Source organism: Zosterops lateralis (genome assembly GCF_965231275.1).
Source record: "Zosterops lateralis genome assembly, chromosome: 5".
Classification (NCBI taxonomy): Eukaryota; Metazoa; Chordata; class Aves; order Passeriformes; family Zosteropidae; genus Zosterops; species Zosterops lateralis.
In genome coordinates, this window is record NC_139766.1 from 454318 (window position 1) to 525271 (window position 70954).

At 56.4% G+C, this 70954-nt stretch overlaps 1 protein-coding gene across 1 annotated transcript; it reads right to left on the reverse strand.

Annotated features, from left to right (window-relative positions):
- Positions 1-18092: 18092 nt before the first annotated feature.
- ADAM33 (ADAM metallopeptidase domain 33) lies at positions 18093-60480 on the reverse strand (the record flags this gene model as incomplete). Its single annotated transcript, XM_083862340.1, has 24 exons — positions 18093-19166; positions 20180-20197; positions 20785-20942; positions 21582-21827; positions 22997-23087; positions 23804-23954; positions 24207-24315; positions 25634-25711; positions 29631-29835; positions 32649-32757; positions 34465-34660; positions 36159-36248; positions 37177-37354; positions 41560-41702; positions 42458-42542; positions 42647-42813; positions 44337-44408; positions 44500-44565; positions 45912-46098; positions 46533-46609; positions 47419-47494; positions 50310-50386; positions 60011-60093; positions 60474-60480. The coding sequence occupies 24 exons, from the start codon at positions 60478-60480 to the stop codon at positions 19115-19117; spliced, it is 2721 nt and encodes a 906-aa protein (XP_083718466.1). The 3' UTR covers positions 18093-19114.
- Positions 60481-70954: the final 10474 nt, after the last annotated feature.

Consider the following 70954-nt stretch of genomic DNA (forward strand, 5'->3'; position numbering starts at 1 on the left):
TGTATCAGGACAGACACGAGGGAAAGATGAAAAGAATGGGAGATACTGTAAATTACAGTTCAGTTCAATCCTTGGGGGACTCTGAAATCCTTTCCAGGTTATTTTCTTTTGCATCCTGGGGTTGATCCCAGGGTGCCCCTGAGCAGGGATATTCCTATCAGGAATAAAACCTGTGTCAGGATAAAACCTGTGTCAGGATAAAACCTGTCAGGTCTGAAGGCTGGAAGGAAAAAGGGTTCAGGCAGAAGTTGGAGGAGCAGGGTTGGCTGGAAATGGGACCCTCGTTCAGAAGGAAATGGCCATTCTGGGATGGGAATTTCAATATTTCCTGTGAAACCAGGGAAAAGTTTAGGAGTTCAGGAGCAATTCTGGAAATCCTGGATGTAGGAGAGGTCATGGCAAACCTGGAGCTCAGACCTGAATTGGGATAACCCAGAAAAACCCTCTCCAAAACTTCACCAGTTTGGCCATTTCCCACCCGGGAGCCCCCAGCACCGGGGTCTGGGGTTTAATCTGTTTTTTCTCACCCGAGATTCCAAGGCTGGTGGTTCCTGTGGGCTCGAGGGAGAGATTTTCCCTCCTGACCTCTGAAGGATTTGGGCTCTGCTGTCTGACTCTGTGTCTCTGTGTCTGTGCTGAGCTCGGTGTGAGAAGGATGAGGAGTCTCAAAGTCTTGGTTTTCTGGTTTCTCGTGTTGTTTATTAATTCTGATCTTACAATTCTGTGTGTCCCCCAAGGTGTTCACAGCAGCCTGGACATGAGGGGATTTCCTGTGATGGGAGGTCACTCTGCCTTTATACAGATAATTCTGTGGTTATTATTGACCATTCCATACCAATGTCCATCCCCTGCACTAACAGGGTCATCTCTACTCTGCCCCAACCCACTGAAACTCCCCTGTGCCCACGTCACTGCAGACAATGGAGGCCAAGGGAGAAGGAGAAGAGCCCAGGGCACCGCCCTGAAATCTCCACCTTGTCCCTTTGCATCTCCATCCTAAAAACCCAAACTACAAAATCTTCTGCACAGTGATAACCACACCACTGTCTGTCACACATTTGTGACTTGCAATTCTTCTCTCTGTTGGATGTTTTTCTCATGGACCAAAATCAAATCCTGTGTCCTCCTGGGCTCTGTGCCAGGGAAACCCCCCTGGGCAGACCCCAGACCCCCCTGGGCAGACCCCAGACCCTCCTGCACAGACCCCAGACCCTCTGCACAGACCCCAGACCCTCTGCACAGACCCCAAACCCCCCTGGGCAGACCCCAGACCCCCTGGGCAGACCCCAGACCCTCTTTTTCAGATCCCAGGCCTCTCTGCCGAGGCCTGTGACTTCCCAGGGTGCCCAGAGGGATGCCCTGGACTCCAACACCGGGGGAGTTTTCCCAGGGACAAACCCCATCCCCACCCTTGGGAACACCAGCAGCTCCAGGTGAGGAGGAACTGAGTCCCTCCCTGCCCCTGCAGAGCCCCAGCAGCACAATCCAGGGGACAGTGGAAGCTCCAGGCTCCCAGCAGGCCCCAAATCTGCATTTGGGCAATCGGGGTTTGTCTGCCAGATGCTCCCTCCTGACAGGGAGTGCTTTATGGGAGGGAGGATTTGCATCAGGAGCACCCTGGGGAGCGGCAGATGGGCTCCAGCAGCGGGGGGGGGGGAGAAGCTTCTCATCCTGCCAGGACCCCCCAGGGCTGGGCAGCTCCTCGTCCTGCCAGGACCCCCCAGGGCTGGGTGACTCCTCACCCTGCCAGGACCCCCTAGGGCTGGGTTACTCCTCACCTGCCAGGACCTGCCAGGGCTGGGCAGCTCCTCACCCTGCCAGGACCCACCAGGGCTGGATGACTCCTCACCCTGCCAGGACCCCCCAGGGCAGTGACTCCTCGCCCTGCCAGGACCCGCCAGGGCAGTGACTCCTCACCCTGCCAGGACCCACTAGGGCAGTGACTCCTCACCCTGCCAGGACCCAGCAGCTCCTCATCCTGCCAGGACCCCCCAGGGCTGGGTGACTCCTCACCCTGCCAGGACCCCCCAGGACTGGACAGCTCCTCACCCTGCCAGGGCTGGGTGATTCCTCACCCTGCCAGGACCTCCCGGGACTGGGCAGCTCCTCACCCTGCCAGGACCTCCCAGGGCTGGGTGACTCCTCATCCTGCCAGGACCCCTCAGGGCAGTGACTCCTCACCCTGACAGGACCCACCAGGGCTGGGTGACTCCTCACCTGCCAGGACCCCCCAGGGCTGGACAGCTCCTCACCTGCCAGGACCCACCAGGGCTGGGTGACTCCTCACCTGCCAGGACCCCCCAGGGCTGGACAGCTCCTCACCCTGACAGGACCCACCAGGGCTGGGTGACTCCTCACCTGCCAGGACCCAGCAGGGCTGGGTCACTCTTCACCCTGTCAGGACCCGCCAGGGCTGGGTGACTCCTCACTCTGCCAGGACGTGCCAGGGCAGTGACTCCTCACCCTGCCAGGACCCCCCAGGGCTGGGCAGCTCCTCACCCTGCCAGGACCCCCCAGGGCAGTGACTCCTCACCCTGCCAGGACCCCCCCAGGGCAGTGACTGTCCCCAGCCCGAGCAGGAGCTCTGCCTCCCGGGGGGAATGTCCCAGGTGCTCCCCATCCCCAGCTTTGGGGTGTTCTCACAACAGACAAGGAGCGAGTTCCTATTTTTAACCTGAATTTTGATGCCCAAAGAGCAGCTCTGACTGAAACGCTGCCCTCAGGTTTTTTTTTCCCATTTCTTTCTGCCCTCACCACAAAACCCAGATTTTGGGATTCCCAGTTCACTCCTGCCTCACTCTGGCCGTGCAGGACACGCTCAGACATTTTCCCTCCTCCCTTTCCAGGGTTAACAACAAATCACCTGTGAATTCCCACTGCCCAGAGCTGCTCCCAGGGACCTGCTGCCGGTGCCAGAACACATTTGTGTCCTGGGGCTGTGCGGGGGATTGTGAGTCACAGTGAATTTGTTGTGCTCCTGCAGGGCTGTCAGCGAGGGTTTGCTCTGGCCCTGCAGGAAATGTCCCTGCACAGAGCTGGAGTGGGGACAGAGCGGGGACAGAGCAGGACAGAGCAGGGACAGAGTGGGAACAGAGCAGGGACAGAGTGGGGACAGAGAGAGAGCAGGGACAGAGAAGGGACAGAGCAGGGACAGAGAGCAGGGACAGAGCAGGGACAGAGAAGGGACAGAGCAGGGACAGAGCAGGGACAGAGTGGGGACAGAGAGAAGGGACAGAGTGGGGACAGGGCAGGGACAGAGTGGGGACAGAGTGGGGACAGGGCAGGGACAGAGAGCAAGGACAGAGCAGGGACAGAACAGGGACAGAGAAGGGACAGAGCAGGACACAGAACAGGGACAGAGCAGGGACAGAACAGGGACAGCCTCATCCCCAGCTCTCATGGGGTGCCAGGGTTTGATTAAACCCCAGACAAGCCCGACACCTCGGTGACAGAATATAATTTCCCTAACCAAGTGTCTTGACACCAAAAATGAGGCTAAATTGGATTATTTTAAAGCAGCAGATGGGAATGTAAAGCGTTTGCCCAGGAGAGAGGCTGGGAGTGTCACACGGTGTCACCCGGGTCCTGCTGGGCCCTTCAGGCAGAGGCTCAGCCCAGCCCTGCTGCTCCTGCTCCTTCCCGAGTACCCTGGGCTGGGGAACAGGGGCAGGTTTGCAGAATCCCCAAATCCCTGAGGCTGGAAAATCCCTCCAAGGTCGCCCAGTCCCAGCTGTGCCCGATCCCCCCTTGTCCCCAGCCCAGAGCCCTCAGTGCCACCTCCAGGAATTCCTTGGGCACCTCCAGGGATGGGAAATCCAAACCTCCCTGGGCAGCCCCTGCCAAGGCCTGACCAGCCCTTCCAGGGGGAAATTCCTGAGGAAACAGGGACAGGAAACCTGAAAACATCATCCCTGTGCCCACATTTCCCTGGGGGGCAGAGGGGAGGGGAGGGGAGGGGAGGGGAGGGGAGGGGAGGGGAGGGAAGGGAAGGGAAGGGAAGGGAAGGGAAGGGAAGGGAAGGGAAGGGAAGGGAAGGGAAGGGAAGGGAAGGGAAGGGAAGGGAAGGGAAGGGAAGGGAAGGGAAGGGAAGGGAAGGGAAGGGAAGGGAAGGGAAGGGAAGGGAAGGGAAGGGAAGGGAAGGGAAGGGAAGGGAAGGGAAGGGAAGGGAAGGGAAGGGAAGGGAAGGGAAGGGAAGGGACCGAGGGCTCTTTGGCACAGCTGAGCTCAGCACACCCAGCCCAGCTGCCCAGGCCAGCTCTGAGCCAGGCCAGGCTGCATTTCAGCACTGCTGAGCCCCAGAACCTGGGAAAGCCCCGGCTTTGCCAAATCTGCCTCGTGTGTGCCCTGGAGCTGTCTGGAGCTGTCTGGAGCTGGCTGCAGCGAGGAGCAGAGTGACAGAGTGACAGAGTGACAGAGGGACACCCGTGCTGACACTCCAGGACTTCCCCTGGACAGCAGGGCTGTCACAGTTTGGACTGCACCGTGGCACTTTTCGGGATCCTTTCCAAGTGGGCAACGTGCTCCTGAATCCCGGGCTCCACGTCCAGCTGTCACATCCCCAGCCTGGAGAAGGATGACACATTTGGCCCTCTGAACCCTCCCTTGTTCCCTGTCCAAGGTTTCCTCATCCCTGATCTGAAACACCATCGTCTGGAAGCCTCTGCACAAATAAAACAACCCCCAAAACACCGGGGGATTTCTATAAATGCAAACCCGAGTGCAAATTGGAGCAGATTGGGCAATTTCTGCACGCTCGGGAAGCAGAAATGCAAGGAGGTTTTAGGAAACAGTTGGGGAGGAAGCAATCAAAAGGACAACAACAACCACCAAAAAAAAAAAAAAAAAAAAAAAAAAAAAAAAAAAAAAAAAAAAGAGATGTAGATGTGGAAAAAAAAAATAAAAAATTGGTGTTCTGGAAATGGCAGCGTTTATGTGGAAAGGAACCCCCCAGGAGAGCAAAGAGACAGTGCTGAGGGAGAGGAGGAGGAGAGGGGGGAAAAGCAGCAGCAGAGAGGAAAAGCAGCAAAGAGGCTGAGCTGGGGGAAGAGAGGGAGAGCCAGGAAAGCAGCAGAGAGAGCACAAACCGCCGTTAATTAGGGCAGCAAACAGAAATAATGAGCAGCAAATTGCAGGGGAGCTTTGGCAGCGAGCAGCAGGGAGCTCAGAGCTCCTGCACTGCCAGGGCTCCCCTCCTGCAGGAGCCTGGGCTGTTCTACAACACAACAACACAGGTTCCCACCTCGGGGGCTGAAAATGACTCCTTTGTTTCTGGGATGTGTCTCCCTTTTATCCCATTTCACACAGACCAATCGGATTGGTGACACAAAGACAAACCTCTTCACTCCCATTGGTCAGAGCAGAGGGACATCAGGAAGTCCCTCCTGGGGAAAGGGATGAAAACATAGGTACAGTTTATAAAACATTTTTCCTGTTTACAGAAAATTCCCTGGGAAAAGGATTTGAGAAAACCAAAACACCTCAGGCACAAACCAGGGCTCCACCCCTTCACCTGTAAAGGTCCTTTTTTAGGGCTTTTCCCTACCCTCTTTAGGGTCCTCTCTCCCATTTTGGGGTCACCCCTTTGATGCTGTTTTACACCACAACCACACAGATTCTGACTCCAGAAGGCTGAAAATGACTCCTTTATTGCTGGGATGTGTCTCCTTTTTATCCCATTTCACACAGACCAATCTGATTGGTGACACAAAGACAAACCTCTTCACTCCCATTGGTCAGAGCAGAGGGACATCAGGACACAGAGATTGGACACAAAGACTGGACACAGAGACACTGAGACACTGAGACTGGACACAGAGAGACTGGACACAGAGAGACTGGACACAGAGACTGGACACAGAGAGACTGGACACACAGACTGGACAGACAGACTGGACACACAGACTGGACACAGAGAGACTGGACACAGAGACTGGACACAGAGACTGGACACAGAGAGACTGGACACAGAGACTGGACACACAGACTGGACACACAGACTGGACACGAGCTGGACACACAGACTGGACACACAGACTGGACACAGAGACTGGACACAGAGACTGGACACAGAGAGACTGGACACACAGACTGGACAGACAGACTGGACACAGAGACTGGACACACAGACTGGACACACAGACTGGACACGAGCTGGACACACAGACTGGACACTGCATGGCTCCAGCTGCTCCAGAGGGGGATCTGGGATTTCCTGGGGAAAGGCAGCAAATGACAGAGGGTTTTTAGCAGGACTGGGCACAGAAATGACCTAAGGAGACCAAATCTATTCCGAGAATTCATCTGGGCACCTGCATTGGGTTTTCCTCCCTATTTCCAAGCCCTTTTTCCCAGCTCTCAGCAGTGCAGGCACAGGCCAGGGAACAACCTTTAGCTCCTGCAGAGCTGAAGGAAAATAAACCAAACAAACCAAAGAGTCCCCTTGAAACCCATTGGGCTGGGACAGAAGCGAGTGAAATATTTATGACAGAGCTCCTCCATCAAAAGGGCAAGAGGGAAACACGAGCTGCAGCAATGGGGAAGGAGCAGAGGCAGGATCTGTCAGCCTGGAGGAGCCAAATAGAATTTCAGAGGCAGTGTTTGAAGAGAAACTTCTTGGTGTGGTTTTGTTTGCTTGGGAGACCTTTCCCATTTCATCTTTCCTTGTTCTGGTCCTGGGAGTTACTGAGGTATCCAGGACAGCTCCTGCAAATCAAATCAGAGTCCTGTGCCTTCCGCTTTCTCCCTTTTCACCAATTAAACATGAGGGGAATTCAACTCAAGGCCTGCCTGAATGCACAACTTATTGTCTGTAAATCTTGGCAAAACAGGAAGCTTTCATTTGAAATTCAGTTCTGGTTTTTATGGGTGTCATTCTGGGGGAACAGTGGAAACCCCACTTTTTGCCTGACAGCCCGTGGATGTGGGAAATAATTCCTGCTGCAGAACCAGAGCAGCCCATGACATGAGAACCCTCCCACGCTGGGGATCAGAGCTGAACCCCACACCTGTGCCAGGTGTTTATTGGGTACCAGCCTTTGTTTTCCCTCCTTAGCTGACACTCCTCTCTCTGAGGTGCCATTCATTTCTCAGCTAAACCTTTCATTCAGGAGCAGCGGGTTCTTTTTTTGGGGATTAATGGCTGTCACTGTCTCCTCTCAGCAGCAATTAAAGCTCTCTCAGCATCCCTGGGTGATGAGCAGTTCGTGCCTCTTGTCAAGTTCTCCTGAGGAAGGAGGTGGTTGTGATTCCCCTGGCAGGGGCATTGCCAGCTCCTGGATCCTCCCCGAGAAAAGGCCCTGGGATCCCCCAGCCCTGCCCTGGGTACCTCTGTCAGCATGAAACACCATCACAGGGTGATTGTCTGCAGGGGCTTTTATTGCAGAGCTCTGGGAATCAGGGGTGCAGGGCACAGACACGAATCTGACTCCCACATGGATTAGGGATGGATGTTTTTATACCCTTTCTTTATATAACTACATATATTAATTAATAAACTCATATTGTTCTGTTGTACACATTGATCTGATCCAAGCAGGAATCCTTGTGGTTTCCATCAGGCTCCCAAACATAATTTCTCATGATTCTTAAACAATAATCATATTCCATCCCCAAACAATCATTACATTTAACAATCACATCATGATGATGATGCAGGTGCAGTTTCTTCTGTAGACGATCCACTAAAGACAAAACCCAGCCTTCGTTTCCAGGTGTAGTTTTGGTTCCCTTTCCCAGGGAAAGGTTCCCTTTTGGTTCCCTTTCCCAGCCCTATCCAGGCCCAGCCTTTCTTTCCCCCTCCCCTGACTCTATTGCACACAATTCCCATCATTTTTAAAAACATTTTAACAGATCACAGAGACCGATGCCTCAGGATTTCAGCTTTTATATTTTCCTACATTTGTAACCCTGCAGGTCTTTAGTGCAGGACCCCAAACCCCACACACCGTGAGCTGCTGTTCTCCCATTTTGGGCGGACACAACAATTCCTCTCCAGGCCTGGGGATCAAGGACCCCTCACTGCCTCAGACCCCAGAAATGTGAACAAAAGTGAGTTGGGGGCAGCAAACTTGGGATGAATTACTTCATTACCTGAAGCTGGAATTGGAAGATTGAACCCCCAAAATGCAAATGGATCAAACTTATCAAAGTGTGAAAACCCATGACCGTTGTCCATTTTGGGTGCAGCTCCTGGGGGGCTTTGTCTGCCCTAAATGTATTTGCAGGCCCTCCAATAAATAGAACTGCTTTTTATTCCCTTAATTCTCTCTGTCCTGTTTTAGGTAACCTGACAAGGCATCAGGACTCCTTCCCTTCAGAGACATTGGGGATTGTCCCTCAGGGCTCTCCCTCCCTGGCCCAGGAGAGCTCTGGGCTTTCCTGTTTGCAGCTCCTCTGCCCCTGCAGCTCCATCCCACTGTCCTCCTGCATCCCCAGCCAGCACAGCCCCTCTGCCCTGGCCGGGGTATCCCACCCCTCTGGCTCTGTGGGACAGATCCAGACCCAGCCATGGATCTGAATGACAGGATCACACAATCAGCAAGTTGGGAGAGACCTCCAGGATGATCGAGTCCATCCCAGCCCTGTGTCCTGGGTTGTGTTGTAGGATGTGCACACAGTATTTATCCCATCCCCATCCCCATGAGCTGCTGGAACCAGGTGGGGCAGTGTTTTCCCAGGCCCCTCCTTTGGGCTCTTCTGCTCATGGCCCATCAATGCCTTGCCCAGGACTCACAGGGAACTCCCTCCAGGAGCTCTCTCTGTTTAATGGGCCATCAAGGAGCCACTGCACGACTCCTCATCCCATTGGGAGATGCTCCCAATGCCCAGGGGGAGGAGCCAAGCATTCCCACCTGGAGAGAATCTGGGATTTGGGACAGGACAAGCAGCCCTGAGCCACTGGATTCCCAGAGGAGCAGAGCTCCCAGACCTTTCTGTGGGATCACTGCTTCAGGAAGAGCCCCTCCCCTGGACTGCTCCCCCCACCCTGCTCAGGGTGTGTTCTGACTCTGGCAGTGCTCCTTTGTGTTATTGCATTGATTTTATTTTATTTTTACCTTTTTACCTTTCTTCTTATTGAAATATATCTCTGACTTGGAGCCTCTCACTCGTTTTGCTTTCAAACCACGACACCCTGACACCTCAATAAACCCTGGTCACATCCAGGCTGCTTTAAACACAGCCCGAATGGGGACTCCACCACCTCCTCCCTGGGCAGACCATTCCAGTGCTTTATCACCCTTTCTGTGAAAAACTTCTTCCTGGAACGCTGAGCTCAGGGTGAGTTATGCTGCCAGCACCTGCTCAGGTGTGCACACCTGGATCAGTGATCACGGACAGGATCAGGAAATCCTCCCCTGCTCCAGGAGCTGCTCAGCTGTGCACACCTGGCCCAGGACAGGATCAGAAGATCCTCCCCTGTTCCAGACTCTGCTCAGGTGTGCACACCTGGCCCAGTGATCATGGACGGGATCAGGAAATCATTCCTTGCTCCAAGGCCCTGACCCTGCTCAGGTGTGCACACCTGGTCCAGCGATCATGGACAGGACCAGGAAATCATTCCCTGCTCCAGCCCCTGCTCAGGTGTGCACACCTGGCCCAGTGACCCAGGACAGGAGCAGGAAACCCTCCCCTGCTCTCACAGGACTCGGTGGCTGCATTTCTGCCCCTCCCCGTGGCAGCAGGACGGGGGGCCTGGGGCAGGGGAGGGGGTGAGGAGAGCTCAGAGATTCAGTGATTGAACGGAAGGAAACCCTTCCCTGGGGCCCATCCCAAAGCTATACTTTTCCATTTCTCACTGGCAAATCATCGGGACAAAATAAACCCATTTTGTTTACCTGGGAACTCCTTCCCATTTAAAATAAATACCTCTGTGTTTTTTCAGCTGGAGTGAAACAAGGGAAATGTTGTTTCAAACAGAGACATCAAATGGTTTTGGAGTGGTGGTGGTGGAGGGAAAAGGTAAATTGAAGCTTTTCTTTGTCAAAATTGTCTGGTTTGGTCGTTTCAACACAAACCAGGGGCTGAGATTGATATCAAACCACAGCAGGCTGCGGGTGACCTGAGAGTGGATCTGTCAGTGTAAAAAGTTCCAAGTGAAAATGTTTTTCCTGGCTCCACAACGATTGATTCCTGAGCAGAATGAGGATTTAAAGCCTGGGCCACTGAGTTTAATCCACTCCCCTCCCCAGCCCCAGTGAAATCTCTTGGGGCAGGAGGAGAAGAGGGGCAGGGGAACCTGCAGGGGTGTCGTGGTTTGAAACCAAAATGAGTGAGAGGCTCCAGGTCAGAGATACAATTTAATAAGAAAGGTAAAAAGGTAAAATAAAATAAAATAATTAAAAATAAAATAAAATAAAATAAAATAAAATAATAAAATAAAATAAAATAAAATAAAATAAAATAAAATAAAATAAAATAAATGCAATGCAATAAAACAGAGGAGCACTGGCAGAGTCAGAACACACCCTGAGCAGGGTGGGGGGAGCAGTCCAGGTGAGGGGCTCTTCCTGAAGCAGTGATCCCACAGAAAGGTCTGGGAGCTCTGCTCCTCTGGGAATCCAGTGGCTCAGGGCTGCTTGTCCTGTCCCAAATCCCAGATTCTCTCCAGGTGGGAATGCTTGGCTCCTCCCCCTGGGCATTGGGAGCATCTCCCAATGGGATGAGGAGTCGTGCAGTGGCTCCTTGATGGCCCATTAAACAGAGAGAGCTCCTGGAGGGAGTTCCCTGTGAGTCCTGGGCAAGGCATTGATGGGCCATGAGCAGAAGAGCCCAAAGGAGGGGCCTGGGAAAACACTGCCCCACCTGGTTCCAGCAGCTCATGGGGATGGGGATGGGATAAATACTGTGTGCACATCCTACACCACAACCCAGGACAAGGGGAAAGGAAGGAGCAGGTACAGCAGGCTCCAGCATCCACTTCACTTGAAAACGAGCAGGAAAGGGGGGTGAGAACAGGACAATCAGAGCCCCAGCATCACAGACCTTTCCCAAACCGAGAGACAGCAGGGGGAATTAATGGACGGCGATGCAAGGCAGTAATTAATTGATAAATGGCATTAGAGAGTTTTCTAAAGAAGGAGAGACGACGTGACTTATCTTCCCCGAGGCAGGAGACGGTTTCTCCCTCCTTTCACCTTGTGGATAAGGACAGAGAAGGGGAATCTCTCCGTGTGGAGGCTCGGGAGGGATCTGGAAGGTGAAGGCAGAAGGGTCCAGCTGCAGCACAGAGGGCTGAGAGTGAGCAGCAGCTGGGGGAGAACAGCCTGGACCAGGCACAGGGAGAAATCCGGGAGGAATTCCTGATTCGGGATGGGGGAAAATGGGAAATGGGAAATGGGACAGGAGTGACCCCTGCAGGGATGGGGAAATGGGACAGGAGTGACCCCTGCAGGGATGGGGAAATGGGGGAAATGGGACAGGAGTGACTCCTGCAGGGATGGGGGAAATGGGGAAATGGGGAAATGGGACAGGAGTGACCCCTGCAGGGATGGGGGAAATGGGACAGGAGTGACCCCTGCAGGGATGGGGGAAATGGGACAGGAGTGACCCCTGCAGGGATGGGGAAATGGGACAGGAGTGACCCCTGCAGGGATGGGGAAATGGGATAGGAGTGACCCCTGCAGGGATGGGGAAATGGGATAGGAGTGACCCCTGCAGGGATGGGGGAAATGGGAAATGGGACAGGAGTGACCCCTGCAGGGATGGGGGAAATGGGACAGGAGTGACCCCTGCAGGGATGGGGAAATGGGAGGGAAATGGGACAGGAGTGACCCCTGCAGGGATGGGGGAAATGGGAAATGGGACAGGAGTGACTCCTGCAGGGATGGGGGAAATGGGACAGGGGTGACCCCTGCAGGGATGGGGAAATGGGAGGGAAATGGGACAGGAGTGACCCCTGCAGGGATGGGGGAAATGGGAAATGGGACAGGAGTGACTCCTGCAGGGATGGGGAAATGGGACAGGAGTGACCCCTGCAGGGATGGGGGAAATGGGACAGGAGTGACCCCTGCAGGGATGGGGGAAATGGGACAGGAGTGACCCCTGCAGGGATGGGGAAATGGGATAGGAGTGACCCCTGCAGGGATGGGGGAAATGGGGAAATGGGACAGGAGTGACCCCTGCAGGGATGGGGGAAATGGGACAGGAGTGACTCCTGCAGCAGAGGATCTCACCCTGCAGGACAGAGGGACCAGGGGCTGGGCTCTCTGGATGTCCCAGGGATGTTGCAGGGTGCCAGGGATGTCACAGGGATGTCACAGGAATGTCACAGGAATGTCCCAGGGATGTCCCAGGGTGTCAGGAATGTCCCAGGGATGTCACAGGGATGTCCCAGGGTGCCAGGGATGTCACAGTGTTCCAGAGATGTCCCAGGAATGTCACGAGGTGCCATCCCTGCCCTGTGTTTCCCACCAGCCTCCCCGTCCCAGGCAGAGGACGGCGGGCAGGGCTCACTCAATCAACGCCGGGTTTTGATTCCTTCCTGCATCTGGTTCAAACTGATTTCCCTTCGCTTCTGCTGCGAAAGGGAAAGGGAAGAAAGGCACAGGAGGAAACAAAGCCCAGACAGAGCCCCAGCCAAGGGAAGCTCAAAGGAGCCCCAGCTGTGACAGTGGTGACAATGAAGGGCCCGGGAACAGAGCCTGGCACGGTCCTGCCTCTGGCCTGGTGTATTGGCAGCACAAAAACCTCAAATGTGCTCAACCCTCCCGGGAAACCGGGAGCCTGTGCCTGAGGAACCTGCCAGGAGCCACGGGGAGCGCAGAGAGACGCGGAGCTTTGTCTCACGGCCGCGGCTTTTCTGCCCGCAAAGGGCAGCCAGGGGCACAAAACGCAGCATGGCTGGGGAAAAACAGTGGAAAAAACCCTCCTGCATTTGTGTGATGAGGACAAAGTGAGGCTGGAAAACTCACCTGTGTTTGTGTGATGAGGAGAAAGTGAGGCTGGAAAACTCACCTGTGTTTGTGTGAGCAGGAGGAAGTGAGGCTGGCTCTGGACTCACACAAAATAAAAATAAAAGGGAAGAGAAAATAATAATAAATAAATAAATAAATAAATAAATAAATTTAAAATAATAAATAAAATAAAATAAAATAAAATAAAATAAAATAGAATAAAGAGAGAAATAAAAGGATGAGAATACAAAAGGAATTGTTCAAAAATCACTCGGCAGCACACTCAGGTACCGGGTGGGGTTGTTGGGCTGGATGTTCCAAACCAGGACTTTCTGTGGTTTTACAGTTTACATCAGTGATGTCACCTGGTCCTGCCCCCCGAGGGACAGAGCCTGCCTGGCCAGGACACCTGGGCACACCTGGGGCACACCTGGGACACACCTGGGGCACACCTGGACACACCTGGGGCACACCTGGGCACACCTGGGCACACCTGGGGCACCTCCCAGGGAGCCCAGGAGGAGATTTCTGGTCCCCAGGTGACTCCCCCAAAGGGCCCCAGGAAAGTCTGGAATTGCTGGGGCTCCCCAGGACCTGCCCCTGTCCCCTCCTGGCCCTGCCCCTGTCCCCCCTCAGCCCTGGGCACACCCGGAGAGCCCAAAGCTGTCACCAGTCCCTGTGGGGGTCAGGACAGGGCTCAGGGGGACCGGAGACCCCACTGGACATGGGCTGGGTGGGAAAAGCCTTAAATCCCACCCAGGGCCACCCCTGCCATGGCAGGGACACCTCCCACTGTCCCAGGTGGATCCAACCTGTCCTTGGACATTCCCAGGGATCAGCAAATGTGGGAATTCCATTCCATCCCCTCCCCACCCTCCCAGGCAGCAATTCCTGCCCAAGATCCCAACCCAATGTCCCCTTTCCCAGTGGGATCCATTCCCTGTGTCCTGTCCCTGCAGCCCTTGGCCCCAGTCCCTCTCCAGCTCTCCTGGAGTTTTCCCCTTCAGGGACTCTGAGCATTCCCTGCACTTTTCCCTTCTCCAGGGGAACATTCCCAGCTCTCCCAGCCTGTCACACATCCCACTTGATAAAAGCAAAGTCCCAAACTGGGAGCTCAGGGATGTCACCCCGATTCTTCAGCCTTCTGATCATTGTTTACACACTTCTTATGGAGCCTCTCAAAACAATGTAGATTGTTTTCATTTCTCTGTGATGGACTTCTGAATTGACCACTGGGGTCAGAGAGGTGTTTTCTCTCATCTGCCAATCCTCGACCACATTCCAAATCCTATTGTCCTGTGTTGCAGTGTAGGATGTGCACACAGTATTTATCCCATCCCCATCCCCATGAGCTGCTGGAACCAGGTGGGGCAGTGTTTTCCCAGGCCCCTCCTTTGGGCTCTTCTGCTCATGGCCCATCAATGCCTTGCCCAGGACTCACAGGGAACTCCCTCCAGGAGCTCTCTCTGTTTAATGGGCCATCAAGGAGCCACTGCACGACTCCTCATCCCATTGGGAGATGCTCCCAATGCCCAGGGGGAGGAGCCAAGCATTCCCACCTGGAGAGAATCTGGGATTTGGGACAGGACAAGCAGCCCTGAGCCACTGGATTCCCAGAGGAGCAGAGCTCCCAGACCTTTCTGTGGGATCACTGCTTCAGGAAGAGCCCCTCCCCTGGACTGCTCCCTCCACCCTGCTCAGGGTGTGTTCTGACTCTGGCAGTGGCCTTTTGTGTTATTGCATTGATTTTATTTTATTTTATTTTTAAAATTTTTATTATTTTATTTTAATTTAATTTTTTTATATTTTTATTTTATTATTATTTTCAATTTTTTTATTATTATTTTTTACCTTTCTTCTTATTAAATTGTATTTCTGACTTGGAGCCTCTCACTCGTTTCGCTTTCAAACCACAACACCTATATTAACCCTAAATCATAATAACCTGCCCCTTCTTTTCCTCACTTCCACCTGACGGGTGAGAGTGGTTTTTTCCTGTCCCTAACGGTGCCACAGGGAGTTATCAGGAGCACCAGGAACACTCAGCAGCTTCCCCGCCCCGCTGATGATTTGAGGGATTTGTAAACGCTGGGGCAGGGGAGGGAGATGGAGGGGAGGAGCTGCGCTCCAGGACCCGCTCCCTGGAAATCCCAACCACCCGGGGCAGGCTGAGCGGGGGATCCGCGGCCATCTGCTGCCATCTAGTGCCACCAGGACACCCCAGAGTGTCCCCGAGCCCCAGGTCCAGCCACACCTGTGTGGGAGTCCTGGACAGACTCACCCGCCCGGGTGGGAAATGGGGAAAGCAGAAAAGTCTCACTGTGGTGCAGGTGTAAGGCCCAGAGGTAAAAAGATCCGAGAATGAGAACATAGAGCAGTAATTCTGTGGTTTTGTGCTGTTGTTGTAGTTTGAAAGGAAAATGAGTTGAGAGGCTCCAAGTCAGAGATACGATTTAATAAGAAGAAAGGTAAAAAATAAAATAAAATAATAAAATAAAATAAAATAAATTGAAATTAAAATAAATAAATAAAATAAAATAAAATAAAAATAAAATGAAAATAAAAATAAAATAAAAATAAAATAATAAAAATAATTTAAAATGAAATAAAATAAAAATAAAAATAATAAAAAATTTTAAAATAAAATAAAATAAAAAATAAAATAAATAAAATTTAAAAATTAAATGAAATAAAATAAAATAATAAAAAATATAAAATAAAATAAAATAAAATAATATTAAAAAAATAAAATAAATGCAATAACACAAAGGAGCACTGGCAGAGTCAGAACACACCCTGAGCAGGGTGGTGGGAGCAGTCCAGGTGAGGGGCTCTTCCTGAAGCAGTGATCCTGTAGAAAGGTCTGGGAGCTCTGCTGACGGAGGGAAGGAGGGGCTGCTGCCAGCTCTGCTCATTCCAGCTCTGCTGATCCCCTCCCTGCTCCATCCCTGCCCCATCCCTGCTCCGATCCCTGTTCCCATCCTTGCTCCATCCCCATTTCCTGTCTCTGCTCCATCCCAGCTCCATCCCTGGAAAAAGGGCTGGAAAAATGGCTCTCAGGCTGTGATAGTTCCAGGTCAAAACCATCCCCTCTTTTGGTGGAGAATGCAGGCAGTTGATGAAAACTCTGAGATAAGATTAACTGGGAGAAATTATAGCAAGTATTAGTTAAAAAATTAAGTAGAGTTAGGGTGAAATGTCCAGGGGGGGAAGTGAGTGTAAGACATTTTTTTTTCTTCTGTTTAATTTTAAGAGTTTTGTTGTTTTGAGTAGGAAAAGACTAAATAATTCTAGTGGACACTCAGTATTCCTGCACCCAGCAGGGCCAGCCTGCTCTGGGACACCCCTGGGTGGGCAGGGACATCCCGGGGAGGGAAAAAAGGGCCTTGGGAAGGCTGGGGGGGGTCTGGGAGCACTGAGGGTGCTGCTGGGCAGAGCTGGGTCAGCCCGGCTGGGCAGCAGCCCTGGGACACCGAGGGGGCTCTGCCCACCCTGCCCAGCCCCCCCTGAGCCCCCAGATGTGACCCAGTCCTCCAGATGTGACCCAGTCCTCCAGATGTGGAACCCAGTCCTGTCCACCCTGAGCAGCTCAGCCTGAGACCCCCAAAGGTGTGACCTAGTCCCCCAGAGATGTGACCCAGTCCTCCAGATGTGACCCAGTCCTCCAGATGTGACCCAGCCCTCCAGATGTGGGACCCAGTTCTCCAGATGTGGGACCCAGTCCTGTCCAGCCTGCCCAGCTCACCCTGAGCCCCCAGATGTGACCCAGACCTCCAGATGTGTGACCCAGTCCTCCAAATGTGGGATCCAGTCCTGTCCACCCTGAGCAGCTCAGCCTGAGACCCCCAAAGGTGTGATCCAGTCTCCCAGAGATGTGACCCAGTCCTCCAGATGTGACCCAGTCCCCCAGATGTGTGACCCAGCCCTCCAGATGTGACCCAGTCCTCCAGATGTGACTCAGTCCCCCAGATGTGTGACCCAGCCCCCCAGATATGTGACTCAGTCCCCCAGATGTGTGACTCAGTCCCCCAGATGTGTGACCCAGCCCCCCAGATGTGTGCCCCAGCCCTGCCCTGCTGGGGCAGCGTGGAGGGGGCACTGCCCAGCTCCTCCTGCACACCAGGGGCAGATGAAGGGACTGTGGTGGCCAGGAGGTGCCACAGGTGAGTGACAGTGACAGTGACAGTCCCCGCCCCAGCTGGACGGGATCAGCCAGTCCCTTGTCCCTCAGTGACCACAGCCCTGTCACCCCTCACTGTGTCATTGAGATGAATTTTCTGCTCCTCAAGAGAGGTTTTTTTTCCAGCCACTTCATCACTGCAGGGACTTCTCCAAACCCTGGGCAGCTGTTCAACCCTCTGCCCTGGGGAGGACAAGGGAGGACATCCACAGGAGCAGGTTCCCTCCCCAGCAGCTCCGTGGGCTCTTCCTCAAGTCTGACCATGTCAGAAATTCCTTGGGAGAGCCCTAAAGTAATACGGGACTTTGGGAATGTTCAGGGATCAGTTCATTAATCCTGTCCTGGAGCTCATGTGGGGACAATCTCGAGAGATCCCTTCCATGGTGTTCTGATTTTGTTATCAGAGTCAGAGGAGATGTTGGATTCTCCATCCCAGCTGCATATCCATGAACCAAGAAGGAGATGGAGGTACCAGAGATCCCAGAACCCCAGAATCACTGAGGATGGAAAATCCCTCCAAAGCCATCCAGTCCCAGCTGCGCCCAATCCCCCTTGTCCCCAGCCCAGAGCCCTCAGTGCCACCTCCAGGAATTCCCTGGACACCTCCAGGGCTGGGCACTCCACACCTGCCAATGCCTGACCCGCCTTCCATGGGGAAATTCCTCCTGCAGGGGAGACCCAGGTGTGAGACCAACATCATCAAGACAAACCCCAGGGCAAGGTCAGCTTGGGTGGGCTCACCCACAGCCTGCAATCCGTGACACTGGGGACAGTGGGACACCAGAGGGCTGTCCCTGAACCTGCATCGTGGCTGGACATCCCAAAAGGGTTTTCCCAGGTCAGACGGGACCTAGGCAGTGTAGCTGGCAGGTCACACACACCTGGAGCAGGTTCATGGGAGGTTTATGGGATCCCTGGGATCTGTTTGCTCTGGTGTGGTCAGAGCCCTTGGTGTCTGAAGGTTCAGGGAGCCAGAAAAGAGCCACAGGAGCCGAGGGACTTTTCAAAGTCTTTGTTGTTGTTTCAGACCCTGATCGAGCCGCAGGTCAAGTCACAGGAAAGTGGCACAAACTGTGCAGGTCAACAGCACCTTGGACGGAGGGTCGGGAGGCCCTTCCAAGAATCCCTTTGTCAAACCTCACAACAGCCCTGTGAGGTAGGAAACAGCCCCGGCAGGGGCCTGAGGCACAGAGAAAATGCAGTGGCTTGGCCAGGGCTTGGACAAGCCAATGGCAGGGGCAGGGCAGGAGCTCTGCTCTCGTTCCCAGCTCGGGGCTCTGACCCTGGGACAGTGTGAGCAGCTCCTGGAGCCACTGCTGGGCCTGGCCCAGGAGCAGGGAACAGCAGGGAACGTTGTGGGGGCTCCCGAGCCCCTCAAAAGCACCCTGGGAAGCAGCTGCCACCGGCCCTCGGGGCATTCAGACCTTCCCAGACAGTTTTCTCCTTCCAGGTGACCCCGGGACCGTCACCACGTTCCCTTGTGCAATTGGACGGGAGGGCAGGAGCAGCCTGAGAACTTGGATCCTTCATGGAAATGTCCCAGCACTGCCTGGCTCAGCCCAGACCGGGCCAGACCACGTTTCTGTGGTGGCAAACGTGTCTCCAGCCCAGCCTGGGGCTGCGGTGGCAGAGGCTGGGGGCTCACCAGGCCTGCAGGAGAAGGAGGAGGTAGCTGCAAGGACATCGCACTGTCACCAGCATCTTCCAGGGGTGGGGATGTTCACTTCCCCCGGGGCACTCCCTCCCAGCCCGTGTGCAATGTCAGCAGGAACTGAGGCTGGGAGGGAGATTGGCCAGGAAGCAGCACCAAGAGCTGTGGTGGGATCTCCATGGTGGAAACCTCACCTCCAACCCAGCCCTGGCCCAGCCAACGCCCCCTCTCCACCCCCACCACCACAGTTTGTGTGCTGAATACAAAGTCTGTCTTACAAAAATAGTCCTCTGGTATCAAAAGGGTTACTAAAACAAGAGGGGACGGGGAGAGCCCTGTGGCCACAGCAGTGCAAATGAGGAGAGCCAGCTCAGCAAGGGTGCGACAGGATCGTCACTTCTTCGAGGAGAAGGAGGTGGATTGGAGTTTGATGGCTGGGACTGGCCTGCAGCAAGAGCAAAGAGAAAGGAGACAACTGGTTTGAGTGCAGGCACCAGACACCCGCCAGCACCTTCCCCAGCCCAGGAATTCCCCCACGGACACAGCCCCAGGTGTGGAGAGGATCCCCTGAGACCCCAGAGGGCTCAGCAGGGCACAGGAGCTGGAGCAGCAGTGACACTGCTGAAGCATTGATTTAGAAGAATTAAAGACTTTAGTTAAATTAAATATCGCCGAGGTAAGGGAGCTAAACTTCCCTTTTGTTAACAGAAGCCAGACTGAAGGAACTGATAAACCATTGAAGGAACTGATAAATCATTGAAGGAACTGATAAATCTTGGAAGGAACTGATAAATCAGGGAACCTGTCAAACCAGGCTTTTGCATCCTGAATAATCAATAGACCCCATGAATACAATACAATCATAAATCAAACAATCCTGAAAAAAACAGGATTCAGCTGTCACGAACACTAAAGGTTAAAAAGTCAAAGAGAGGAAGACCCATCTTACTTCATCATTTTGGGACCCCACCCCATAGAAAAGACCACCGACCCATTTCAGAGAACAAACTCCCCATGCTTAATGGCTTTTTGGGCTAATTACCACACGGAGCGGGGAATGGGAGGTACCAGAGTCATGAATGTGCATTTGTGTTTTGGGTGTTCAATACTCCTGGACATAAAAGACCCTGTGACCATCTGTGGATTGAGGTGTGTATTTGGGAGTGTCATAATAAACATACACTTTCTAACTTTAAACTGTTAGAGAGTCTTTGTCCGTCATAGTTGGATATTGGTATTAGATCAATATCCAGAGTTTTTTAATAATTCACTGCCAAGGACTTGATCTCCCAGCTGGAAAACCCACATCCTCCATTCCCGGGGATAAACTGCCCCAGCCCTTGGTGCCCATGTCCTGCCCGTCCAGGAGCCCCTGGGAAGGTGGGCTGATCCCATTTCCCAGCCCAGGGTTACCCAAAGGCCACCCCCCACAGGGGTCTGTACCTGTTCTCCACTCACCTTTGAGGTGGCATCGGTCTGCAGGGAGGAACAGAGAGAGCGTCAGCATCATCCCTTCCCTCGCTCAGCCCCAGCAGCCCCAACAGCTCCCTCCAGACTCTGGGCTGGGGGTCAGGGACCCTCCCCAGGGGTGGAATGTCCCTCATCCCAGCCCATTTCACCACCCAGGGCTGGGGGCCAGGGACCCTCCCCAGGGGTGGAATGTCCCTCATCCCAGCCCATTTCACCACCCAGGGCTGGGGGCCAGGGACCCTCCCCAGGGGTGGAATGTCCCTCATCCCAGCCCCTGTCACCACCCAGGGCTGGGGGCCAGGGACCCTCCCCAGGGGTGGAATGTCCCTCATCCCAGCCCCTGTCACCACCCAGGGCTGGGGGACCGGGGACCCTCCCCAGGGGTGGAATGTCCCTCATCCCGGCCCCTGTCACCACCCAGGGCTGGGGGTCAGGGACCCTCCCAGGGGTGGAATGTCCCTCATCCCAGCCCATTTCACCCCCCACCCAGTCTGGGCCACACCAGCTGTGACTGTGGCCCTTTGGGACGTCCCTCCCCAGGGACCCCCCCAGTGCCTCCCCCTTTGGGGGTCACCCAGCTCCTCCCCACTCACTTTAGTGGCCTGGAGGGGTGGCTGGAGCCGCTGGACACCTTGAAGTTGGTAGGAGGGACCATGACCAGCAGGGTCTGTCCGTGGGCAGGGGGCAGCTCCTTGGCCAGCAGGGGACCCCCGGGCAGCGGCCGGCGCGGGGGCTGCTGCTTTGGGACCACCTGGGGCCGCCACACGGGGCACGGGACAGACAAAACACTCAGAGGGACATCCAGGGAGCTCCTCCAAGCCTCCCTCCCCCACTGTGGAGCTGAGATGCTTCAAAGCACCCAAAAACCCCTTAAAACATCCTCAGATCTAATGGGATTCCTGCAGTGTTGGAACAGGTCCAGCCCTCGGGGTGCTGTGACAGCTCCTTAACAGAGCCCAAAACCAGCCCAAATCCAGCCCAAACCCAGCCCAAATCCAGCCCAAAGCCAACCCAAATCCAGCCCAAAGCCCAACCCAAAGCCAGCCCAAAGACAGGAGTTTCCCTGGCTCTGGAAGGGCAGCAGAGCCCAGCCAAAAAACAGCCCAAAGCCAACTCAAAACCAACCCAAAGCCAACCCAAACCCAGCCCAAAGCCAACCCAAAGCCAACCCAAAACCAGCCCAAAACCAGCCCAAAGCCAACCCAAAACCAGCCCAAAGCAACCCAAAGCCCAGCCCAAAACCAGCCCAAAACCAACCCAAAGCCCAACCCAAAGCCCAACTCAAAGCCCAGCCCAAAGCCCAGCCCAAAGCCAACCTAAAGCCAACCCAAATCCCGGGAGTCTCCCTGGCTCTGGAAGGGCAGCAGGTCCAGGCTCAGGTGTCCCTCACCTGTGGGCTCCTGACGGGGCTGCAGGGAAGAGGTTTCCTCGGGGGCGGGAGCTTGGCCTGGGAGGCGCCAGCTTTGGGGGACACCAGGGGGGATTTGCTGGCTGGGGGAGGGGGCCTGGCGGGTTTGGGGTCCCTGGGGCGGGGGGTGATGGGGTGGGCAGCCGGGCGAAGGGGGTGGACAATGTTGATGGGCTGAGAGCCAGGCGGGGCAGCGCCGGGGCCGGGCAGGAACGGGGTCTGTGCGCCCTGCGGGGAGGAGAGAAACACAAAACCTCCTTGGGGTAACCTCTCCTGGCGCTGAGCAGGAATAAAACACAAAAACTCCTTTGGGTAACTTTTCCTGGTGCTGAGCAGGAGAAAAACACAAAAACTCCTTGGGGTAACTTCTCCTGGTGCTGAACAGAAGAAAAACACAATGAGGATCCTTGGGGTAACTTTTCCTGGTGCTCAACAGGAGAGAAACACGATAACTCCTTGGGGTAACTTCTCCTGGAGCTGAGCAGGAGAAAAACACAAAACTTCCTTGGGGTAACCTCTCCTGGCGCTGGTCAGGAGAAAAGCACAATGAGGATCTACTGGGTTAACTTCTTCTGGTGCTGAGCAGGAGAAAAATGCAATAACTCCTTGGGGTAACTTCTCCTGGTGCTGAACAGGAGAAAAACACAAAATCTCAAAAACTCCTTGGGGTAACCCCTCCTGGTGCTGAACAGGAATAAAACACAACGAGGATCCTTGGGGTAACCTCTCCTGGTGCTGAACAGGAGAAAAACACAAAAACTCCTTGGGGTAACTTTTCCTGGTGCTGAGCAGGAGAAAAGCAGAACTGGGGGAGGATCCTTGGGGTAACCTCTCCTGGTGCTGAACAGGAGAAAAGCGGAATAACTCCTTGGGGTAACTTCTCCTGGTGCTGAACAGGAGAGAAACACAAAAACTCCTTGGGGTAATGTTTCCTGGTGCTGAACAGGAGAAAAGCAGAATAACTCTTTGGGTTAACTTCTTCTGGTGCTGAACAGGAGAAAAACACAATGAGGATCCTTGGGGTAACTTTTCCTGGTGCTGAGCAGGAATAAAACACAATGGGGATCTCCTGGGTTAATTTCTGGTGCTCAACAGGAGAAAAACACAAAAACTCCTTGGGGTAACCTCTCCTGGTGCTGAACGGGAGAAAAGCACAATGAGGATCCTTGGGGTAACTTCTGGTGCTGAGCAGGAATAAAACACAATGAGGATCCTTGGGGTAACTTCTGGCGCTGAGCAGGAGAAAAACACAATAACTCCTTGGGGTAACCCCTCCTGGTGCTGAACAGGAGAAAAGCAGAACTGGAGGAGGATCCTTGGGGTAACCTCTCCTGGTGCTGAGTGAGTTATCACTGGCCTCAGTGAGTTACCACTGACCCAAGTGAGTTATGACTGACCTTTCTGGGCTGGCTGGAGGCTGAAATGTTCCTCAGGGTGAAAGCAGCTTTGGGATGGGCACTGCTGGACTTGCGGACGATGGATTTGTTCCTGCTGGGGATTAGGGACACAATGAACATCCAGGGGAGCACCAGCTGCCTGGAAAATGCTGCCCATTGGCTCCTGTCTCAATTAACACCTCGTTAACAGCCAGCCCTCACTGCTGGGCAGTCAGGGTGGTCAGTCTGTGGGCAGGGATGGTCAGTCTGTGAGGGGCAGCAGAGATGGTCAGTCTGTGATGGACAGCAGGGATGGTCAGTCTGTGATGGACAGCAGGGATGGTCAGTCTGTGAGCAGAGATGGTCAGTCTGAGGGGCAGCAGAGATGGTCAGTCTGTGATGGACAGCAGGGATGGTCAGTCTGTGAGCAGAGATGGTCAGTCTGTGGGCAGGGATGGTCAGTCTGTGAGCAGAGATGGTCAGTCTGTGGGCAGGGATGGTCAGTCTGTGATGGACAGGGATGGTCAGTCTGTGGGGCAGGGATGGTCAGTCTGTGATGGACAGGGATGGTCAGTCTGTGGGGCAGGGATGGTCAGTCTGTGATGGACAGAGATGGTCAGTCTGTGATGGACAGCAGGGATGGTCAGTCTGTGACAGGGAGCAGGGATGGTCAGTCTGTGAGGGAACAGGGATGGTCAGTCTGTGGGGCAGGGATAGTCCTGCAGCCTTTGGGATGCCCCACACACCTGCAGCCCTTTGGGGTGCCCCACACACCTGCAGTGTTTAGGGTGCCCCACACACCCGCAGGTTTTGGGGTACCCCACACACCTGCAGCCCTCCTGGCTCCTGTGCCTGCTCTCCTTGATCCACCTGTGCAGGAGGGAGTTCTCCCGGCGGTACCAGTAGTAGACGGTCAGTGACAGGGCGGGCAGGAGGAAGAGGAAGATGACCACGAAGGCGAGCAGGACGGACTCGTGGCCTGCCAGGGGAAGCAGAGGGATGAGTGAGGGGCTGGAACAGCCACCACCAGCCTCTGGCCTGGCTCGGTGGAGGTGGTGACCCCCTGTGCCCATTCCTGGCCACCCCAGCTGGTCTCAGTGGCCTCTGGTGACAATGGGTGGCCACCAAGCAGGCAGAGCTGGGCACAGGCTGTGGGGCTGCCCCACCAGCCCTCCCCTGGCCCCACTGCAGCCCAGGACACCTCGGGGCCCTGGGACAAGCTGTGACTCACTGTGGCTCTGCACGGGGCCACTGTCCACGCTGCCCCCCAGCCCCGGTTCCTCGCAGAACGGGGGGGCCCAGCCCGGGTCACAGTGACAGTTCTTGTTGCTGTTGCAGACCTGGGGATGAGAGGAGAGATGTCACCCCAATTCTTCAGCCTTCTGGTGATTGTTTACGTATTTCTTTTGGAGTCTCTCAAAACAATGTAGATCGTTTCCATATCTCTTGGTGATGGACTCATGAACTGACCATTGGACCACTGACTGTTCCACTCATCTGCCAATCCTCAACCAAATTCCTAATCCTATAAAAACCCCAAATCATAACAAACTGCCCCTTCTGTTCCTCACTTCAACCTGGCGGGTGAATGTGGTTCTTTTCATGTCCCTAAATGGTGACAGAGAGGGTTGGACACCACCAGGGGTGTGTGGGAATGGTGGTTGGTGGGGCAGGAATGAACAGATGGTGACAGAAATCTGCACTGAGGCTTCACCCCTGACAGTGCTCACCCTGGGACATCACAGAGCCAGGGAAGGGTTTGGGTTGGAAGAGACCTTAAATCCCCTCCAGTGCCACCCCTGCCATGGCAGGGACACTCCCACTGTCCCAGGGACACTCCCACTGTCCCAGGCTGCTCCAACCCCAATGTCCAGCCTGGCCTTGGGCACTGCCAGGGATCCAGGGGCAGCCACAGCTGCTCTGGGCACCCTGTGCCAGGACCTGGCACCTCCCAGGGAACAATTCCTGACCAAAATCCCATCCACATCTCTTCTTTCAGTTTGAAGCCATTCCCCCTGGTCCTGTCACTATCTGTCCACGTAAAAAGTCACTCTCCCTCTTTTTTAAAAGCCCCTTTCAGTGCCAGAAGGTCTCCCCAGAGCTCTCCCCTCTCCAGGGTGACCAGCCCTGAGCTCAGAGTTAAGCTCTGAGAGCTGTAACCATGCTGGGCAGAACAAAGGGCAGATGTGGCTGTTTGAGCTGTCACAAAAGGGTAGATCAGATGTTTTATCTGCCACATCCCTTCCATAACCCAGCAGGAATTCCCACAGCAGTTTCTGTTGCCTCTTCTGACAAAGCCCTGCACTCCACGGAGCTCAAACCTCTGTGACCTTTCAGCTTTGGGGAACAACGTCTCCTTTCTGCTGTCCCAGTTCTCTTTCCAACCCTTGTTCTGCTCTCAGGGGGCCCAGGCACCTGCTCTGAGTTCCAAACACTCTCCAGCTCAAATCAGACCCCGATCCAAGTTTTGCAGGTGGTCCTTACACCACAAACAACCTTCTTCCTCTCGCTTGGACAGGGGCGAGCAAAACTCCCAGCCCCACCTGGAGCTGAGGCATGGGATGGCTCTGAGAGGCAGAAATCCCAGTGGGAGCCCAGGTTTGGCTCCAGGCCTGCCCCTGGCCCCAGGAATTCCCTGGAGGAGCCAGCAGAGCTCACCCCGTGGCCGTGGCAGCGGGACACGCACTTCTCCAGCTCGAACAGGGACGCGTTCTGGCACCGGCGGTCCTTGCACACCTGCGGGGACACGAGGGCTCAGCTCACACAGGGACCCAGCAAAGGGGACTGGGTGTGCTGGGGGGGGTTCTCCAAAGGGTTTGAGTGTGGGAATTCACCAGAGTGAGACTGTGGCAGTGGGTTGATGAGCGCTGATGGTTATCCTTTGCTGTTATGTGTTAATGTTGCACAGTTCATGCCCTGTTACCCCTTATTCTCCCTATTCTTAGGACCATAAACCTGTCAATCTTGTTGTTTACATGGCATCTGGCCCTGCCAGTCAACCAGAGACCTCTCCCAGTGTCTGGAATCTTCTGTGGAGAGTCCTGGGTGATTGGTTAGAGTCAGGGTTTCCCCCTCCTATAAGTTATATTATGTACCCTGATTCCCTGTCATTGGTCCCCATGCTCTGCTGTCCCACGTGTTCCTTCCTCCCTTTAAAAACTGCAACTCTCAGGGGTTTGAGGTCTCTCCATCTGTCTCCCTGTCACTTGGAGCCTCGGCCCTGAGGTGGAATAAACCTCAGTTGCTGTCTCAAAGGAGGGTCCCGTCTCTCAATCCATCTGTGCCTTAGTAGTGACTCTGCTCCACTGGCTCAAAGAGCCCTGTGTTGTGGTGGTGCCAGGGCTGGCCGAGCCAGCAACACCTGAGAGAAACCACTATATGAGACAGACTTAATCAGCACATCTAGTCTGGTGACTAGGATGCCTTAGAGAGGACAAACAGAACTTTGGGCTTATGAGAAGATGGGATTAAAAACCTGCTTAAGGGAGAAGATTCGATCAGCCCCTTACGATGAAGATGCTGTAAAATGCATGAGTTGTTTGTATGATCTTTTAGCCTAATTGTTGTAGTAGAAATTATTAACCTTACTGAAATGGTATGTAAGTTCTTGGAAAAACCTGAATAAAATCAAATTCTGATCATGAATCAGTCTTTCCGTCTCTCCATCAATTGCCGATATTTGAGGGTGGTGAGATGGCACGGCTCCAGTCAATGGATTTCACTCCCATTCCCTATCCAGGGTGGCTCAGCAGAGCCCACAGCCCCCTCCACACACAGTCCACCTGCCAGCTCCTGCACAAACCATTTCCCATTTGGCCCTGAGACCCAGGCACTGGCCAAAATAAACAATGCTGGATTTCACAACTGGCCGTATTTCCTCATGAAAATGTCACCGGTTTGGCCTTCCCCGTGAAAATGTCACTGTTAAAATGCCAAATGGGGAAAGCTGTGTCTCCACAGCCAACTGTCTCTAGAACACATCCCTCCTTTCGTGTCCTCCACCATCCTCTACCCCTCTCTCAGCCCAACTGACACCCTCTAAAGTGCTTGGAGATGCAGGAGCTGCAGAGACCAAAGCTCAGTTAGCACTGGATTTGTCACATTGGTTGCTCCAGTCAGCACTGGATTTGTCATGGTTGCTCCAGTCAGCAGTGGATTTGTCACATTGATTGCTCCAGTTAACACTGGATTTGTCACATTGATTGCTCCAGTCAGCACTGGATTTGTCATGGTTGCTCCAGTTACCACTGGATTTGTCACACTGACTGCTCCAGTCATCACTGGATTTGTCATGTTGATTGCTCCAGTCAGCACTGGATTTGTCACGTTGATTCCTGGCAGAGATTTCCTGTTTCCTCTGGGAAACAATCTCTTCACAGGAGAAAGCCTCACCCATCAAATCCTGGGTCAATTCCTGCTGGAGTCGCTCCACTCTGAACTGATTCAGTGAGGAAGCTCAGAGGGCAGCAGAGAGGACAATCTGGTGGCCTAAACATGACTGAGGATCTGGTGATGCCCACGAATGCCCCGGGAGAGAAGGATCCGGTGGCCACAAACACCTGGTGGCAGCAGCCCAGGTGTCCCAGGTGTCACCGAGGCAACACCTGCAGGTGTGGAAGGAGCCACATCCCAGGGCCTGGCTGTGACACAGGGATGAGCCACGGGCACCCTGAGCTGGGTCAGAGCCCAGAGATGTGTCTTGGGTTGCAATATGTAACCAAAAGTGTGTGTTCTGTTTTCTGTCTGTTGAAACTGGCTGGGGAGGTGTTTTTATCTTTATCTCTTGTATAAATTATTCCCCTCATGGCTCTGGGGGAATCTTCTGTCAATGGGCAGCTGTTAAACCAGCTGGGGCAGAGTTCTTTATCCCTTCCAGGACCTGTCCCTCATCACTCTGGGGGATCTCTGCTGCTCAAACCAGCTGGGGCAGAGTTCTTTATCCCTTCCAGGACCTGTTCCTCATCACTCTGAGGGATCTCTGCTGTTAAACCAGCTGGGGCAGAGTTCTTTATCCCTTCCAGGACCTGTTCCTCATCACTCTGGGGGATCTCTGCTGTTAAACCAGCTGGGGCAGAGTTCTTTATCCCCTCCAGGGGATCTCTGCTGTCCATGGCCCATCCAGGCTCACTGCAGGGCTGAGACAATTCCATCAGCCCATGGGGAGATGCTCCACCCAGGGGGAGGAGCCCAGCATTCCCACCTGGATCAAACCTGGCATTGAGAACAGCAGCACAGCCTGTTTGCACTGGATTCCCAGAGGGAGCCCAGACCCAGCTCAGCACCACTGGACCCTTCTACAGGATCATCTCTGCTCCAGCAGAACCACATCTGGCCCTGCAGGAGGGTTTATCTAGGCTGCTCCCAACACCCTGAGCAACAGGGGGTCAGGAGTGTTCTGACTCTGGCAGGGTTTCTAGATATTTATTTTTTTGTTTGCTTGCTTTTTGCACTACTAAATTTGTATTTTTAATATTCCTAGTAAAGAACTCTTATTCCTATTCCCATATCTTTGCCTGAGTGTTGCCCTGAGTTTTTCAGCCTTCTGATGTTTTACATTTCTGTGCTGGAGTTTCTCACTCATGGTAACATAAACAGAAAGTGATGTTTGTAAACTGTGCATTCCTTCCTGGGGGAAGGACAAATTTATGGATTTCTGGTTTGACCAGTGGGGTCAGAGAGGTGTTAACCTCATTCCCCAATCCCTGATCAAACCCTAAAAACTATTTAAACCTTAATCTCAAAATAAACCTCAATCTCAAAATAAAACTTCCTTCTTTTTGCTTTCACAACCTGACAGTGTGAGTGTGGATTTTTCTCATGTCCATCTGGCAACACCTGAAAGCCCCTTAATTCCAAAATTACAATAATTCAGAGGGAGGGGCTTTACATCCTCCATCCCAAGGGAAGCCCCAGCTTTCTGAGGCATTGATTTAGAAGAATTAAAGATTTAGTCAAAATAGACAGTGCTGAGATAATGTAGCCAGGACTTCCCTTTTGATAACAGAAGCCGGACTGAAGGAACTGATAAATCATTGAAGAAACTGATAAATCTTGGAAGGAACTGATAAATCTTAGAAGGAACTGATAAATCAGGGAACCTGTCAAACCAGGCTTTTGCATCCTGAATAATCAATAGACCCCATGGATACAATACAATCATAAATCAAACAGTCCTGGAAAAACAGGATTCAGCTGTCATTAACACTAAAGGTTAAAAAGTCAAGGGAGGAAGACCCATCTTACTCCATCATTTTGGGACCCCACCCCATAAAAAGACCACCGACCCATTTCAAAGAACAAACTCCCCATGCTTAATGGCTTTTTGGGCTAATTACCATACGGAGCGGGGAATGGGAGGTACCAGAGTTATGAATGTGCATTTGTGTTTTGGGTATTCAACACTCCTGGACATAAAAGACCCTGTGATGATCTGTAAATTGCGCGTGTGTTTTTGGGAGCCCCAAATGTCCTGTCTGGCGTTGTAATAAACATAAATAAACCTACACTTTCTAACTTTAAACTGTTATAGAGTCTTTGTCCGTCATAGTTGGATATTGGTATTGGATCAATATCCTTAGTTTTTTTAATAAATCATTTCCCTGGCGGACACACCAACCCGAGACAGACGTTGTCCTGCAGGAACAGGGGCACTCACCATCCCGTCTCCACACTTGGTGCCCGTCAGCACCAGCCCGGGGTCGGACAGGTCCTCCTGGTCGTCCTTGGCGCTGTAGACGAAGGTGCCGCGGCACTTGACCTCGCGGCCCTTGAAGCGGATGGTGGTGTCGATGGACACCGTGTTGGTCCCCTGGGGCTTCTTGGCGGAGCTCTGGCACTGGATCTTCCCACACATGGCATCCCTGGAGTGGGCACAGCCCCGGGCAGCTGGGACAGGGGGCAGTGGGGGTCTCCCAGCCCCACCATCCCACTCCCCTGGGGTTATTCCTGCTGGATTTACGGCCACGCCAGAGAGGCTGAGAGGGTTAAATCAGCACAGAAATTGTTGGGAAAGATGGGACAGGGAGGACTTATGGATATGACTGCATGGCAAGAAATACTGCAGATGTAAAACCTGTGAGTGAAATAGGAATGGAAGCCAGTTTGGAGATGTGAGCATGGCAGGCAGGAAGACGGGGATGAGCTGGAGACAGGAAAACAAAAGACAAGAATGTTGCCTTTCCACCTTGGCAAAGACATCCGGGAACAAGGGCATGAGAAAGGAGTCTGTAGAGTTTAGAATATAAAATGACATGGTGATGTAGTAGTTCTCACGGGCTGCAGGCAAAGTCTGTAGGTTTTGTATCTCACGCCGGTTGGTCACTGTAAATTAGAATATTCAACACAAAAAGAGATGGAATGGATTGGAACAAGAGGATCGCTCTCTTGTCCTGGCTCTCCTCCCTTTTGCCCTCACCTCTCTCCTCTGGCCCTCTCACCCTCTTCCCTCACCTCTCTTGGCCCATCCCCTCTCCTCTCTCTCACCTCACTTGCTCCTGTTTTCTCCCCACGTTTTTCCCCTGCTCCTGCCCCGTTTTTCCCCCTGAGCTCTCTTCTCTCTCTCTCTCCCCATTCTCTCTTTAGGGCTTTGCTCCAGCCCAGGCTGGTGGCTGAAGGCAAAGCCCTCTTTACCCACCACCCTTGGAATAATAAACCCCCGTGTCTCTAGAACATCTCAGCTCTGCAGAGCTCCTTGTCCCTGCCATCCACGGAAAAAAATTCTACAAGAAACGATGGAGGGGTTTTGTGGGAATTCACCAGAGTGAGACAGAGTTAATGAGCACATCCAGTCTGGTGACTGGGATGCCCTGGCGAGGACAAACAGAACTTTGAGCTCATGAGAAGATGGGACTAAAAACCTGCTTAAGGGAGAAGATTCAATCAAGCCCCTACGATGATGATGTTGTAAAATGCACGAGTTGTTTGTATGATCTTTTAACCCAATTATTGTAGTAGAAATTATTAACCTTACTGAAATGGTGTATAAGTTCTTGGAAAACCTGAGTAAAATGGAATTCTGATCATGAATCAGTGTTCCCGTCCTTCCATCAATCGCCGATAGGGGATGTTAGGGGGAGGCTCTAACATCCTTGGAATCACTGGGAATACTGGGAGCACACAGCCCTAAAAAGCATCTCCATCTGGCTTTGATTTTCCACTGGGCTGGTGTAGCAATGTATCTGTATAACAAGACATTCTGGTGCACCAGCCAAACTGGCTGTGAGTAATGTCATCAAACCACCTGCAGTTTTGTTGTTGGAGCTCTCAGGAATTCATTGAGGTTACTGAGAAAACAACAGGGTCAAAAATAACAAGAGAGCCTGAGAAAATGTCTGCAAAAAATGTAAACCCTGGGTAGGGGAAGCACAAGGTGAGGATGGACACTGAGCACCTGGATGTCCTGGGGGATGTGTGCCTGCCCCAGGGAGGAGCAGCTCAGCCAGCCCAGAGCTGTGTGCCCAGGTGGACAGCAGACCTGGAATCCTTATCTGCCATGTGAACAATAAACAGCCTCTGTTGGGATCACACTGGTTCTGTTATTCACATTTCCCCTCATGAAGAAGCAGCTCAGCCAACCTAGAGATGCCCATGTAGACAGCAGACCTAGAATTTATATCTGCCATGTGATGTGAACAATAAACAGCTTTTGTTGGGATCATATTGGTTCTATTCATATTTCCCCCCATGAAGCAGCTCAGCCAACCCAGAGCTGTGTGCCCATGTGGGACAGCAGACCTATAAAGTCCATATCTGCCGTGTGATGTGAGCAATAAACAGCCTCTGTTGGGATCACACTGGTTCTGTTATTCACGTTGCCTCTCATGAAGAAGCAGCTCAGCCAACCTAGGGATGCCCATGTAGACAGCAGACCTAGAGAATCTGTATCTGCCATGTGATGTGAGCAATAAACAGCCCCTGTTGGGATCACACTGGTTCTGTTATCCAGTGGCCCATTTCCCCCCTGCAGTTGGCACAAGAAATCTGGAGAGGGGCCTGGAGAGGCAGGAATGGCTTCCACTGCAGGGTTAGAGGGGATTTTGGGCAGGAATTCCTGGCTGGGAGGTGCCAGGCCCTGGCACAGGGTGCCCAGAGCAGCTGGGGCTGCCCCTGGATCCCTGGGGGTGCCCAAGGCCAGGCTGGACACTGGATCCACTGGGGACAGTGGGAGGTGTCCCTGCCATGGCAGGGGGGGAACTAAATTGTCTGTGGGGCTCCAAACCCTCCTGTGCCTGCAGACCATGGAGGCTGTGCCCTTTGGAGCCCCTGGGGATGATGTTCAGCCCCTGCCTGGAGCAGCCCTGACCCAGAAATGATCTATAGAATTTATATCTGCCATGTGATGTGAGCAATAAACACCCTCTGTTGGGATCACACTGGTTCTGTTACCCAGTGGCCCATTCCCCCCTGCAGGCTGGGCTGGGCTGGGAGGTGCCCGTGGTGGGACAGCAGAATCACAGGATCACTTAGTTTGGAAAAGACCTGGAGATCACCAAGTCCAACCTCCCAGCAGGGATGGGGACAGAGCCCAGGAGGGAGCACCTGGTGGCTTCCCCAGGTACCAGGCAGGGCTGATGGCAGGAGGCTGGGGATGTCCCTGGGCAGGGGTGGCAGGGGCGCTGAGGGTGTGGGAGGGGGACAGGGGACACCCCCAGTGCCACCAGGGCACCGCACCCACCTCTTGTCACACTTGACGTAGCGGCCCTGGCTGTCCTTGCCGCAGTTCCCGTAGGTGTTCCCTGCCATGTTCACGTCCTGGAAACACGCGTCCGGCGCCGGCCACGCTCCTGCACATGGGGAGAGGGAAAGGGAAATATCCTGGGGAAGGCAGGCAGGAATCCCCACAGCAGGAGCAGCAGCTGGATGCTCATGGAGAACACACCATGGAAAAATCCCCCATGAGCTGCTGCTGTGAGTGCCGGGCCAGGGCAGGAGGGATGAAATTCTCTTTTTTCTGGAGTTTTGTGGAGGATTTTGGTCATGGAATGGGTTGGATTGGAAGAGACCTTAAATCTCCTCCAGTTCCATCCCTGCCATGGCAGGGACACCTCCCACTGCCCCAGGGACACCTCCCACTGTCCCAGGCTGCTCCAAACCCAGTGTCCAGCCTGGCCCTGGGCACAGCCAGGGATCCAGGGGCAGCCCCACCCTGTGCCAGCCCCTCCATCCACACCCCCACGGGCAGGGGCCACAGGGACCCCACAGGCAGCCAGCACTGAGACCCCATTGGAATTCTGGAAACTGAGAATTTGGGGTTTTAGTTTATAGTAATACATGTGAGTCAAGACAGAAGATTTTGGGCATTGTCTAAATCCCTCCTCTTCCTTTTTCCTCATGGGTTTGGGTGGTTTTTTCTAATTGGGTGAAAAAGGTCCCCATTGCAGGCCTTGGGTGGTCAGAAACACAAATAATACAGGTGTCACCTCGTTATTGGGTAATTAGCACTTAAATAACCTTGGAAAGAGTCAGAGGTGCTCCATTTTACCTCTGTTCTCTAACCTGCCAGATAGAGCCCACAGCTCGTAAATAGATAACAAATAATAAACATCCCAGTCTCAAAACGGCGACTCCCATGGATTAACCCTGACCTTGGCAGGGACAAAAAGAAGTAGAACCTTCCTGTTGGAGTCCAGGGCATCCCTCTGGGCACCCTGAGAAGTCACAGACCTCGGTAGAGAGGCCTGGGACCCCAAAAAGAGGGTCTGGGGTCTGTGCAGGGGGGTCTGGGGTCTGTGCAGAGGGGTCTGGGGTCTGTCCAGGGGGGTCTGGGGTCTGTCCAGGAGGGTCTGGGGTCTGTGCAGGGGGGTCTGGGGTCTGCCCAGGGGGGTCTGGGGTCTGCCCAGGGGGGTTTCCCTGGCACAGAGCCCAGGAGGACACAGGCTTTGAATTTGGTCCATGAGAAAAACTTCCAAGCAGAGAAGAATTGCAAGTCACAAATGTGTGACAGACAGTGGTGGAGTTATCATCAGGTAGAAAGTTTTAGGATTTTTAAAATGTAGATGCAAATGGACAAGATGGAGAAATCTGGGTGGAACTCTTGAGTCCTTCTCCCTTGGCCTCCATTGTCTGCAGTGACGTGGGCACAGGGGAGTTTCAGTGGGTTGGGGCAGAGTAGAGATGACCCTGTTAGTGCAGGTGGTGGACATTGGTATGGAGTGGTCAATAATAACTACTTAGTTATCTGAATAAAAGCAAAGTGACCTCCCATCATGGGGGGAGTCACATCGTGTCCAGGCTGCTGTGAACACCTTGGGGGACACACAGAATTGTAAGATAAGAATTGATAAACAACACAAGAAACCAAGAAAACCAAGACCTTGAGACTCCTCATCACTTGCACACCGAGCCCTGTGTCAGACCCAAAACCTTCAGAGCTCAGGAGGTAAAAACACTCCCCTCAGACCCACTCAAACCACCAGCCTTGAAATCTCAGATCAGAGAAAACATAAACCCAAGACTTCCCAAGACCCCCGAGGTCACCGGGGGGCACTGACCTGGCCCCCAGAGCTGCACGCACTGCTGCTGGTGTGTCATGCACATGCCGTTGCTGCAGTAGGCCTGGCCGCGGGCGCAGGATGAGCCGTCCAGCAGGTACACATTGGCCGGGCAGTACGGGGACGTCCCGGTGCAGAACTCGGGCAGGTCGCACGAGCCCGCGGCCTCCCGGCACAGCGTGCCCGCTGCCTTCAGCTGGGGGGGACAGGGACGTGGGGATGGGGATAGGAATATGGGCATGGGGATAGGGGATATTGGTACAGGGACATGGGTATGGGGACAGGGACGTGGGTATGGGGATGGGGACATGGGCATGGGGACAGGGACAGGGGGATAGGGGATATCAGCACGGGGACAGGGACATGGGCATGGGGACAGGGACATGGACACAGAGCCATGGGACAGTGAGTGGCTTCAGGGGGACAGGGACATGGGCATGGGGATAGGGGATATTGGTACAGGGACACGGGCATGGGGACAGGGACATGGGCATGGGGACAGGGATGTGGGTATGGGGACAGGGACATGGGCATGGGGACAGGGGATGTGGGTATGGGGACAGGGACATGGGCATGGGGACAGGGACATGGGCATGGGGACAGGGGATGTGGGTATGGGGATAGGGGATATGGGCATGGGGATAGGGACATGGGCATGGGGACAGGGGACAGTGTGGATGTAGGGGGACAGGGACATGGGCATGGGGACAAGGGACAGCGTGGATGGAGGGGGACAGGGGACATCAGCATGGGGACGGGGACATCAGCACGGGGATAGGGGACATGGGCATGGGGACAGGGACATGGGTACAGAGTCAGGGAACAGTGAGGGGCTTCAGGAGGACGGGAGACATGGGCACAGGGACAGGGGACATGGGCACAGGGACAGGGGACAGTGGATGCAGGGGGACACGAGACACTGGCACGGGGACAGGGGACAGCAAGGAGCTGCAGGGGGACAGGGGACATGGGCACAGGGACAGGGAACAGCATGTCTGCAGGGGGAGAGGGGACATTGGCATGGGGACGGGGACAGGGACAGTGTGGATGCAGGCGGACAAGGGACATGGGCACAGAGCCAGGGGACAGCGAGGGGCTGACCCTCCTGGCACTGCTGGTGGCCGTGGACATCTCACAGGTCCCCTGTGACACTGCTGGGGGCTGTCAGGGGACAGGGACACGTTCCTCAGCAGGACCTCAGCACAAGGCTGCCAGAGGGAACTCTCCTGGAGAGGGAGCTTGGAAAAGGGCCTGGAGGGGCAGGACACAGGGAATGGCTCCCCAGAGGGCAGGGCTGGATGGGAATTTGGGCAGAGATTGTTCCCTGGGAAGGTGGGCAGGCCTGCACAGGGTGCCCAGAGCAGCCGGGGCTGCCCCTGGATCCCTGGAATGGACATTGGGACTTGGAGCAGCCTGGGACAGTGGGAGGTGTCCCTGGGCCAGTGGGAGGTGTCCCAGCCATGGCAGGGGTGACACTGGCTGGGTTTTGGAGTCCCTTCCCACCCAGCCCACTCCATGATTCTCCTGCAGACACGAGGTCACACATGAGCCCTGCCCATGGGGCACAGGGAGTGTGACCTTATGGACAATCAGCACAGGAATCCCATGGGAATGGCAGGGCCGGGTCTCCAGCTCATCCCATGGGCTCGGGGTGGGCTCGGGGTGGGCAGGGGGTGGGCAGAGGGGGGTCCCACCTTGCAGCTGTGGCAGCAGTCGCCGTGGGCACACTGGGCCCCCTCCTTGAGCGTGCAGTTGTGGGCGTTGCAGCAGGGGTTGGTGCATTCCTGCGTGGAGAGTTCAGCCCCATGGGCAAGGGTTCCATCCCTTCCCCACCCACCGCAGCACTGCCCTTCTCATCCTGCCGCTGGGGAAACTGAGGCACGGAGGGCATGAGGAAGAACTGGGCACTCAAGGGAAAAGTCAAGGGGAAAGTCAGGACTGGGGTAAATGGAGTCAGGAAGGGGCGACTGGGAAAAGCCCTTGGGATGGAGTCCCCGTGGTGACAGCAAAGCCTTCCCTTGGAAATGCCCTGTGTGGGGATTCCCTCAGCTGAGGTGGGCTGCAGGGGGGTCACCCTGTACCCTCGTCCCCAGGGGGTCACTCTGTACCCCCATCCCCAGAGGACTCCCCTGTACCCCCAGCCCCAGAGGATCACTCTGTACCTCCATCCCCAGCAGGGCCCTTCTGTACCCAAATCCCCAGGGGGTCACTCTGTGCCCCCATCCCCCAGGGGGTCATTTTGTATTCCAATTCCCAGAGGACCCCCCTGTATCTCCATCCCCAGTAGGGCCCCTCTGTACCCCCATCCCCAGAGGGTCACCACACACCCCCATCCCCAGCAGACCCCCCTGCACCCCCATCCCCAGGGGATCACCCTGTACTCTAATCCCCAGGAGGGTCACTCTGTACCCCAGTCCCCAGAGGGTCACTCTGTACCTCCATGGCCAGGGGGTCAACTCTGTACCCCAATCCCCAAAGGGTCAGTCTGTACCTCCATCCCCCTCAGACTCCTCTGTACCCCATCCCCAGAGGACCCTCCTGTACCCCATCCCCTGTACCCCCCCTGTACCCCAATCCCCAGAGGATGCCCCTATACCCCAGTCCCCAGAGGAACCCCTCTGTACCCCAATCTCCAGAGGACCCCCCTGTCCCCCATCCCCTGTACCGCATCCCCTGTACCCCCCTGTCCCCCATCCCCAGCCCCCCCTGTACCTCCACCTCCCCACAGTCACAGTCCTCTCCCTCCTCCCTGAAGCCGTTCCCACATTTCCGAGCCACCACCAGGTCCTTGGTGTCGGGCAGGTTGAAGAGGCACATTCCCCCTCCCTTCTGGAAATAATTCTCCAGCTGCCTCCTGCTGCAGGAGCTGAACACGCGGGGAAAGGGGTGCCTGGGGGGGAAAACAGGGAGCAGGGCCAGGAAAAGATGGGAAATCTGTGAGAAATGGGAATTCAGGACATGGACAACGCGGCACAAACCCTCCCAAGAACAGATTCCCCGCTGTTCTGTGAGCCCAGGAACATCTCCCAGCCCAGCTGGTGCTTCCAGACAGACAACCAGGGGACAATTCTGAACCCCAAATTGCTCAGGAATGGGATTGGGGTGTGGGCAGAACCTCTGTCTGTCACCCCTGGGACATCAACAACTGGGGACAATTCTGAACCCCAAAATGCTCAGGAATGGGATTGGGGGGGGGTGGGCAGAGCCTCTGTCCATCACCCCTGGGACATCAACAACCAGAGGACAATTCTGAACCCCAAATTGCTCAGAAATGGGGGGCAGGCAGTCTTTATCCATCACCCCTGGGATATCAACAACTGGGGACAATTCTGAACCCCAAATTGCTCAGGAATGGGAGGCAGGCAGAGCCTCTGTCCATCACCCCTGGAACATCAAACCCCCCTGCAGGGAACCTGCCAGGACAGGACCCCCCCTGGTGTGAGCCCCAGGCCACAGATGCCACCCCAGCAGATGGATGTCACCTCAAATGTCACCACAGATGTCACCTCTGCCCTGGGACACCCACAGGACACGTCCCCACACCTGCAGGGCCCCCTGCTCCCAACTCTGCCCAAACCAAACCCCTTCCTGTTCTCACTGAGCCACAGAGGAAACGCAGCACCCACCTGGGCTACTGAAACACCCCGCAGCTGAGGGGGGTGAAAATCACTTAAAAAATAAAGAAATAGGAAAAAGAAAAAACACCAAAAAGGACCCAGAGAGCAGCAAAAATATTAAAATAAAATAAAATAAAATAAAATAAAATAAAATATAAAATAAAATAAAATAAAATAAAATAAAATAAAATAAAATAAAATAAAATAGCCAGAGCCTGCAATGTGTAAGGAGCTGAGGAACAGCAAAACCACTCATTTTCTACAGAACCTCTGAGCAAGACTCTTCTCCAATTTCACCGTTTGTGGGGAGGTTTCAGTGGTTTATGAAGAAGAAGGAAACATTTCCTCCTTCTTAGAAACAGTTTCATTTCCCCTTAAAGCTGAAAAATATTTTCATATCAGGACATCTCGAGATGACTCACAGGGCTGAGCGGTTTTGGCAAAAAAAAAGTGGTTTTTTGAGAAAAAGCGGTTTTGAAATCTCTTGATCTGGAGGGAAAGGCTGTGAGTGCCTGCAGAGCTCAGCCTGCAGCCTGTGAGGCTGAGCAGGCCGGGGTACCCTGCATGTGTTTATATGGATTCACATCCAGGGCTCTGCAAAGAGGAGCAGTCACAAATGTGCAAATAGGGGCAGGATGAACAGTCAGAAATCTGTAAAGAGGGGCAGCCTGAACACAGTCAGAAATGTGTAGAGGGGCAGGCTGAACAGTCAGAAATGTGTAAATATGGACAGGATGAACACAGAAATGTGTAAATAGGGACAGGATGAACACAGCGAGAAATGTTAAATATGAACAGGCTGAACAGTCAGAAATGTGCAAATTTGGGCAGGATGAACACAGTCAGAAATGTGCAAACAGGAGCAGGCTGAACACAGTCAGAAATGTGCAACAAGAACAGGATGAACAGTCAGAAATGTGCAACAGGAGTAGGATGAACACAGTGAGAAATGTGCAAATAGGAACGGGCTGAACACAGTCAGAAATTTGCAACAGGAACAGACTGAACACAGTCAGAAATTGTAAATAGGAACAAGCTGAACACAGTGAGAAATGTGCAAATAGGGACAGGCTGAACACAGCCAGAAATTGTAAATAGGAACAAGCTGAACACAGTCAGAAATGTGCAAATAGGGACAGGTTGAACAGTCAGAAATGTGTAAATGGGGGCAGCCTGAACAGTCAGAAATGTGCAAATAGGGGGAGGATGAACAGTCAGAAATCTGTAAAGAGGGGCAGGATGAACTGTCAGAAATGTGTAACAGGGACAGGATGAACAGTCAAAAATGTGCAAACAGGGACAGGCTGAACACAGTCAGAAATGTGCAAATTTGGGCAGGATGAACAGTCAGAAATGTGCAACAGGAACAGGCTGAACATGGTCAGGAATGTGCAAATAGGGGCAGGATGAACAGTCAGAAATGTCTAAATAGGGACAGGCTGAAAAGTCAGAAATGTATAAATAGAGACAGCTGAACACAGTCAGAAACGTGCAATAGAAACAGGATGAAGAGTCAGAAATGTGCAAAGAGGGACAGGATGAACAGTCAGAAATGTGTAAATAGGGACAGCTGAACACGGTCAGGAATGTGCAAATAGGGACAGGCTGAACACAGCCAGAAATGTGTAAATAGGGGTGGGATGAACAGTCAGAAATGTGCAAATTTGGACAGGATGAACACAGAAATGTGCAAACAGGGGCAGGATGAACAATCAGAAATGTGCAAATTGGGGCAGCCTGAACAGTCAGAAATGTCTAAATAGGGACAGGCTGAAAAGTCAGAAATCTGTAAATAGAGACAGCTGAACACAGTGAGAAATGTGCAAAGAGGGACAGGCTGAACAGTCAGAAATGTGTAAATAGGGACAGGATGAACACAGTCAGGAATGTGCAAATTTGGACAGGTTAAGCCAGAAATGTGTAATAGGAACAAGCTGAACGCAGTCAGGAATGTGCAAACAGGGGCAGGATAAACACAATCAGAAATGTGTAAATAGGAACAGATTGAACACAGTCAGAAATGTGCAAAGAGGGGCAGGATGAACAGTCAGAAATGCCTAAATAGGGACAGGCTGAAAAGTCAGAAACGTGTAAATAGAGACAGCTGAACCGTCAGAAATGTGCAATAGGAACAGGATGAAGAGTCAGAAATGTGCAATAGGAACAGGATGAACACAGTCAGAAACGTGTAGAGGGGCAGGTTGAACACGGTCAGAAATGTGCAAAGAGAGACAGGATGAACACAGTCAAACATGTACAAATGATAGGAACAGGCTGAACACAGTCAGGAATGTGCTTTCCCCCACCACAACCCGCCCAGGCAGAGGTTAAATCCTGTGGGATCAGGGCCAGGCTCTGGCAGCCCTGACACCACAACTGGGGTCCCACTGTTCCTTCCCGATTGGAAGAGCAGGTGGGTTCCAGTGACAGGGAATGAGCAGCTGCTTTTCCTCAGGGCAGGGATGTGTGGGGTGAGTGAATCATCAGGAGGAGGAAAACCCAAAGGGAGAAGGGCTCTGGAAAGGAAATCCACCGAGCAGGTGGATTATGAAGCCCATCCCATGGCAGGGACACTCCCACTGTCCCAGGTGGATCCAGCCTGGCCTTGGACATTCCCAGGGATCCAGGGGCAGCCCCAGCAAATGTGGGAATTCCATTCCCAGCAATTCCTGCCCAAGATCCCAGCCCAATGTCCCCTTTCCCAGTGGGATCCATTCCCTGTGTCCTGTCCCTGCAGCCCTTGGCCCCAGTCCCTCTCCAGCTCTCCTGGAGTTTTCCCCTTCAGGGACTCTGAGCATTCCCTGCACTTTTCCCTTCTCCAGGGGAACATTCCCAGCTCTCCCAGCCTGGCTCCAGAGCAGAGGTGACAACATTCCCTGCCCAGTGCCACCTGCACACAGCACCCACAGCCTGCTGGGGCCTTTGGAGACACACCCAGGGCACTGGGGACACTGGGGACACACCTGTGACACTGGGGACGCGCCCAGGGCCTTGGGGACACACCCAGGGCAGTGGGGACACTGGGGACACGCCCAGAACACACCCAGGGCAGTGGGGACACCGGGGACACATCTGTGACACTGAGGACACTGGAGACACTGGGAACACTGGGGACACGCCCAGGGCACTGGGGACACTGGGGACACTGTGGATACACTCAGGGCACTGTGGACACTGGGGACACACCCAGGGCAGTGGGGACACTGGGGACACACACAAGGCACCAGGGACACTGTGGACACACCCATGACACTGGGGACACCGGGGACACACCTGTGGCACCGGGGACACACCTTTGACACTGGGGACACACCTGTGGCACTGGGGACACTGTGGACACACCCATGGCACTGGGGACACTAGGGACACCGGGAACACACCCAGGGCAGTAGGGACACTGGGGACACCGGGGACACCGGGGACACACCTGTGGCACTGGGGACACACCTGTGACACTGGGGACACCGAGGACACTCACCCCGTGGCCGCGGCCATGACGCAGCCGCCCTGCTCAGGCGTGGCCTCCTGGCAGCAGCCCGCAGAGTCGTGCACCATGCCGAAGTTGTGGCCGATCTCGTGGGCCATGGTGGCCGCGGCCCCGATGGGCTGCTCCGCGTGGTCCTGCACAGCCGGGGCACAGCCACCTGTCACCGCCAGCCAGGAACAGCGGTGACACACGGCAGGGAATGGGGCACAGGGAGGGACCCCAAGGCCTGGGGGGCAGCTGGATCCCAGCAGGAGAAGGGGTCATGGGGGGAAGGTCCATGGCAGATGTGGGGTTTGGTCTCCTGAAATTCCCCTGTGGGACTGTTGGGGAGCTCCTGGCTGGAGACAACTGCTTCAAACCCGGGGTACATCCCAAAATCCAGAGATCTGGGTGACCCCCACCACCCTGCCCAGGGATCAAAGGTCACCGAGGCCACCGTGACCACCCCATCATGCCCAGGGCCGCCATCAGGAGGAGGAGGAGAAGTTTATCTGGGCAGAGATGATCCCAGAAATCCAGAGAGCAGAAGCAGGGAACAGTCAGAGGCTCTCCAGCGTGAGGGACAGGAGCACCACAGGAGATCCCAGTGTACCTGGGCTGGGAGAACAGCCCCCTGTGCACCTGGTGAACACCTGAGGGGTCAGGAGCTACAGCATCATCCCTCACCTTCAGGCTGTACCCCTGGCCCAACTTCAGGGGGCTCCTCCATCTCAGCTTCAGGGGGCTCCTCCAGCTCTCACCTTCAGGCTGCACCCCCAGCCCGGCCCCAGGGGGCTCCTCCAGCCCTTATCTTCAGGCTGCAGCCCTGGCCCAGCCCCAGGGGGCTCCTCCAGCCCCACAGAGAGCTCCATCAGGCCGGGGAAGCACAGGAACCCGCAGCCTCCCTTACCACGCTGACCCCTCCGGAGTTATCGGCGCTGCACATCCCCTCCAGCGGAGCCATCCCGATGGTGGTGCCCCCAAAGGTCTTCCCCCTGCCCAGGCAGGAGAACAGGGCCCAGCTCAGCACCTGGGGAGGGGTTTGGATTTCCCAGCCCCATCCAGGACCCCCTGGCCGTGTCCCCAGGCAGTGACCCACGTCAGCAGCTGGGCGTTGTCGTGTTTCTTGCGTGCCCTCAGCGACTTCTTCCACTGCAGGAAGGCCCAGAGCGTGGCGTTGGCGTCGCTGCTCACCGTGCACTGGTCGCGCTCCGTCCACACCTCCAGCCCGATCAGGGCCACCTTGATGTTCAGCAGCCTGTAGAACTGCAGAGGGGGACAGGTGGAGTTCCACGAATTCTCCAGAATTCCCTGTCCCTCCCTGGCGGGGCGTTAGGGCTGGTGGATGTTTCCCTGTTGTGGGAACTGACAGTGGTCAGGACGTGGATCCTCAGGCTCCAGGCAGTGCCTTGAAGCCTGTGGGAAAGCCAAGGACAGAACTCTCTCGGTCTGGCCTGGGAAATCATAAGGAGGAACCCAAAACCACCCTGTAGATCCCGTCCTCCTCACCCCTGGTGTTTTCCCACCTTGTTCACTGGCAGAGATGTTCACAAAAAGGTGGTGCCCTAAAGGACCAACCCTATTCATTGCACCCAAACTCTGTATAAAAGAATCTGCTTTTCAACAACCTTTGCTCTGAGCCCTGTGAAGAAATCAGAGTTCTACGTGTGGTTACATGAGCCCTCCTGAATTGTGACAATACCCTGTGACTCCAGAACACACCTGTCCCAAATCCACCTGCCCTCATGGGCTGCACAGGTGTGGGCACAGCAGCCGGCCAGGGTGGCACGATGACATTCGGTGACAACACCTCAGTGTGTCCCTCTGTCCTGGGTTTAGTGTAGGATGTGCACACAGTATTTATCCCATCCCCATCCCCATGAGCTGTTGGAACCAGGTGGGGCAGTGTTTTCCCAGGCCCCTCCTTTGGGCTCTTCTGCTCATGGCCCATCAATGCCTTGCCCAGGACTCACAGGGAACTCCCTCCAGGAGCTCTCTCTGTTTAATGGGCCATCAAGGAGCCACTGCACGACTCCTCATCCCATTGGGAGATGCTCCCAATGCCCAGGGGGAGGAGCCAAGCATTCCCACCTGGAGAGAATCTGGGATTTGGGACAGGACAAGCAGCCCTGAGCCACTGGATTCCCAGAGGAGCAGAGCTCCCAGACCTTTCTGTGGGATCACTGCTTCAGGAAGAGCCCCTCACCTGGACTGCTCCCCCCACCCTGCTCAGGGTGTGTTCTGACTCTGTCAGTGCTCTTTTGTGTTATTGCATTTATTTTATTTTATTTTATCTTATCTTATCTTATTTTATTTTATTTTTAATTATTTTTATTTTATTTTATTTTATTTTATTTTATTTTTTTTACCTTTCTTCTTATTAAATTGTATTCCCGACCTGGAGCCTCTCACTGGTTTTGCTTCCAAACCACCCCCCCCTTCTTTGCCAAAGGTTCCAGCACCGACTCCAGGCAGGGTCAGCAAACCCTTCCCTGCTGAGCTCAGCCCACAGGTGACAGAGCCCTGCCCACCACCAGCTCAGAGAACTCCTGAATCCCTTGATGGGTCCTGGCACAGCCGCCCAGGAGAGTGGCAGAGTCCCCACCCCTGAAGGGATTTAACGTCACATTCATGTGGCACTTGGGGACACGGGCAGGGATGGCCTTGGCAGTGCTGGGGAACGGTCGGACTGAAAAGACTTAAAGACCTTTTCTGACCTTAACAATTCCACAATTCCGTGGCTCCTTGCCCTGGTGGGACAGTCCCCAAGGCTCTGGCAGGTCCCTCACCTTGTCCACGTAGTTTGCGATCTCCACGATGCGCTGCTTGGTGTGGCCCAGGTCGAGGTTCTGGTTCCTGTACTGGAGAGAGATGAGGATGGGGAAGGGTCAGGGGGTAAATCCAGGCTGGAGACTGAGAGGGATCTGGGTTTTCTGCCCCCTCAGCTCTCACCAGAGTGTGGTCAGCAACGATGAAGAGCTCCATGTACTTCATGGTCCTCCAGGCATCTCTCCTGGCCTGCGGGCAGACACAGGGCTCAGCAAACAGGAGCAGCCCTTGGCTCTGGGCACCCTCCAGACACCACAGAGCTGCTCAGGAGGGACGGCTGAGAGGGGAAACTGAGGCACAAGGTGACAGGGAACATTTGGGATGGCTCCAAAGGACCCCACATCATGTCTCACACTGTAGGATGCAGCACCGAGACCCAATTTATCCATGAGGAGTCACCCCACTGGATTTACCCAGGAGGATTTATCCAGTGGATTTACCCATGAGGATTTACCCACAAGGATTTACCCCAGTGAATTGACCTATGAGGATTTACCCATAAAGATTTACTCAGGAGTATTTACCCATGAGGGTTCACCCAGTGGATTTACCCATGAGGATTTATCCAGTGAATTTACTCATGAGCATTTATCCAGTGGAGTTACCCAAGAGGATTTACCCCAGTGGATATACCCATGAGGATTTACCCATGGGGATTTACCCAGTGGAGTTACCCACGAGGATTTACCCCAGTGCATTTACCTGGGAGGATTTACCCCAGTGAATTTACCTATGAGGATTTACCCATAAAGATTTACCCCAGCGCATTTACTCACGAGGATTTACCCCACTGGATTTACCCATGAGGATTTACCCAGTGAATTTACCCATGAGGATTTACCCCAGCGCATTTACTCACGAGGATTTACCCCAGTGGAGTTGCCCACGAGGATTTACCCCACTGGATCTACCCATGAGGATTTACCCAGTGGATTTACCCATGAGGATTTACCCCACTGGATTTACCCATGAGGATTTACCCAGTGGATTTACTCATGAGGATTTACCCAGTGGAGTTACCCACGAGGATTTAAGCAGTGGATTTACCCACGAGGATTTACCCAGTGCATTTACCCAGGAGGATTTAGCCATGAGGATTTACCCATGGGGATTTACCCAGTGGAGTTACCCACGAGGATTTACCCATAAGGATTTACCCCAGTGAATTCACCCAGAAGGATTCACCCAGTGGATTTACCCAGGAGGATTCACCCAGTGCATTTACCCAGAGGATTTACCCATGAGGATTTACCCAGGAGGTTTTACCCAGGAGGATTTACCCCAGTGCATTTACCCAATGGATTTACCCAGTGCATTTACCCAGGAGGATTTACCCACAAGAATTCACCCAGTGGATTTACCCACAAGAATTCACCCAGTGGATTTACCCAGAGGATTTACCCATAAAGATTTACCCCAGTTCATTTACCCAATGGATTTACCCAGTGGATTCACCCAGGAGGATTCACCCAGTGAATTCACCCAGTGGATTTACCCAGGAGGATTCACCCAGTGCATTTACCCAGAGGATTTACCCGTGGGTGCTGCTGCTGGAAGCGCTGGGCAATGCCAGCCACGGTGCCCCCCAGGTCCTGGCCGTGCCCACAGGTGCCCCCTGGCATGGGCAGGTGCTCTGCTCGCTGGATGAGGTGGAGACCTGGCTCAGGGGTCCCCAGGGGTCTCAGGTAGTAGCTGGTGTTGCTGCTCAGCACTATGAGGCCCCTGGAAATGGGAACAGCCCCGATGGCTCCTGTGGTGCCTCTGCTGTGCCTCCCCCAGCCCCTGAGGCCCCACAAACTCGTGGCACATCAGCCTGGTCCACACTCGAGGTGGGAACTCTTCCCTTCCTACCCTGTTCATTCCTCCCTACCCCTTTCTCCCTCCCCTATTCCCCCATCCCCTATTCCCCCATCCCCTATTCCTCCATCCCCTATTCCCCCCGTCCATCCCCTATTCCCCTCTCCATCCCCTATTCCCCCATCCATCCCCTATTCCCCCATCCCCTATTCCCCCATCCCCTATTCCCCCATCCCCTATTCCCCCATCCCCTGTTCCCCCCATCCCCTATTCCCCCATCCCCTATTCCCCCATCCATCTCCTATTCCCCCATCCCCTATTCCCACATCCCCTATTCCCACATCCCCTATTCCCCTCACCGTATTCCCAAGCAGGTGCTGATCACGACCCAGGAGTGTCGGTGGCCGCGGACGTGGCCGTGGTAGTGACAGTGCTCCTGGAGAGAGACAAGGGGGACCTCCCTGGGGGGCTGGGGGCAACAGCCCCCTGTGCTGACCCCAGGAAAGCTCCCCATTTCCATTCTGCCACTTCCATTCCCCCTTTTTCCATTTCCATTGCCCCTTTCTCCATTGTCCCCTTTCCATTCCACCATTTCCCCTGCCCCATTTCCCTTCCTCCATTTCCATTCCCTCTTTTCCCTTTCCCCTTTTCCATTCCCCCATTTCCATTCCCCCATTTCCCTTGCCCCTTTTCCATTTCCATTCCCCCTTTTCCATTTCCCTTGCCGCATTTCCATGCCCCATTTCCCTTTCCCCGTTTCCATTCCCCCGTTTCCCTTTCCCCGTTTCCATTCCCCCGTTTCCCTTTCCCCGTTTCCATTCCCCCATTTCCCTTGCCCCATTTCCCTTTCCCCATTTCCATGCCCCATTTCCGTTGCCCCATTTCCATTCCCCATTTCCATTCTCCCATTTCCCTTTTCCCATTTCCCTTTTCCCATTTCCATGCCCCATTCCCATTCCCCCATTCCCATCCCCCATTTCCCTGTCCCCGCCGGGGGGCGCTGTCCCAGCACCAGCCCCGGGAGGACGCGGGTTCAGGCCGGGACAAGCGCAGTGTCCCGGCGCTGGGAGGGTGACAAGAGGTGACAAAACCCGCTGGGGACACGGGGAGGGCTCGGTGCTGCCGTGTTGATATCCCGGAGCCAAGAGCCGCCCCATTCCTGCTGCCAGGCAAACTCCCCCAGCCGCACCCGAGCCCCAAACCCCCCAAACCCAGCGCGGGACGCCCCCCGGGCCCGGCACCCACCGTGTGGTTGGGGGTGACGGTGACGGGCTGTCCCTGCTCGCTGTAGTGGGTCTCGGTGTAGCCCGGGGCCAGCAGCCTGCGGGGACAGCGGGGTGAGGGGCTGTCCTGGGGCTGCGGGGACGGGAATGGCCCAGCCTGGGAGCCTGGAGCGGCTGAGACACCCACACACAGCCCTGAGACACCCACACACAGCCCTGAGCCACCCACACACAGCCCTGAGCCATCCACAAATCCCCCTGAGCTGAGCCTGGAGCCCTGAGCTGAGCCTGGAGCCGGCTGAGGTACCCACACACAGCCCTGAGCCACCCACACATCCCCCTGAGGTACCCACACAGCCCTGAGCCACCCACACACAGCCCTGAGACATCCATACATCCCTGAGACACCCACACACAGCCCTGAGCTGAGCCTGGGAAAAGGGAAGGGAAAAGGGAAGGGAAAAGGGAAGGGAAAAGGGAAGGGAAAAGGGAAGGGAAAAGGGAAGGGAAAAGGGAAGGGAAAAGGGAAGGGAAAAGGGAAGGGAAGGGAAGGGAAGGGAAGGGAAGGGAAGGGAAGGGAAGGGAAGGGAAGGGAAGGGAAGGGAAGGGAAGGGAAGGGAAGGGAAGGGAAGGGAAGGGAAGGGAAGGGAAGGGAAGGGAAGGGAAGGGAAGGGAAGGGAAGGGAAGGGAAGGGAAGGGAAGGGAAGGGAAGGGAAGGGAAGGGAAGGGAAGGGAAGGGAAGGGAAGGAAAGGAAAGGAAAGGAAAGGAAAGGAAAGGAAAGGAAAGGAAAGGAAAGGAAAGGAAAGGAAAGGAAAGGAAAGGAAAGGAAAGGAAAGGAAAGGAAAGGAAAGGAAAGGAAAGGAAAGGAAAGGAAAGGAAAGGAAAGGAAAGGAAAGGAAAGGAAAGGAAAGGAAAGGAAAGGAAAGGTTTCCTGCATTGCCCAGATCTCAGGGTGATGGGAATTGCTGGAAACCTGCAGGTCCCCCTGGGGATGGCAGGTCCCCATGGAAGGACAGCACCCTGCAGGGGGCTCAGGCACCCAGGGAAGGACAGAGGGGCAGGTTTTCCCCTGCTCTCACTTTAGCCCTCTATTCTGGGGGTTTGGCCCCGTCCCAAAGGTTTAATTCAGCAGAGGAAAACAAAGCAGCAGCGCTCCCAGAATAGCCCAGAAATGTCACTGTGGCCCCAGAATTGTCACTGCGGCCACACAGTCTGTGGCTTCCCAGCCTGCTTGGGGGTGGGTGCCTGGCACCAGTGACCTCAGCCACAGCTCAGACAGGAGACAGCAGCTCAGTCTGGCTCCTGGCAGGGACACGGGGCTGGCTGCCAGGGCTGGGGACACGGCGTGGGGGCACGGGGACAGGGTGGGGACAGGGGACAGGGTGGGGACACAGGAAAGGCAAATCCTCCTGCCATGCCCAGGGAACAGGGACTGGGATGGCTGAGCTGTCCCAGCCCAGGTGAGCCAGGGCTCAGAGCACGGGGAGTTTCTCTCCAGGCAGGAGGGCAGGAAGAGCCTTGGCCACCAAAACAGGGAGGAAAACACCCCCAGGACACTTCTGGAGACCCAGCAGATCTCCCAGGGCACCAGGAGAAAGGTCTGAGGTCTCCCTGGGCTCCCTGGGCTCACAGGGCTGAGGCAGCACTTTGGATGTCCCCACAGTGTCCCCACACTGTCCCTGCAGCCAGCCCTGGGTGCTGTGGACTGCTCTGGGTGCTCAGGTCCCTTTTGTGCCACCACCCCCTGAGGTCACCCTGTCCACCCTGCCAGAGCCCCCAGGGCTGCTCCTGACCCTCCTGGGCTGCTCCTGACCCTCCTAAGTTGATCCTGGGCTGATCCTGGCCACCCTAGGCTGATCCTGCCCACCCTGGGCTGCTCCTGACCCTCCTGGGCTGCTCCTGACCCTCCTGAACTCCTCCTGACCCTCCTGAGCTGATCCTGCCCACCCTGGGCTGCTCCTGACCCTCCTGAACTGATCCTGACCCTCCTGAACTGATCCTGACCCTCCTGAACTCCTCCTGACCCTCCTGAGCTGATCCTGACTCCCCTGGGCTGATCCTGGGCTGCTCCTGACCCTCCTGAACTGATCCTGACCCTCCTGAACTCCTCCTGACCCCCCCTGGGCTGCTCCTGACTCCCCTGGGCTGCTCCTGGGCTACTCCTGAGCTGCTCCTGCCCCTCCTGAGCTGCTCCTGACACTCCCGTCCCCACCCCAGGTGACACCAAGCCAGAACAAGGGACAGGAGAGGACACCCCAACGCCTCCAGGGCTGAGCAGACACGGGGCTGAGCTTTGCTCATCAGCTTTCACCCCCAGTGCCAACCCCACTGCCCACAGCCCTAAAAGGTGCAGAGGGACCCCCTCAGTTCCTCTCCCTGCACACCAGAGGCTCCCCTGGGGGTCCTGGGGGCCCTGGGTTTGCCCCCCAGCAGCAGCAGGAAGGGGATTCTGCAGGAGCTGCTGGTGAGAGGCAGGAGTGGCTCAGCTGTGCCCTGCTCACCACGGGGACACAAACCCACCCAGGGACAGAGAGCTGGGGCTGCCCCAGGGCCAGGCTGGACAGGGCCTGGAGCCACCAGGAATGTCCCTGCCATGGCAGGGGTGGCACTGGGTGGGATTTAAGGTCCTTTCCCATCCAAATCACTCCGGGATTGTGTAAAGTGCCACCAGTGGGGGCCTGGCAGGGGTCCCCAGTGTCCCCTCCCCTGCTGGACACAGTGACCAGAGCACTGCCAGCCTGGCAGGTGTCCCCAGTGTCCCCTCCCCTGCTGGACACAGTGACCAGATCACTGCCAGTCCAGTGGGGACCTGGCAGGTGTCCCCAGTGTCCCCTCCCTGGTGGTGACCAGAGCACTGCCAGCCCGACAGGTGTCCCCAGTGTCCCCTCCCCTGTCCCAGCCCCAGCACTCACTGGTTCCTCTCCAGCACCAGCACCAGCTCTTTGCCCTCGGCCCTCACGGCCACCTCTGCCCGGGCAGGCGCCGGGCCCTGCAAGGGAAGGGGGAAAGGGGTTAGGAGAGACCCCTGAGCCCGGAACATCCCCCTGCTCCCACCCCAGGCCCCTCCAGCCTCTCCTCCCCGGCTCTGCTCCACCTCCTGCCCCGGGGGAAGGAGATTTCCCTGATCCCAGCCCAGCTGGGGTGACAGGGACTGCACACGGAGATTCGGGGATGGGGCAGCAAATCCCAACTCTGCCGGCAGCTTCCCCCGGGAAGGGCGGAGAGAGAACCAGGATGGGACCTGCAGCCCCAGGAGCATCCTGAGCAGGGCCTGTGTGCTCCATCCCACCCGGGATGCTGAGCCAGGGAAAAGGGGCTCGGCCCGGGAGGGTTGGTACCCCTGAACACCCCTGGGGGGGCTGGAAATCACCACTGACCCCTGGGGGGGGATAGAGATCACCACTGACCCCTGGGGGGACTGGAAATCACCACTGACCCCTGGGGGGAATCACCACTGACCCCTGGGGGGGGATAGAAATCACCACTGACCCCTGGTGGGGGATGGAAATCACCACTGATCCCTGGGGGGGATGGAAATCACCACTGACCCCTGGTGGGGGGGGGGATATAAATCACCACCGACCCCCCGGGCACCGGCTGGGTCCGTTAAAAACCCCTCCGAGCACCGGGCAGAGAGAGGAAGCCGTGACTCATCCCCAGGATGCCGCTGGTTTTACTCATTCCCTCTTTTCCGAGGGAGCTGGATGGGAACCCGGCTCTGGAGCCGCCCCAGCTGCGTGTGACAGGCCCCTGGGGACACTGCCGGCCTGCTGGGGACTGTCCCTGAGGTGTGATGTCCCCTCGGTCCGTCCCCACCCAGGGGGGACACGGGGAGCCCCGCAATCCTCGGGATCCCCGCGGGATCCCATCACCCGGCCCGGCCCCGGGGGGTTCCCGGCTCCGAGGGAACGGGGACAGGGACAGAGCTGTCCCCGCAAGGCTTTGGCACCGCTGGAACAGCTGGAACAGCTGGAATGCGGCGGGGCCCGGGTGATTCAGCGTTTGGGATGAAGCAGAGGGTAAATCCTGCTTCCCCCTCATTCCTGCGGCCTTGGCGGCTGCTCCTGCTGCAGGCCAGCCCCCCGTGTTGGGGACAGCAGGGGACCCCCGGCCGGGCAGCCCCGGGGACCCCACCTCTCCAGGCCAGCCCCCCGTGTTGGGGACAGCAGGGGACCCCCCCGGGCAGCCCCGGGGGACCCCACCCTGACCACATTTGGGACATTTGGGGTGTGGAGCAGCCACTGCCAGCGCTGGCGTTGTGGGGTCTGGGCTCCTGGGATGGATGTTCCTGCTTATCCTCCCGGGATGGATGTTCCTGAACATCCAGGGCGTCCATCCCCATCCAGGGCGTCCATCCCCATCCAGGGTGGCTGTTCCTGCTCATCCAGAGTGTCCATCCCCATCCAGAGTGTCCATCCTCATCCGGGGTGTCCATCCTGCCGGGATGGCTGTTCCTGCCCATCCAGAGTGTCCATCCCCATCCAGGGTGTCCATCCCCATCCAGGGTGCCCATCCTCCTCCCGGGATGGCTGTTCCTGCCCGTCCACCCCGCAGGGAGCTCCGGTGCTGCCCACGGGATCCTGGTGGGCTCCAATTCCAGAGGGCGCGGAGGTGCCGCTGCCGCCGGGCGGGAACGGGGATGGAGCTGGGAATGGGGCTGGGAATGGGAATGGAGCTGGGAATGGAACTGGGAATGGAGCCGGGAATGGGGCTGGGAATGGGGCTGGGAATGGGGATGGGAATGGGGATGGGAATGGGGATGGAGCCGGGAATGGGGATGGAGATGGAGCCGGGAACGGGAATGGAGCCGGGAATGGGGCTGGGAATGGGAATGGAACTGGGAATGGAGCTGGGAATGGAGCCGGGAATGGAGCCGGGAATGGAGCCGGGAATGGGGCTGGGAATGGGGATGGGGATGGAGATGGAGCCGGGAGCGGGGATGGGGCCGGGAACGGGGAATGGTGCTGGTAACGGGAATGGAGCCGGGAACCAGAATGGAACTGGTAGTGGGAGTGGCGCTGGTAACGGAGATGGAGCCGGGAACGGGAATGGAACTGGTAACAGGAACGGGAATGGAGCTGGAGCCGGGCTGGCTGAGCCCCCTCCGCCTCCCGCTCCCTCTCCCAGCTCCAGGAAAGGCGAGCAGCCCCGGCGCAGTGAGGAAACCAGCCCAGCCCAGCGCGGGGCCCGGCCCCGACACCTCCCGGAGGGTCCCCCGTGCCCGGCCCGGCCCTGTCGGGGCCCCGGAGCCGCCGGGGAGCCGGGGGGGGCTCCGTCCCCTCCTCCGGCGGCGCTGGGAACGGGCGGTATTTTTGGAACACGATCTTGTACAAACATCGCTCCCTGGCCAAACATGGGCTGTACATTTTTCTTGCCATTTCCCCCCCGCGCTCTCGCCCTCCCTTTTTTTTTTTTTTTTTTTTTTTTTTTTTTTTTCTCCCCCCCGTGTCTGATCTCGATCTCCTCCTCCTCCTCCTCCTCCTCCCCAAATCCCCGCCGGCCCCTTCCCGGTTTAGAATTCCCCAGCAATTACTCCCCGCATGACTCGAGGGCCGTTATTGGCACAATGTTCTTTCCCAGCTGCGTCTTAAAGGGCCACGGCCGTGTCCGGGCTGAGCCCAAAGGCTGGAGAACAAACGGCTCTGGATGGGATGTGTGTGTGTTCCCTCCCAGCTCTCCCCGTGCCTCAGTTTCCCCGAGAGCAGGGGGTGGCTCCTGGCTCCAGAGGAGTGGCAGCACAGCAGGGAAAGGGGAATGTGGGCACCTTGTGCCAGGCTGGAGTCCCACAGCCAGCCCTGAGGCCAGCCGAGGTGATTGCACTAATTAAACGCTGCTCTGCACTAATTAAACTCTGCTCCTCGTGCCTGGGGCTGGCAGGGAGCTGCGCCCCAAGGGCTCCGGCCAGGAGGCTGGAAATGAGCCGGGAGCAGCTTCTTCCTGCAGGGCTCAGCATCCTCCGGGCTCCAGCACATCCCAGGCTACAGCACATCCCAGGCTCCAGCATCCTCCAGGCTCCAGCAGCATCCCAGGCGCAAGAAATATCCCAGGCTCCAGTGTCCTCCAGGCTCCAGCATGTCCCAGGCTCCAACACATCCCAGTCTCCAGCAGCATCCCAGGCTCCAGCACATCCCAGGCTCTGGAATCTTCCAGGGTTCTGGCATCATCCCAGGTTCCACCACATCCCAGGCTCCAGCACATCCCAGGCTCCAGCACATCCCAGGCTCCAGAATCTTCCAGGGTTCTGGCATCATCCCAGGCTCCAGCATCCTCCAGGGCTCTAGCAGTATCCCAGGCTCGAGCAGCATCCTCCAGGCTCCAGCACATCCCAGGCTCCAGCATCCTCCAGGGTTCTGGCAACATCCCAGATTCCAATATCATCCCAGGCTCCAGCACCATCCCAGGCTCCAGAATCTTCCAGGGCTCCAGAATCATCCCAGGTCCCAATATCAGCCTGGGCTGCAGCAACTTCTCAGGCTTCACCATCATCCCAAGGTCCAGCATCATCCTGGGGATTCCCAGGACATTCCCAACTCCAGCATCATCCCAAGCTCCAGCACCATCCTGGGCTCTGCCGTTGTCTCAGGCTCCAGCACATCCCAGGTTCCAGCATCATCCTGTGCTCCAGCATCACCCCAGGCTCCAGCAGCATCCCAAACTCCAGCATAATCCCGTGCTCCAGCATCACCCCAGGCTCCAGCACATCCCAGGCTCCAGCAACATCCCAGGCTCCAGTATAATCCCAAACTTCAGCATCATCCCAGGCTCCAATATAATCCCAAACTTCAGTGTCATCCCAGGCTCCAGCACATCCCAGGCTCCAGTATCATTCATCCCAGGCTCCAGCACTGTCCTGGACTCCAGAACATTCCAAGATCCAGCATCGTCACCCTGGGCTCCAGCAACATCCCAAGTTCCAATCCCATCCTGGGCTCCAGCACATCCTGTGTCCAGCAATGCTCCCAGTCCTGTATCCTCCTCCTGTGTCCAGCAATGCTCCCAGTCCTGTATCCTCCTCCTGTGTCCCAGCAATGCTCACAGTCCTGTATCCTCCTCCTGTGTCCCAGCAATGCTCACAGTCCTGTATCCTCCTCCTGTGTCCCAGCAATGCTCCCAGTCCTGTATCCCCCTCCTGTGTCCCAGCAATGCTCACAGTCCTGTATCCTCCTCCTGTGTCCCAGCAATGCTCACAGTCCTGTATCCTCCTGTGTCCCAGCAATGCTGACAGTCCTGTATCCTCCTCCTGTGTCCCAGCAATGCTCACAGTCCTGTATCCTCCTCCTGTGTCCAGCAATGCTCACAGTCCTGTATCCTCCTGTGTCCAGCAATGCTCACAGTCCTGTATCCTCCTCCTGTGTCCAGCAATGCTGACAGTCCTGTATCCTCCTGTGTCCAGCAATGCTCACAGTCCTGTATCCTCCTGTGTCCCAGCAATGCTCACAGTCCTGTATCCTCCTCCTGTGTCCCAGCAATGCTGACAGTCCTGTATCCTCCTCCTGTGTCCCAGCAATGCTCACAGTCCTGTATCCTCCTCCTGTGTCCAGCAATGCTCACAGTCCTGTATCCTCCTGTGTCCCAGCAATGCTGACAGTCCTGTATCCTCCTCCTGTGTCCCAGCAATGCTCACAGTCCTGTATCCTCCTCCTGTGTCCAGCAATGCTCACAGTCCTGTATCCTCCTCCTGTGTCCAGCAATGCTGACAGTCCTGTATCCTCCTGTGTCCAGCAATGCTCACAGTCCTGTATCCTCCTCCTGTGTCCAGCAATGCTCACAGTCCTGTATCCTCCTGTGTCCCAGCAATGCTGACAGTCCTGTATCCTCCTCCTGTGTCCCAGCAATGCTCACAGTCCTGTATCCTCCTCCTGTGTCCAGCAATGCTCACAGTCCTGTATCCTCCTGTGTCCCAGCAATGCTCACAGTCCTGTATCCTCCTCCTGTGTCCCAGCAATGCTCACAGTCCTGTATCCTCCTGTGTCCCAGCAATGCTGACAGTCCTGTATCCTCCTCCTGTGTCCCAGCAATGCTCACAGTCCTGTATCCTCCTGTGTCCAGCAATGCTCACAGTCCTGTATCCTCCTCCTGTGTCCAGCACTGCTCACAGTCCTGTATCCTCCTGTGTCCAGCAATGCTCACAGTCCTGTATCCTCCTCCTGTGTCCTGTATCCTCCTGTGTCCCAGCAATCCCCACAGTCCTGTATCCTCCTCCTGTGTCCAGCACTGCTCACAGTCCTGTATCCTCCTGGGCTCCAGTCCCTTCCCAGGCTCCTCTTGCTCCCTGATGTCCTTTCTCCAGCACCCAGGAGCAGAAAGCCCCAGGCCTTGCCAAGGCTGCAGGACCCCCCTTGTCCCAGCCCTGCCTGGACATTCAGGGGGTGGCCCCACTCCAGGACATCCCAGCACAGTTTGGAACCCTGGAATTGCAGCTGGGATGAATCTGCCCTGGCCAGTCCCACGGACCCTCCAGACCCAGCTCGAGTCTGGTTTGATTTTTCACTCCGTTGATCAGAAAACCTCAGTGCTCTTTGCAGAGGGCCAAGGGTTGAGCTGCTCTTGCCTGTTTGCCCCCAGCTGCCTCCAGCCCTGCTGGGAAGCTCCTGCAGCCCCCACAAGCCCCAGGGCTCAGCCCCCAGCCCAGCCCCAGGGCTCAGCCCCCAGCCCAGCCCAGCCCAGCCCCAGGGCTCAGCCCCCAGCCCAGCCCAGCCGCTCCAGCAGCCCCCACAAGCCCCGGGCCCAGAGGAATCTCCCCAGCCCGGATGTGACGGAGACACAGCGATGGGAACCACCTGAGATGCTCCGGGGAGGATTTGCTGATGGGATTTGCAGCTGCTGGAGCAGCTGGGCCGTGCCAGGGCCTCCCCAGGCAGCTGCAGCCCGGCCCTGAGGCTCGGGGGGGAGAACAGCGGGGATGGAATCGCTCAGACAACACCCAGAACCTCATGGACAAAGCTCCCAGCCAGAGCTGCCCTCGGGAAATGCAGCCCCAGGGTCAGGGGACAGCCCAGGGCACGGAGGGTGAGGCTGGATTTGGGGGGTTCAAAACAAAGCTGGGCAGGGTTTGCTCTGTCTGGCCACACCTCGGGGGAAAGGGGGAAGAAAAGGGGAAAGGGGGAAATGGGGAAAAGGAAAGGGAAAGGAAGGGGGAAAGGAAGGAAGAAAGGAAGAGAAAAGGAAGGGGAAAGGAAGGAGAAAAAGGAAGGGGAAAATAAAGGGGGAAAGAAAGGGGAAAGAAAAAGGGAAAGGAAGGAAGAAAGGAAGAGAAAAGGAAGGGGGAAAGGAAGAGAAAAGGAAGGAGAAAAGGAAGGGAAAATAAAGGGGAAAAGGAAGGGAAAATAAAGGGGAAAAGGAAGGGAAAAGAAAGGGGGAAGGAAGGGGAAAAGGAAGGAGAAAAGAAAGGGGAAAAGAAAAGTGAAAAGGAAGGGAAAAGAAAGGGGGAAAGGAAGGAGAAAAGGAAGGAGAAAAGGAAGGAGAAAATGAAGGGGGAAAGAAAGGCCTTGGTCACCCCCAGGGACCCAGGGATCACCCCCAGCTGCTCCGGGCACCCCGTGCCAGGCCCTGGCACCTCCAGCCCGGGAATTCTGCCCAGGATCCCCCCAGCCCTGCCCTCGGCACTGCAGCAATAAACCCCCCTGGGAGGAAACAATTCCCGAGGGGAAGGGAAGGGGCGGGGAGGGGATCCCAGGGCCGATAATCGATACAATTAACATTATCCCGGGTGGGAAAGGGGCACTCCCGTCCCCAGGGCTGGAGCCCTGCCCGGGGCACAGCGCCGGGGACCGGCCCCAACTCCAGCTCGGGAGGGATGGAAGAGACCCGGGGCAGCAAAACACAGCAGGGGCGGGGGCGGGAGGGGCGGGATGCGGAGCAGGAGGAGCGGGATGCGGGACAGGAGCGGGAGGAGCAGGAGGAGAGAGATGTGGGACAGGAGAAGAAGGATGCGGGACAGGAGCGGGATACGGGGCAGGGGCAGGAACAGCAGGAGGAGCGGGATGCGGGGTAGGAGGAGCGGCAGGAGCAGGATGCGGGACAGAAGCAGGAGGAGCAGGAGGGGCAGAAGGGACAGGAGGAGCAGGAGGAGCGGGACGGGAGGAGCGGGATGCGGGACAGAAGCAGCAGGAGGGACAGGAGGGGCAGGAGGAGCAGGAGGAGCGGGAGCAGCAGGAGGAGCGGGATGCGGGACAGGAGGAGAAGGATGCGGGACAGGAACAGCAGGAGCAGCAGGAGGGGCAGGAGAAGCGGGATGCGGGACAGGAGGAGCGGGATGCGGGACAGGAACAGCAGGAGCAGCAGGAGGGGCAGGAGAAGCGGGATGCGGGGTAGGAACAAGAAGAGGAGGAGGAGCGGGATGCGGGACAAGGAGCGGGAGGGGCAGGAGAGGGGCAGGAGGAGCGGGAGGAGCGGGATGCGGGGCAGGAGCGGGAGGAGCAGGAGGAGCAGGAGAAGTGGGAGATGTGGGGCGGGAGGAGCGGGATGCGGGGTAGGAACAAGAAGAGGAGGAGGAGCGGGATGCGGGACAAGGAGCGGGAGGGGCAGGAGAGGGGCAGGAGGAGCGGGAGGAGCAGGAGGAGAGGGATGCGGGACAGGAGCAGCAGGAGGGACAGGAGCGGGATGCGGGGCAGGGCAGGAACAGCAGGAGGAGCGGGATGTGGGGCGGGAGTAGGAGGGGCAGGAGCGGGGTGTGGGGCAGGAGAAGCAGGAGAAGAGGGATGCGGGACGGGAGCGGGATGCGGGACAGGAGGGACGGGATGCGGGGAAGGAACAGGAGCAGCAGGAGGAGCAGGTCAGGAGCAGGAGCAGCAGGAGCAGGAGGAGCAGGATGCGGGGCAGGAGGAGCAGGAGATGCAGGGCAGCAGCAGGAGGAGCGGGATGCGGGGCAGGAACAGGAACAGGAGGAGGAGCGGGATGCGGGACAGGAGGAGGAGCGGCAGCGGGAGCAGCAGCAGCAGGACGGGACAGGCCCCCAGCCCCGCCGGCGGGAGCCGTTTGCACTCAGGGTCCCCACGACCCCTCCCGGCCTCTCCCAAATCACTTCCATCTGTGCGGGGGGCCCGGGGGGGCCCGGGGGGGCCCGGCCCCAACAATGGCACAGGGGGGGCGGGGGAGGAGGGACCGGCCCGCACACGGTGACACCGCGGGGCCAGAGCCCTCCCCATCCTCATCCTCCCCATCCTCCCCATCCTCCTCCTCCTCATCCTCCTCCTCCTCCTCCTCCTCCTCATCCTCCTCATCCTCATCCTCCTCCTCTTCCTCATCCTCCCCATCCTCCTCATCCTCCTCATCCTCCTGCTGCTGGTGGGGGAAAGGACACGCAGGGATGTCCCCAGGGACACCCGGGGCTGGGATGGGTGACCTGGGGGTCCCTGGACAGGGATGGGTGACCTGGGGGTCCCCAGGCAGTCCCAGGGCTGGAATAAGTGACCTGGGGGTCCCCAGCACTCCAGGACAGGGATGAGTGACCTGGGGGTCCCCAGCAGTCCCAGGACAGGAATTCTGTCCCCTGCCATTCCCAGAGCCCCGTCCATTGCCGGGATCTTTGCTGGGGGGGCAGCAGGAGACAGGGCGGGGACAGAACGGATTAAATCGATCCCAAAAATATGAAATCTGCCCCCAAGAGGGCCCTCCTGGGGCTCTGGCCCGGCTGCCCCCCGGCTCCCCCAGGGACCCCCTGTCCCAGCCCCACGCCCGCCCCTCTCCCCTCCTTCCCCCTCCAGAACAGGCGGCTCCTTGTTCCCGGCTGCCGGAGCTGGAGGCCGAGCAGATGGCAGGAAATAACAGCCCGGCCCCCGCGGGGTCCCCCCGAATCCCCCCCGAATCCCCCCGGGGCTGTTCACACCCCCCGGGCCCGCCTGTGGGGCAGGAGCAGAAATAAACCTCGTCCTGCTCATGGATCCTGAAATTCCTCAGTCTGCTCGTGGATCCTGAAATTCCCACCCTGCTCATGGATCCTGAAATTTCACATCCTGCTCGTGGATCCTGAAATTCCCACTCTGCTCATGGATCCTGAAATTCCCACTCTGCTCATGGATCCTGAAATTCCCACCCTGCTCATGGATCCCGGAAACTCCAGGCCTCATCCTGGTCCCAGCAGGCAGAGCCCGGGCAGGGAGGAGGAGGACAAGGAGGAGGACGGGGAGGAAGAGGAGGAGGACCAGGATGAGGAGGACAAGGAGGGATGAGGATGAGGAGGAAGAGGATCAGGACCAGAACCAGGACAAGGACAAGGAGGAGCAGGAGAACCAGGAGGAGCAGGAGCAGGACCAGGACGAGGAGAAGGAGGAGGAGGAACAGGAGGAGGAGGACGAGGATCAGGACCAGGACCAGGATGAGCAGGAGCAGCAGGAGCAGCAGCAGGACCAAGAGGACCAGGACCAGGAGCAGCAGCAGCAGCAGCAGGAGGAGGAGCAGGAGCAGCAGGAGGAGGATGAGGATCAGGACCAGGACCAGGAGGACCAGGAGCAGCAGCAGCAGCAGCAGGAGGAGGATGAGAATCAGGACCAGGACCAGGACCAGGAGGAGCAGGAGCAGCAGCAGGAGGAGGAGCAGGAGCAGCAGGAGGAGGATGAGGATCAGGACCAGGAGCAGCAGCAGCAGCAGCAGGAGGGCCCAGCCCCGCCCTTACCTGTCCCTCCAGGCCGGCGGCTCTCCGGGCACGGCCCCCCAGCAGCCAGTGTGGGGTGACCCTCTCTCCATGGGGCGGCGGCCCTGGGGGACAGAACAGCTGCTGACACACCCCGGGGGCTGGAAATCCTCCACAGACACCCCAGAACTCCTGCTGGACACTCCCTGGGGGCTGGAAATCCTCCACAGACACCCCAGAACACTCGCTAGACACACCCCGGGGGACAGAACACCTGCTGGACACTCCCTGGGGGCTGCAGATCCTCCACAGCCACCCCAGAACACCTGCTGGACACACCCCGGGGGACAGAACATCCTCCACAGACACCCCAGAGGGAGCTCGGGAAGGGACAGAGCTGGGACCGACCTCCAGAGCCTCCTCTGAGCTGTTCCAGGGGATGGACACCAGCACAAAGCCAAAGTGTCACCTCTGTCCCCAGCCCAGCCCCTCAGTGCTGCCTCACTCTTCATCCTGGAGGCTCCCAGGGCCTTTGCTCCCACCCAGGGCCCAAATCCCCTGAATCTCCATCCTGGGGAAGCAGCTTGTGGGAGATGTGGCTGCCCCAGGAATTTTCCAGGCCAGGTTGGACATTGGGGCTTGGAGCAGCCTGGGGCAGTGGGAGGGGTCCCTGGGGCAGTGGAAATGTCCCTGGGACTGTGGAAATGTCCCTGCCATGGCAGGGGTGACACTGGCTGGGCTTTAGGATCCCTCCCCACCGAAACTCGGTGATCTGTGGGACAGGGAGGTGTTTCCATCCCCCAGACCCAGGCAGGGCTGGGCTTTAGGATCCCTTCCCACCCAAACTCGGTGATCTATGGGACAGGGAGGTGTTTCCTTCCCCTAAACCCAGGTAGGCTGGGCTTTAGGATCCCTTCCCACCTAAACTGGGTGATTTATGGGACAGGGAGGTGTTTCCATCCCCTAGACCCAGGCAGGGCTGGGCTTTGGGGTCCCTCCCCACCCAAACCGGGTGATTTGGGGGACAGGAGGTGTTTCCATCCCCCAGGCAGGGCTGGGGCAGCAGAGGAGCCGGGGGGGCTGTGCCTGGCCGGGTCAGTCTGATCCCTCCCGGCCCCCCCGGGCAGAGCCCCACGAGCCATTCCCTGGCTCCACCCGGGCCAGAATGACTTTCTAAGATTATTTCTTTCCTAAACAATGTGGCTGGGTCTGTCTGCACGGGGAGCAGACTTAAATGATGACCTAAGCCTGGATGACAACAAAACAAAACATGAAAATCCCAGGCTGCTGCAGAGGAGGGGACCAGGCCGGACAAAAACACCGAGGGCTGGGGCCACCTTTGCCAAGGGAAACGTGTCAGGGATGGGATGGGATGGGGATGGGATATGGGATATGGGATGGGATGGATGGGATGGGATTAATGGGATGGGATGGGATGGGGATGGGGATGGGATGGGATGGGGATGGGATATGGGATATGGGATATGGGATGGGATGGGATGGGATGGGGATGGGATGGGGATGGGATGGGATTAATGGGATGGGATAGGATGGGATGGGGATGGGATATGGATATGGGATGGGATGGGATGGGATTAATGGGATGGGATGGGATGGGATGGGATTAATGGGATGGGATGGGATGGGATGGGGATGGGGATGGGATGGGGATGGGGATGGGATGGGATGGGATGGGATGGGGATGGGGATGGGATGGGGATGGGATATGGATATGGGATGGGATGGGATGGGATTAATGGGATGGGATGGGATGGGGATGGGATGGGATGGGATGGGATTAATGGGATGGGATGGGATGGGATGGGATGGGATGGGGATGGGGATGGGATGGGGATGGGATGGGATGGGATGGGGATGGGATGGGATGGGATGGGATGGGATTAATGGGATGGGATGGGATGGGGATGGGATGGGATGGGATGGGATGGGATTAATGGGATGGGATGGGATGGGGATGGGATGGGGATGGGGATGGGATGGGGATGGGGATGGGGATTGGATGGGTGGGATGGGATGGAATTATCTTCCCCAGCAAAGTTACTGGCTCAGAGAGCAGTGCTGGGGCTCGGGGCTCATTTCACAGCCTTGTTTTGGTTCCTCCTGCAGCCATTGGGGGGAAGGTGAACTTATTGAAGAGAGAAAAGAAAAGCTGAGGTGGAGCTGCGGGCTGGGAAAAGCTGCTGGGCTGTGATGGGATCAGCTCCCCGGGCTGTGATGGGTTCAGCTCCCCCCGGGACCAGCTCCCCCCGGCGCTGCCGCCCGAGGTATTTAATCAGCCCCATTAAATATAGGCCGGGATCAGATTCCAGGAATAGCTGCAGATAAGGGGGTGGCACCGTCCCAGCTCCAGCTCCCTCTGCTCCCCTCCTCCCATGGATCCTGCCCGGGCCCCCCCGGCCCCTTCTCCCCGGGGAAACTGAGGCACGGCCCGGCCCCCCCCCGGCCCCTTCTCCCTCCCCGGGGAAACTGAGGCACAGCCCCGGGGGAGCGGCTCCGGAGGGTTCTGTGCCCTCGATTCCCGAGCGAAGGGATAAATCCCGCTGTTCCCAATTCCCCAGGGGAGGGGATGGACACAGGGCTGGACACGGGGATGGACACAGGGATGGACACACGGACACAGGGCTGGACACGGGGATGGACACAGGGCTGGACACAGGGATGGACACAGGGATGGACACAGGGATGGGACACAGGGATGGACACAGGGATGGGACACAGGGATGGGACAGGGATGGACACAGGGATGGACACAGGGATGTGACAGGGATGGACACAGGGATGGACACAGGGATGTGACAGGGATGGACACAGGGATGGACACAGGGATGGACACAGGGATGTGACAGGGATGGACACAGGGCTGGACACAGGGATGGACACAGGGCTGGGACACAGGGATGGGACACAGGGATGGGACACAGGGATGGGACACAGGGATGGGACAGGGATGGACACAGGGATGGACACAGGGATGGACACAGGGATGGGACACGGGGATGGACACAGGGCTGGACACAGGGCTGGACACAGGGATGGACACAGGGATGTGACAGGGATGGACACAGGGATGTGACAGGGATGGACACAGGGATGGACACAGGGATGGGACACAGGGATGGACACAGGGATGGACACAGGGATGGGACAGGGATGGACACAGGGCTGGACACAGGGATGGACACAGGGCTGGGACACAGGGATGGGACACAGGGATGGACACAGGGATGGGACAGGGATGGACACAGGGCTGGACACAGGGATGGACACAGGGATGGACACAGGGATGGACACAGGGATGGACACAGGGCTGGGACACAGGGATGGGACACAGGGATGGACACAGGGATGGGACAGGGATGGACACAGGGCTGGACACAGGGATGGACACAGGGATGGACACAGGGATGGACACAGGGATGGACACAGGGCTGGGACACAGGGATGGGACACAGGGATGGACACAGGGATGGGATGGACACAGGGATGGACACAGGGATGGACACAGGGCTGGACACAGGGATGGGACAGGGATGGACACAGGGATGGACACAGGGCTGGACACAGGGATGGGACAGGGATGGACACAGGGATGGACACAGGGATGGACACAGGGCTGGACACAGGGATGGACACAGGGATGGACACAGGGCTGGGCTGGGCTGGGCTGGGTTGGGCTCCAGCCCCAAAACCCCTCGGGCAGCAGATTTGGGGATGAGATCCCAGTTAACGATATTTCGAATTTCCCACTGGTTTTTTTTATGTTATTTTTTTTGTTTTGTTTTGTTTTGTTTTGTTTTTTGGGTTGTTTTTGGGTTTTTTGGTGGCTTTTTTTTGTTGGGATTTTTTTTTTGTTTTGTTTTTTGGGTTTTTGGGGTTTTTTGGGGGGGTTTTTGGTTTTGGTTTTTTTTTTTTTTTTTTTGCTGGGAATCGAGAAACTCCGAGCTCCAGCCCGGGGCCTCAAAAAACCCGAGCGGAACAAACCCAAGCGCGGCACAGAAAGGGTTTCCCACACCCTCCTCCTCCTCCTCTGGTTTCCTGGAAAACGCTCCTTCCCAGCCCTTTTTGGGAATGTCGTGGGGAGCTGCGCTGCTCCGGCCTTGGGGGGTTTTGGCAGCCCGAGCTCTGGGGCCGGGACAGCCCCAAAAAAACCCCAAAAGAGCCCCGGGACCCCCGGAGCCGGCAGCTCTTTATCCCAGCACAGCCTTGGCTCCCACCGCCCTCCCCGCTCCTCTCCGGGCTGGAAAACTCCCCTGAGCAGCCCCGGGAGCCCGCAGAGCCCGCGGGGGAGAAAGTGAAAACAAAAACTGCTCTGGATAGAGGAACAGCAGCCCCGAGCTGTGGGGAAGGAAACGGGGATGGGGAAGAGGCTGCGGGGACCCCCCTCCCTCCTCCCTCCGGGCCCGGGTGGAAAGTGACCGGAGCCCCGGGGGAAAACGGGATGGGAACGGGATGGGGACGGGGTGGGCTCGGGGTGGGCTCGGGATGGGGACGGGGTGGGCTCGGGGTGGGCTCGGGGTGGGCTCGGGATGGGGACGGGGTGGGCACGGGGTGGGGACGGGATGGGGCACAGGGTGGGCTTAGGGTGGGCTCGGGGTGGGGGCTCAGAGCCCCCGGAGCTCGGGGGGTGACAACCAGCCCCGTCCCTGTGCCGGGGGTGTCCGATCCCCCCATCCCTCCCATCCCCGCCCAGTCTCAGCCCGGGACGGGACCGGGTCTGGGGGCTCCCTGGGGCAGCGCGGAGCCCCCAGTCCCCATCCCCACCCCATCCCAACGCCATCCCACCCTTATCCCATCCTGACCCCATCCCCACCCCATCCCCCCCATCCCCCCTATCCCCCCCCAGCCCCCCGTACCTGCCGGCCCCGCCCGGGCCCGCGGGGGGAGCCCCAGCAGGACCCCCAGGAGGGCGAGGCGGAGCCCCCAGGCCTTGGGCGAGCCCCGGCGGGGCCCGGGGGGGCCCGGCCCGGCCATGCCGCCGCTCCCGGGCTGTCACCGCCCCGACTCGGCGCCTCCGGCCCGTCTCCTCCTCTTTATGCCCTCGGTGGGTCCCTCCCCCCGGAGCCCCGAGCGCGGCCGGCCCGGCCGGGGGGCGGCGGGGAGGGGGCGCCTTTGTTCGCCCTCGGTTATTGCTGCGGCTCCTGGCTCGGCACGGCCCTTAATGAGAACCAGAGCCGCGGATCGGCGGCTCCAGGGCTGTCCCCGCCCGCCGCGGCTGCGGCCGTCCTCATCCTTCCATCCCTTTATCCCTCCATCCCTGTGTCCGTCCATCCCTGTGTCCGTCCATCCATCCCTCCATCCATCCCTCCATCCCTCCCTCCATCCATCCCTCCATCCCTCCCTCCCTCCATCCCTCCCTCCCTCCATCCATCCATCCCTCCATCCCTCCCTCCCTCCATCCCTCCCTCCCTCCATCCATCCATCCCTCCATCCATCCCTCCCTCCATCCCTCCATCCCTCCATCCCTCCCTCCCTCCATCCATCCATCCCTCCATCCCTCCCTCCCTCCATCCATCCATCCATCCATCCATCCATCCATCCATCCATCCATCCATCCATCCATCCCTCCATCCATCCCTCCATCCCTCCATCCATCCCTCCATCCATCCCTCCCTCCCTCCATCCATCCCTCCATCCATCCCTCCCTCCCTCCATCCATCCCTCCATCCATCCCTCCCTCCCTCCATCCATCCCTCCATCCCTCCCTCCCTCCATCCATCCATCCCTCCATCCATCCATCCCTCCATCCATCCATCCATCCCTCCCTCCCTCCATCCATCCATCCCTCCATCCATCCATCCCTCCATCCATCCCTCCATCCCTCTGTCTGTCCATCCCTCCATCCCCACCCCACTTCCCCCTCTCCCCCCTGGGGAATTCCCGGGGGGTTCCCTCAGGCTCTGCACAAGGAGAGGAGGGAGAAGTGATTAAAGCAATTAAAAAACTCCACATATCCCACCCCAGAGACACCTCTGTGACCCTCAATCCACCACTGTTGTTATTGTTTATAATAATTATATTGAATATTAACATTAATATTTTGATATTAATTAATTAATTAGGGTTATTAATTGCAGAATCACAGAATGGTTTGAGTGGAAGGGACCTTAAATCCCACCCAGGACCACCCCAGCCATGGGCAGGGTCACCCCCCACTGTCCCAGGGACCCCTCCCTCTGTCCCAGGGACCCCTCCCACTGTCCCAGGGACCCCTCCCACTGTCCCAGGGTCACCCCCACTGTCCCACGGCTCCAGGCTGGCCGTGGGCACTGCCAGGGATGGATTTTACTGACATCCCCCACCCTAAGCAGAGCAGGGGCAGCGAGGTTGGGGCTGAGGGAACACTCACTCCCCTCCTGCCCACACCCCCAGCCCCCTGGGCTGCCTCCCTGGGCTCACCCGCCCTCCCTGCCACATCCAGGGCCAGGATCCATCAAGAGTTATTAAAATCCCAATAGAGATATTGATTAACAGTAGTAATTAAAGCTTTGCACATTATTTCACCCCGAGAATGGGGGCAGCTCCCAGGCCCCCTCCCCACAGAGCTCTGGCCCAAGGGGACATTTGGGGACAGGAGGGCTCAGAGGACTTTCCTGGGGTTTCCTGGCACAGAAGAGAATTGGAAGAGCTGGGCTGTGGCAGGAGCAGGGTCAGGGCCCTGCTGGCCCCACTCAAACCATTCTGTGATTCTGCAATTAATAACCCTAAATAAGTAATTAATATCAAAATATCAATGTTAATATTCAATATAATTATTATAAACCATAACAACAACTGTGGTGGATTGAGGGTCACAGAGGTGCAGCTCTGGGTGGGATTCCATGGACCTCTGAGATTCCATGGGCAGGAGATTCCAAGGACTTCTGCCTTTCCTGGGCCCCTCTGCAGAGCCACAGGTGCCCCTGGAGCTCCAGCTCACCCTGCAGGCCCTGCCAGCTCCCCCAGAGGACAAATGAGGGGACACAGCTCCAAACCCAGTCCCCACAAAGGGGATCCCAGCGATGGGATCACGGCCTGGGACAGCACAGGGAGGGATCCCAGGGCAGGAGGGGCTCAGGGCCATCCCAGAATCACAGAATGTGCAGGTTGGGAGAGACCTTCAAGATCATCGAGTCCATCCCAGCCCTGACACCTCAACTGGATCATGGCATCGAGTGCCACATCCAGTCTCTTCTTAAACACATCCAGGGATGGTGACTCCACCACCTCCTGGGCAGACCATTCCAGTATTTAATCACTCTTTCTGTGAAAAACTTCTTCCTGATATCCAACCTGTATTTCCCTTGACGCAGTTTAAAATTGTGACCTCTCATTCTGTCGGATGCTCCTTTCCCTGAAGGGAGACAACCAAGAGCACGAGGGGGAAAAAAAAAAAAGGGGGGGAAAACACCAATAAACCTCATTTAGCCCCTGTTTATGGACCAGCACGGCTCAGGTAACTGGGGCAGGATGGCAACAACTCCAGACCCTGCAAACCCATCCCCTCCCTGGGGAAACAAAACCTGGAATCACCTCCTTGGGTAAATCCAGGGATGGTGACTCCACCACCTCTTGGGCAGACTATTCCAGTATTTAATCACTCTTTGTGTGAAAAACTTCTTCCTGATATCCAACCTCTATTTCCCTTGATGCAGCTGAAGATTCTGTTCTCTCATTCTGTGTCAGTTGGTGCCTGGAGTGTCCTGGGTTGTGGTGTAGGATGTGCACACAGTATTTATCCCATCCCCATCCCCATGAGCTGCTGGAACCAGGTGGGGCAGTGTTTTCCCAGGCCCCTCCTTTGGGCTCTTCTGCTCATGGCCCATCAATGCCTTGCCCAGGACTCACAGGGAACTCCCTCCAGGAGCTCTCTCTGTTTAATGGGCCATCAAGGAGCCACTGCACGACTCCTCATCCCATTGGGAGATGCTCCCAATGCCCAGGGGGAGGAGCCAAGCATTCCCACCTGGAGAGAATCTGGGATTTGGGACAGGACAAGCAGCCCTGAGCCACTGGATTCCCAGAGGAGCAGAGCTCCCAGACCTTTCTGTGGGATCACTGCTTCAGGAAGAGCCCCTCACCTGGACTGCTCCCCCCACCCTGCTCAGGGTGTGTTCTGACTCTGTCAGGGGTCCTTTGTGTTATTGCATTGATTTTATTTTATTTTACCTTTTTCTTATTAAATTATATCTCTGACTTGGAGCCTCTCACTCATTTTGCTTCCAAAGCACGACACTGGAGAAAGAACCATCGGGGCCAGAGGGGCAGCAGAGCCTGGGCAGGGCAGGGCAGGGCAGGGCTGGGATGGAGCCCAGGATGGAGCCCAGGGTGGAGCCCTGGGCAGGGGACAGGCCCTGGTGTCCCCAGCAGCTGTCACGGAGCGTGGCCTGGCTGTTCCTCCATGGGATGGGGACATTCCTGCCCATTCCGCCTCCTCCTCAGCCTCCCGGGGAACATGAGCTGTGGGATGGGAATCCCTGGCCCTGCCCTGGGAGCGGCAGCTGGAGCTGCTGCAGAGCCCACAAAGGCTTTTTGTGGGCAGGAACAGGCGCTGGGCCCTCAACCAGCCCGGGGTTCCGGAGTGGGGAGGGGGCTGGGGGCACCCTCAGCCCTGGGATAACAGCCCTGGGATCACCCTGAGCCCGGGATAACAGCCCTGGGATAACAGCCCTGGGATCACCCTGAATCCTGGGATCACCCCCAGCCCTGGGATAACAGCCCTGGGATCACCCCCAGCCCTGGGATTACCCTGAGCCCCAGGATCATCCCCAGCCCTGGGATCACCCCCAGCCCAGGATTCCAGCCCCGGGCTCTGCAGGGCTGCTCACACCCCCCAGCCCTCCCTGTCCCCCCGGGCACAGGAGGGTGACCCTGGGCAGTCACAGCTTTCGGCTCCATCACCCCCAACCCTGCCCACGTCCTTCTGCAAAGGGACACCCCGGGGGGTGACAGTCCCAGGCTCAGGGGATCCCTGGGGCTGGGGAAGGTCTCCAGGGTCACCCACCAGCTGTGCCCAGTCCCCACCTTGTCCCCAGCCCAGAGCACCGAGTGTCACCTCCAGGACATCTCCAGGGATGGGCACTCCAAACCTCCCTGGGCACTTCCAAGGCCTGAGCTCCCTTTCCATGGGGAAATTCCTGCTGCTGCCCCCCCTGAGCCTCCCCTGGCCCAGCCTGAGGCCGTTCCCTCTCCTCCTGTCCCTGTTCCCTGCCTGTCCCCTCCTGGCAGGGACTTGTGCAGAGCCACAAGGTCCCCCCTGAGCCTCCTTTTTGTCACCCTGATTCTTCAGCCTTCTGATGATTGTTTACATATTTATTATGGAGTCTCTCAAAACAATGTGGATTGTTTCCATATCTCTTGGTGATGGATTTCTGAATTGACCGCTGGGGTCAGAGAGGTGTTTGTTCCTCTCATCTGCCAATCCTCGACCAAATTCCTAATCCTATAAAAACCCCAAATCATAACAAACTGCCCCTTCTGTTCCTCACTTCAACCTGATGGGTGAATGTGATTCTTTTCATGTCCCTAATAGCAACACCTTTTCTCCAGGCTCAGCCCCTTCCAGCTCCCTCAGGAATTCTCCAGCCCTTTCCCAGCTCCCTCAGGAATTCTCCATTCCCTTTCCCATCTCCCTCAGGAATTCTCCATTCCCTTTCCCAGCTCCCTCAGGAATTCTCCAGCCCTTTCCCAGCTCCCTCAGGAATTCTCCATTCCCTTTCCCATCTCCCTCAGGAATTCTCCATTCCCTTTCCCAGCTCCCTCAGGAATTCTCCAGCCCTTTCCCAGCTCCCTCAGGAATTCTCCAGCCCTTTCCCAGTCAGGAGGGCTGGAAGGAGCCAGGACAGCCCATGGGATGTTCTGGATCCATCCCAGCCCTGGGGGAGCAGCGGCACAAACTGGGGAGAACAACTCAGAGTTTTTTTGGCATCGTGGAGTTTGCAGGAGCCTCTGGTGCAGCACCAGGGGCTGCAGCACATAAATAAAATTAGATTTGGGTTTTAAAATCCCCCTTTTCCCCCCCAAGTGTCCTCATCCCCCTGGAATCTGGGCTCCCTCCAGGGCCATTAATCACCGTGGCTCCATTTGTCACAGCTGAGGTCGCTCACCCTCCCTCGGGCTCCCACTTGGCCCGGAGAATTCACTTTATCTGCTGATGTAGGGAGAAAAATAGTCCTAAAAGCTTGACTTTAAACCTTGCTCGTGTGAAAGAGCTGAGCCTTTCCCATTATCCAGCCAGATTCCTGCTCCAGGCTGAATTCCTGCCCCAAGCGCAGCCACTGGCTCATGAAAGGCAGCACAAAGGAAATCATATATTAAATCTGCTCTGCTGGATTAAAGTGGGATGTGCACTAAGGAACAGCCAGCCAGGAAGTCGTGGCCTCCTCAGGGAGTTGTTTCGGGGAAAAGTGAATTATAATCCAGGATGCTCTCACGGAAAAAAACGAGATGGATTTGGGGAGGGCTGGTATAAAGCCCATAATCCATCTGATTTTTGGTGCCAGTGCAGGAACTGGGGTCTTCGAGGTCCCCCACAATCCAAACCAGCCTGGAATTCTGGTTTCCTCACCTGCTTTGCCTCAGGGCAAACCCTTCATTTTCTCTTCTCCAAAGTCTTCTCCCAATGACAGAACAACCCTGGGAGAGCCCCCAGCACCACCCAGGTCCAGGCAGAGGGACAACAGTGACCACAGACTGTGGGGAACATCCCTTTCCGAGGAAATCGGGGACTTGGGCCGTGTTCTCCCACCATCACTGCAATGGAAACCTGCCCAGGAAACCTGCCCAGGGCCCAGCAATGAGACAGCACGGCCAGAGACACCCCCAAACCCCACCAGCCCCTGGGGTGGCACTGCAGGGACCCCAAAAACACCAAAACCAGCTGGGGAGGGCTTATCCATAGGAGGGACTCCAAAAACACCCAAACCAATTGGAGAGGGCATCTCCACAGGAGGAATTCCAAAAACATCCAAACTAACTGGGGAAGGGTTA